The sequence below is a fragment of the Aegilops tauschii genome, chromosome 7, assembly GCF_002575655.3.
Source record: "Aegilops tauschii subsp. strangulata cultivar AL8/78 chromosome 7, Aet v6.0, whole genome shotgun sequence".
Lineage (NCBI taxonomy): Eukaryota > Viridiplantae > Streptophyta > Magnoliopsida > Poales > Poaceae > Aegilops > Aegilops tauschii.
In genome coordinates, this window is record NC_053041.3 from 461,548,859 (window position 1) to 461,620,549 (window position 71,691).

General features: G+C 51.1%; 1 protein-coding gene across 2 annotated transcripts; it reads left to right on the forward strand.

Annotated features, from left to right (window-relative positions):
* The first annotated feature begins 1,614 nt into the window (after nucleotides 1-1,614).
* On the forward strand, nucleotides 1,615-51,432 carry LOC141027627 (uncharacterized). 2 transcript variants are annotated; one of them, XM_073504713.1, is made up of 10 exons: nucleotides 1,616-1,913; nucleotides 1,996-2,170; nucleotides 2,249-2,550; nucleotides 3,339-3,429; nucleotides 48,041-48,237; nucleotides 48,555-48,704; nucleotides 49,132-49,632; nucleotides 49,731-49,943; nucleotides 50,312-50,341; nucleotides 50,792-51,432. In XM_073504713.1, exons 5-8 carry the CDS (start codon nucleotides 48,103-48,105, stop codon nucleotides 49,902-49,904), a joined length of 960 nt encoding a protein of 319 aa, XP_073360814.1. In that variant the 5' UTR covers nucleotides 1,616-1,913; nucleotides 1,996-2,170; nucleotides 2,249-2,550; nucleotides 3,339-3,429; nucleotides 48,041-48,102; the 3' UTR covers nucleotides 49,905-49,943; nucleotides 50,312-50,341; nucleotides 50,792-51,432. The 2 variants fall into 2 exon arrangements, with proteins under 2 accessions (XP_073360813.1, XP_073360814.1); XM_073504712.1 differs by having other exon boundaries at nucleotides 1,615-2,170.
* The last annotated feature ends 20,259 nt before the right edge of the window (nucleotides 51,433-71,691 follow it).

Below are 71,691 nucleotides of genomic sequence, written 5' to 3' on the forward strand. Positions count from 1 at the left end.
GACTTCCAGCGGGTGTGGCGCCGAAGCCGCCTTTGCAAACAGGCGGCGCGATGGTGTGCGGACCTCGGGAGTCAGGCCCGTCACCATCTCGCGTTCAGCTGGTGGCACTGGCGGGTCAGCTAGCTGCTTGTCCCGCGCTCCCCCAGACGGCGGTGCTGGAGGCACGACTACGTCCGGCATGACGATGTCGCCGCCTTCCCTCTCCATGATCGGGTGCTCGTCGCCGGCACCCCCAGTCGGCGCCACAAACTCTGGCAGTGGCAGCGCTGAGTTCAGAGGGACGACGAATAGTGGCTCCTGGCGGCGCACGGCTTCTTCAAGCCGTTTCTTCGCTGCGGCGTCAGCCTCAGCCTCCGCCAGCTTCTTTAGCGCGGCGGCCTCCGCCTTGTCTGCCTCAGCCTTCTCCAGACGGGCGGCTTCCTGCTCCTCGCGCACCTCCCGCGCGTTTCGCTCCTGCGCCTCCCGGAGGTCGGCGGCCGGATCGATTCGCCGGGTGGTGGTGGAGGTCTCCGCCGACCCAATGACGGAGGCGGCGGCCGACTTCTCAAGAGAGAGCGGGGCCCTAAGTTAAGAAAAGTAAGGCGAAGAAACTCACACAGAATCAGCAAGGAAGAAAAGCACGAGAAAAGATACTTACGCCGACACCATGGGAGGCGCCTTCGGGAGCTTCTGAAATTTGGCCGCCTTCGCAGCGGCCTCCTTCCGCCTAGTCGCGGCGGACGGGTTCTTGGCCTTCTTCGGCTCGCTGCCGAACAAGGCGGCGCCCTGTTTACGCTTTCGCATGCCGCCTCGAGCAGTCGGCTTGGCGGAGGGGCCCACATCCGCATTGTCGGTGCCTCACGAAGGGCACGGCTCGTCCTCCTCCTCCTCGAAGTCGTCCGGCCACGTCTCGACGCCGCCCCCTTCTTCGGAGCCACCTACTCCGTAGACGCCGCCTGTGGCATCATCTTCCAAGGCGGCTGCCCCCAAGTCGGGGTCGTCCACGTCGCTCACAGCTCGGTCCGGTTCGTAGGGGCCACCTGCCCCCACAATGGCGGCCGTCGCCTCAGACATATAGATCTGTTTCAAAAAGCAAGAGGTCGACTGTTCAATACAACAAGCCAAAATCAAGATGAAGTTCTGAAGGGAGAAAAGACTGAAGAACTTACGGCAGGCGGCGGGTCCGCGCGGGAGTACGGCTACTGTAACGCCCCGAGACCGACGCTCCAGAAGTCTTCCAGCTATTTTGTTGTCGCCGTGTGTTTTATTTTTGCTTGTTGCATTTCATCATGTCATCATGCATATCGCATCCGCATGTTTTCTTAAAACTTGCATCCGTTCATAGTGCCGCTTCTCCTTCATCTCGGTGTCCTTTCTTAGATCGACCGGGTTTTGCTTCCCTCTTATCTGGCCGCTTAACCTCTCCGCGCAACCCACACTCTTTGCTGCCTTGCCCAAAACTTCCCCGAACCGCACGGTCATGACCATTGGGTCCGGAACAATCCCGAGTTATCCTAAACATCATCCGTTCTTTGTTTAGACCACCCGAAGCCGCCCGATAAAAATCTAGGGGCTAAATCCCTGTCATATTAGCCACCTACTATATATAGTGGGCAACCCTAGAAACTAGGAATCCGGTCCCATCCATACGTCCAATCCCTCCGCCGCCGCCGTTCAACCAAATCCCCTCGGGATCCCCTTCTCCTCGTTTTCCTCCAACCACCAACAGGAGCCCGAACCCCTTCTCCCCTTCTTCCCGAGCTCCTCCGCTGTTCCCTGCCCGAGCTCGAAGCCCGCGCCTGCAGTTCGTCTGCCCGAGACTCCGAGCAGGAGCGCTCGGCTCTGTCTCCTCCGCCCGCTGGCCGCACCTCACCTCCTCCCGTGCGCCTCCACCTGCGCCCGCATCCGTCGTCCTCCGTGCCTAGGCAGTCACCGTCCGCGCCCTTCCTCCCTGCTCTTCCTTCCCTTCCTCTATCTCTTCTCTTTTCCCCGCTCATCTCTCTGTTGCCTCCACAGGACGCCATGGTCGGCCTCTTCTTTCGATCCGTCGCCGCGCCTTCGTCTCCTTCAAGCAGCAGCAGCCCCGTGCGCCCTCGACCACACCTGACCCCGAGTCGCTGCCTTCCCCTCGCCTCCCCGTGCAGACCACCCAAGGTCGTCTCAAGCCCTGCCGAGAGCAGCCAAGCCGCCGGTGAGCTGCTCCACCGCGCGCACCCCCAACTCCTCTCCTTCTCTCTGAATGTGCTCCCTCCCTGTCTTTCTTCCACAGAGAACCGACGCCGCCCCTGAGCTCCGCCCGCGCCGTCGGTGCCCAGATCTGGCGCCGGCCGGCCGGATCCGCCCCGTCTCCACTTCGCCAGGCCTTCCCTGCAGCCGCCGTCGCTCCCCTTCAAGGCCCACGCCGTCGTTGCTGTCCCCTGCTGCTGCCGCTGTTTCCCCTGTCGAACGAACGGGCACGACACCCCAGCGCTCGCGCCTGGGCCACCTCTGCTTCGGCCCAGCGGCTCCCCTCCGTCGCGTGAGGCCCAGCGCCCCAAGCTGGCCTCCTCTGCCTCGGCCTTTAGGCCCAATGTGAGCAGCCCCCTGGCCTTTCCTCTGCTGGGCTTCCTGTTCCAGTTTCGGCCCATAGTGTTTTTTTCCTACTGCTGCGATTTTCGCATTTATCCAGAGAACTACAGTTTTACAAAAAAAACCTCATGTTCATGCATATAATAATTCATCAACCGTGTATCGGATTAAAATACTTCATATATGAAAAATGTCTAGAATTTCATCTAGTTTCATAATATGCCACTCTCATCCATGTTTAAAATGTTTAAACATGCTGTTTGATTAAATTTGCTAAAATGCCATGCTAAAATGATTTATTTCATAACTAAATAACCGTAGCTCCAAGTTTAAGAAACCTTATATGTAAATGGGGTAGAAAAATGCCTAGTTTAACTTGGTGCACTTTATTTTTCTGTTTAACAACATTAAAATTGTGTTTATGGTAGAACAGTACCAAATCTAAAATATGCACATGAGGGTTTTCCGGAATTGTTGTTTGTTATTTCCGGCCTCATTTAACTTGCTTAAATAGTTAGTTTACTTATGCTTCACTTCTTGCCATGTTAATCAACATTTAATATTGTTGGGTACATAACCGAGAGAACTAAATAACTTGAATGTGGTGTTTCGTCAATATGCAACTCGTTGCATATTGAGCTCCACTTAATTTGTAGTATTGTTTGTGCATTTTGCCATGCCATGCCTCTTTAAACCGGACATGCATGATACTTGTTTTTGCATCATGCCATGCTTATGTGATGGTTGTTTACTATGTTGTTTGTTTCTTTCCGGGTTGCTTCTCTCGTTAGCTTCGGTTTCGTTCCGGAGTTGTGAGGATTCGTTCGACTTCATCCGTTTGTCTTCTTCATGGACTCGTTCTTCTTCCTTGCGGGATCTCAGGCAAGATGACCATACCCTCAAAATCACTTCTATCTTTTCTTGCTAGTTGTTCGTTCTATTGCCATGTCGTGCTACCTACCACTTGCTATATCATGCCCCCCATATTGCCATGTCAAGCCTCTAACCCACCTTTCCTAGCAAACCGTTGTTTGGCTATGTTACCGCTTTTGCTCAGCCCCCGTACAGCGTTGCTAGTTGCAGGTGAAGGTGAAGTCTGTTCCATGTTGGGACATGGATATTGTTGGGATATCACGATATATATTATTTTAATTAATGCATCTATATACTTGGTAAAGGGTGGAAGGCTCGGCCTTATGCCTGGTGTTTTGTTCCACTCTTGCCGCTCTAGTTTCCGTCATACCGGTGTTATGTTCCTTGATTTTGCGTTCCTAACGCGGTTGGGTGATTTATGGGACCCCCTTGACAGTTCGCTTTGAATAAAACTCCTCCAGCAAGGCCAACCTTGGTTTTAACATTTGCCACCTAAGCCTTTTTCCCTTGAGTTCTGCAGACTCAAGGGTCATCTTTATTTTAACCCCCCGGGCTAGTGCTCCTCTGAGTGTTGGTCCAAACTAGAGCACCGTGCGGGACCATCCCTTGGCAACTTGGGTTACGTCGGTAACTGTATGCTTAGCTTATCCGGTGTGCCCTGAGAACGAGATATGTGCAGCTCCTATCGGGATTTGTCGGCACGGCGGGTGGTCTTGCTGGTCTTGTTTTACCATTGTCGAAATGTCTTGTAAACCGGGATTCCGAGACAGATCAGGTCTTCCCAGGAGAAGGAATATCCTTCGTTGACCGTGAGAGCTTATAATGGGCTAAGTTGGGACACCCCTACAGGGTATTATCTTTCGAAAGCCGTGCCCGCGGTTATGTGGCAGATGGGAATTTGTTAATGTCCGGTTGTAGAGAACTTGACACTCGACTTAATTAAAACGCATCAACCGTGTGTGTAGCCGTTATGGTCTCTTTTCGGCGGAGTCCGGGAAGTGAACACGGTTTTGGGTTATGTTTGACGTAAGTAGGAGTTCAGGATCACTTCTTGATCATTACTAGTTGACGACCGTTCCGTTGCTCCTCTTCTCGCTCTTAATTGCGTATGTTAGCCACCATATATGTTTAGTGCTTGCTGCAGCTTCCACCTCACTACCCTTTCCTTCCTATAAGCTTAAATAGTCTTGATCTCGCGGGTGTGAGATTGCTGAGTCCTCGTGACTCACAGATACTTCCAAAACAGTTGCAGGTGCCGACGATACCAGTGCAGGTGATGCAACCGAGCTCAAGTGGGAGCTCGACGAGGACCTTGGTTGTTACTATGTTTCGTTTCCTGTTGATCAGTAGTGGAGCCCAGTTGGGACGATCAGGGATCTAGCATTTGGGGTTGTCTTCTTTTATTTGGTTCCGTAGTCGGACCTATGTGTGTACTCTGATTGATGTATGATTTATCTATGTATTGTGTGAAGTGGCGATTGTAAGCCAACTCTTTATCCCATTCTTGTTCATTACATGGGATTGTGCAAAGATGACCCTTCTTGCGACAAAAACCACAATGCGGTTATGCCTCTAAGTCGTGCCTCGACACGTGGGAGATATAGCCGCATCGTGGGCATTACAGCTGCTTGCTGAACTGCCAGGACCCCTCCAGCTTGAGGTCGGAGATCTCGTTCACCAAGTTCGCCACTTCAGCAGCCGACATCTCCTGGGTGCTCAGTCGGCACGGGTCGCGATGCCCTCTCATCCGGCTGATCAAGTGAGGCCGGCCTTGGAGCGGGAGAACCCGACGCGTGACAAAGGCAACCAGCAAGTCGGATGCCTTGAGGCCTTCGATTTCGGTCAGCACCCGGAGTCGGTTGATGGCGGCGGTGCCGTCTGCTGACACAGGCTTCGGCTTGTAGCCCCAGTTGGCCCGAGGCTCAGCCGGTGGGCCGGCTTCATAGGCCGGCAGGTTGATGAAGTCGACGGTCGGGTTGACATTCTCCACATAGAAGTAAGATTGCCGCCACATCTTGACCGACTGTGGCAGCTTGATGGAGGGGAAGGCGTTCCTTGGAGACGGACGGTGCACTGCGACGAAGGCGCCGCACTGGGCTGCCACCTCTCAGACGGAGGTGCCCAGCTTGGTATAGAAGAACGCTCCTCACAACTCGGTGGTGGGGAGGATGCCGAGGTAGCCTTCGCACATCGTGACGAAGGCGGACAGAAGCATCATAGTGTTGGGCGTGATGTGATGCGGTTGGAGATGGTAGAACTCGAGGAACAAGCGGAGAAAGCCGCTCGCCGGCAGGCCGAAGCCACGGATGAAGTGCGAGCGGAAGACGACCCGCTCGCTCTCCCCCGGCGCCGGCGAAATCTCCCCCACGGGAGGCACGCGTGCCTTCACGAAGCCCGCGCCGGGAAGGTGATGTGTGTCGCGAAGAAAGGCGATGTGGTCCTCGTTGATGTTCGACCCGTCCCAGTCTCCTCCCCGCTCGCGCACCATGGAGAGCTCGACCAGGAAAATGGCGCGGCGGGGGAACTGGGGATCGGTGTAGGGCCAGAGGGCTCGAAGTGGAAGGGCTCGACGGAGACGAGCAGCAGCAGCACGCCGGCGTGGCTCGTTGGCGCTGCAGCAAGAAGAGGAAGAAGGAGACGAGGACGGGGCGGGAGGGCGCGCGTGCTCCGCCGCTCCCCCTCCCCCCTACTTATAGCCGGTAGGCTATGAAGCCGAGGGGGCGAGGCGTGGGATCGTGGGATTAACTGTGCCCATGACCCCATGTCCCCGCGTTTACCGAGCGAGTTACTGCACGCAGTAACTCCACGAAGAAGCTCAACCGCCTGCCTCGGTCGCAGCGCATCCACTCATGTGCTGAGGCCCTGATGGTGACGGGCCCAGCCTCCTGTCGCGTCCCATCGTGCGCGTGGGCTAGCAGGTTGGCCCGGCTGGCTAACGCCACGTGGCGAGCCCACGACGGGTGGCGGGCCTGGAGGCTTAGCAAGCACACCATCTAGTTCCCGCCATTGCGTTCGAAGTTTCACACAAATCCGACTAGACGTGCCAGGAGTCGGATGAAGCTTCCGTCTAGAGCACCCGGAGAAAGAAACTGTTGAGGCTCCTCGGCTCCTCAGCCGCGGCGCCTCACTAGCTTCGGGGACTACTGTCGGAGTAATGGGCCACGGGTAGCCTAACCCGAGTCCCTGAACCTTTCAAGACATCGGGACCGGCTGCCCCCCTCAAGACATCAACATGAGGCGCCGCCTTCTGATGGCCGGCTGGCCCAAGCGGCCGGCTGCCAGCAGGCAGCTAAGCTCCAGAAGGCGGCACCAAGACGGGCCGACTCCTTGCAGGCGGCCTCCAGAGAGGCCGGCTTCTAGCAGGCGGCCCACGGAGCCCTCAGAGTCTGCGCCCCCGTTAAGGAGACAAGACAGGGTGAGGCTACAGAGTAGCCCATCACCCCCGTATCCAGGGCCGAGCGTGGCCACAGTGCTCCGTACAGGCAGAGATCTACGCCCGGCGTGGCACTGTCGCCACTCCACCCCTGACTTCACTGCTGGCAGGCAGAGCCCCGTTCTCACGACGGTCTGTCATTACGGCCTGCAGGCGGCGGGCCCTACCAGGCAGCGAGAGCCCGGAAGACGGCGGAAGCTTGAACAGTCAGATCTAAGGGAAGCCGGCTTCCAGCAGGTGGCCCGTTCCTTCCTCGGGGCCCGTGCACCAGTAACCAGATGAGACGCGGTGTGGCTACAGTGATCTCCCACCAGGCGGCGGGACTGTAGCCACGCTCCCTTGACCAAGCACGCGTCATTAGCATCGCGGCTACAGTAATCAGCAGCCGGCAAGACCGGCGAGCGGCGGGAGCGGCCTGTCGGCTCCGTACCAGACCAGGCGGTGGGCCCCAGCTGCCGGCGGAGAAGCCGGCGACCAGAGACACTAACAGCCGTGTCCTACACCCGGCCGGATTACCATTGTACCCCTGGGGGGTAGGCCTATATAAACCCCAAGGGCACCCATGCAAAGGGTTCCCAACCTGTTAGAACTAGACTCGTATCCAGAGGAAGGAGAGAGCGTGCCTGCCTTCTTCCACCTCTAGCAAACAGCTCTAGGAGCACCATTGTATCCACTAGTGACTTAGTGATCATGCGGAGACCCCGCAGAGCAGGACTAGGGGTGTTATCTCCTAGGAGAGCCCCGAACCTGGGTAAAGTGCGCCGGCGTTCATGTCTACGCCTCATCCCGCTTCCAGGCACCGGCGACGTTCTACTCGCTCCCACCATGATGAGCCATCCATTGGCATATGTCACACCCAACCCCCGACAAGAATTTCAGTGTCAAGTGGAGAATCATCATAACAAGAAAATAAAGTTTGTACGATCTGATCGCGAAGGCGAATATTTGAGTTACGAGTTTGGCCTTCATTTAAAACAATGTGGAATAGTTTCACAACTCACGCCACCTGGAACACCAAAGTGTAATGGTGTGTCTGAACGTTGTAATCGTACTTTATTAGATATGGTGCGATTTATGATGTCTCTTACTGATTTACCACTATCGTTTTGGGGTTATGCATTAGAGACAGCTGCATTCACGTTAAATAGGGCACCGTCTAAATCCGTTGAGAAGACACCGTATGAACCGTGGTTTCGCAATAAACCAAAGCTATCGTTTCTTAAAGTTTGGGGTTGCGATGCTTATGTGAAAAAGCTTCAGCCTGATAAGCTCGAACCCAAATCGGAGAAGTGCATCTTCATAGGATACCCAAAAGAAACTGTTGGGTAGACCTTCTATCACAGATCCGAAGGCAATATCTTTCTTGCTAAGAATGAATCCTTTCTAGAGAAGGAGTTTCTCTCGAAAGAAGTAAGTGGGAGGAAAGTAGAACTTGATGAGGTAATTGTACCTTCTCTCGAATTGGAAAGTAGCTCATCACAGAAAACCGTTCCCATGATGCCTACACCAACTAGAGAGGAAGCTCATGATAATGATCATGAAACTTTAGATCAAGTTACTACCGAACCTCGTAGGTCAAGCAGAGCACGTTCCGCACCAGAGTGGTACGACAATCCTGCTCTGGAAGTCATGTTACTAGACCATGATGAACCTACGAACTATGAAGAAGCGATGATGAGCCCAGATTCCAGTAAATGGCTTGAGGCCATGAAATCTGAGATAGGATCCATGTATGAGAACAAAGTATGGACTTTTGTTGACTTGCCCGATGATCGGCGAGCCATAGAAAATAAATGCATCTTCAAGAAGAAGACTGACGCTGATGGTAATGTTACTGTCTACAAAGCTCGACTTGTTGCGAAAGGTTTAGGACAAGTTCAAGGAGTTGACTATGATGAGACTTTTTCACCTGTAGCGATGCTTAAGTCTGTCTGAATCATGTTAGCAATTGTCGCATTATATGATTATGAAATCTGGCAGATGGACGTCAAAACTGCATTCCTTAATGGATTTCTTAAAGAAGAGTTGTATATGATACAACCAGAAGGTTTTGTCGATCCTAAAGGTGCTAACAAAGTGTGCAAGCTCCAGCGATCCATTTATGGACTGGTGCAAGCATCTCGGAGTTGGAATATACGGTTTGATGAGGTGATCAAAGCATATGATTTTATATAGACTTTCGGAGAAGCCTGTATTTACAAGAAAGTGAGTGGGAGCTCTGTAGCATTTCTAATATTATATGTGGATGACATATTGTTGATTGGAAATGATATAGAATTTATGGATAGCATAAAAGGATACTTGAAAGAGTTTTTCAATGAAAGACCTCGGTGAAGCTGCTTATATATTAGGCATCAAGATCTATAGAGATAGATCAAGACGCTTAATTGGACTTTCACAAAGCACATACCTTGATAAAGTTTTGAAGAAGTTCTAAATGGATCAGTCAAAGAAACGGTTCTTGCCTGCGTTACAAGGTGTGAAGTTGAGTCAGACTCAATGCCCGACCACTGCAGAAGATAGAGAGAAAATGGAAGTCATTCCCTACGCCTCAACCATAGGTTCTATCATGTATGCTTTGCTGTGTACCAGACTTGATGTGTGCCTTGCCATAAGTCTAGCAGGGAGGTACCAAAGTATTCCAGGAGTGGATCACTGGACAGCGGTCAAGAACATCCTGAAGTACCTGAAAAGGACTTAGGATATGTTTCCTGTTTATGGAGGTGAAAAAGAGCTCGTTGTAAATGGTTACATCAATGTTAGCTTTGACACTGATCCGGATGACTCTAAGTCACAAACCAGATACGTATTTATATTGAATGGTGGAGCTGTCAATTGGTGCAGTTCCAAGTAAAGCGTTGTGGCAGGATCTACGTGTGAAGCGGAGTACATAGCTGCTTCGGAAGCAGCGAATGAAGGAATCTGGATGAATGAGTTCATATCTGATCTAGGTGTAATACCTAGTGCATCGGGTCCAATGAAAATCTTATGTGACAATACTGGAACAATTGCCTTGGCGAAGGAATCCAGATTTCACAAAACAACCAAACACATCAACAGATGCTTCAACTCCATCCGTGATCAAGTCAAGGAAGGAGACATAGAGATTTGTAAAATACATACGGATCTGAATGTGGCAGACCCATTGACAAGCCTCTTCCACAAGCAAAACATGATCAGCACTAAGACTCCACGGGTGTTAGAATCATTACAATGTAATCTAGATTATTGACTCTAGTGCAAGTGGGAGGCTGAAGGAAATATTCCCTAGAGGCAATAATAAAGTTGTTATTTTATATTTCCTTATATCATGATAAATGTTTATTATTCATGCTAGAATTGTATTAACCGGAAACTTGATACATGTGTGGATACATCGACAAAACATAGTGTCCCTAGTAAGCCACTACTAGACTAGCTCGTTAATCAAAGATGGTTAAGTTTCCTATCCATAGATATGTGTTGTCATTTGATGAATGAGATCACATCATTAGGAGAATGATGTGATGGACTTGACCCATCTGTTAGTTTAGCATATTGATCGTTCAGTTTTATTGCTAGAGCTTTCTTCATGTCATATACATATTCCTTTGACTATGAGATTATGCAACTCCCGAATACCGGAGGAATACCTTGTGTGCAATCAAACTACACATCGTAACTGGGTGATTATAGAGATGCTCTACAGGTATCTCCGAAGGTGTTTGTTGGGTTAGCATAGAGTGAGATTAGGATTTGTCACTCCGAGTATCGGAGAGGTACCTCTGGGCCCTCTCGGTAATACACATCATAATAAGCCTAGCAAGCAATGTGACTAATGTGTTAGTTGTGGGATGATGTATTACGGAACGAGTAAAGAGACTTGCCGATAATGAGATTGAACTAGGTATGAAGATACCGACGATCGAATCTCGGGCAAGTAACGTACTGATGACAAAGGGAATAACGTATGTTGTCATTACGGTACGACCGATAAAGATCTTCGTAGAATATATGTAGGAACCAATATTAGCATCCAGGTTCCGCTATTGGTTATTGACCGTAGAGGTGTCTCGGTCAGGTCTACATAGTTCTCGAACCCGTAGGGTCCGCACGCTTAATCTTCGATGACGGTTTTATATTATATGAGTTATGTGATTTGGTGAGCAAATGTTGTTCGGAGTCTCGGATGAGATCACGGAGATGATGAGGAGTCTCTAAATGGGTGAGAGGTAAAGATTCATATATAGGACGATGTTATTCGGACACCGGAAGTGTTCCGGGGGTACCGGGTACATATCGGTCACCGGAAGGGGTTCCGGGCACCCCCCACCCCCCGAGAAACTGTATGGGCCTAATGGGCCAAGAGGGGAAACGCAGAAGCTGTCGGTGTACAAAAGTAGGGGCTCTCCTTTTGACCCCTTTACTTGTGCACGGGCGGTCAGAGCCGCGCCCACTTCCACACTGAGCGGGGCAGGGAAGGAGGCCGGAGCACAAGACGATCGAGGCAACGCCAAGACCTAGAAAAACTGAAGAGCAAAAGGGCGAGGTGGACTCCCCCGGCAAGGCCCTTGCCAGGGGCGGTCTCCGCGGCCCCGGCAAGAGCCTTGCCGGGGCAGCTTTCCCAACACCAGCAGAGCGAGCCACCCTTGAGCCTAAGAGTTCCAAGCGCTGCCAACAACTACATTGGGACCAAGCCTCCGGAGGCACCTCTGTGACGGCATGCAGATCTTCGTCAAGATCATAAACACACGAGATCAGATGAGGACCAGAAGACGACGACCCTCGGCGGGATCCCAGCCAAGGAAATCCAGGAGACCCCCGACAAGCGCCTTGCCGGGGACGACCGCAACGCCGCGGCAAGACCCTTGCCGGGTCCCCGGCAAGGCCCTTGCCGAGGGCATCAGCGGGACCATAGCCAAGCCCACGCCTGCCAAGATGCCACCGCCATCCCCATGCAGCTGCTAGCTCAACCAGCTGGGCAGGCACCCGCGTGGCGGCGAGTGGCCTCTACACCGACCCAGCAAACACCTGCGTGGTGACATGCAGATCTTCATGAAGGCTCCACCACCGCACTAGCCCAGCAGCCAGCCAACGTGGCGCCCCTCGTCAGCTCGGACGCGTGTCAAAGCCAGGCGAGGCGGCGACAGCTGGGACGTGCTTCCTTGCCGTCCCCGATAAAGCAAGAGGGGCACATCGGCAGTGCATTAAATGCGTTTGTCCGATGGTGCCAGAGGATAGATTCATCCACTGTACACCTTTCCACCTCATGTGTGCCATTGTGGCAACCCCTTTTTGTCTATAAAAGGAGGCCCGAGGCGACTAGGAGAAGGATTCGGATCCTTTGGGCAAGTCACACCCCGTAGCTAGCTCAAGAACACAAGAACACTCAAATACATCCACCAAAGCAGGACTAGGGTATTACGCGTCTCCGCGGCCCGAACCTGGGTAAACGACCTGTGTGCTTCCTGTCAGACCCGCTCTTTGCACAACCCCGCGCCCGCCAACCGTAGAAGGGATCCCAGTGATTCCATAGGTGTCGATTTCCTCCGACATCTTTGGCGCGCCAGGTAGGGGGCGCAGTTGTGAAAATCTGATCTAGCGGTTAGCCTAGCAGTTCTTCATCGCCATGCTTCCCAAGAAGAAGATAATCATGGTGATCGGTTCATCCGGAGCCGGACAACCCGTACGGGTGCAGGCGAGCAGCGGGCCGGACGCGGACAGAACCCGAGGCGCGGCCCGCGAGCACCAACATCGCTCTGGCAGTCGGAGCCTGGCGAGCGGCGTTGTTCGTGCGCAAGACGATGGGCCGCACATCGCCGGACCCGACGACAGAGCCGGGGCCCCCGCAGGCGGCGCGGGGCCCTCCAGAGGTGGCGCCGTGCCACCTACGGGCGGCGCATCAACATCCAGGACGCCTGCGCCGGGGCCCACGACATCCTCTTCCCAGGGTGCGCGCGACGAGCAGCGCCACCATGCTGAGGACCCCTCGCGCCGCTGTGGGAAGAGTCCCGTGCATCACTCGCGGGGCGGAGGGAGCCAACATGCCCGCCGAAGTGTTGGCGGAAATGGCATACAGCCGCAGGGCCGTGATGGAGCTCCTTCTAACGTGGTTAGGAGTCGGAGCACGCCACGGTCCACGTAGCTTTCGCCGCCGCCCACGCCGGTGGAAGCTTTGGCGCGGGCGCAGCTGCGAAAAAGCTCGATGAGTGGAGAGCCACCATCCGGAGCCTCATCGGTGTCGCCAACCAAGATGAACCGCGACCAGTGGGGCCCTCGGGCCGACACTCTGTCGAGCCACCGCATGCGAGCGGTGGAAGGACCGGGGGTGTTGCAGCCACGGTGCACTCTCCTCCTCCACGCCAGCCACCGCGGGTATCGATCCGTCGTGATGACGCTGGCGATAACATTTCCATAGCGTCGTCCGACCCACGGACCCACCGCGACCAGCGCCAAGTTCTTTGGGAGCGAGCCCATGAAGACGCTCGAACCACTATCGAGCGCCGGCACGATACACACCACCAATCAGATAGGCGGGCGGGACCCACTATGGACCACCCAGCACCGGGAGGCTCCGGCGGCCTACCTTACGAGGTGGGTTGCCCAACCTTTACCCGTGAGCTACGGCGGTTCCAGCGGCCGTCCCACCGCACGTTCAAGCCCGACATCGGCGAAAAGTACAACGGCAAGACCCATCTGTCAGAGTTCCTTAGCATCTACACCATCGCGATGCAAGCCGCTGGAGCTCGCGACGATAAGGTGCTTGCCAATTACTTCCTGTTGGCCCTGAAACCCAACGTCATGTCTTGGTTGATGCACTTGCCGGCGAATTCCATTTCTTCTTGGTCGGATCTGTGTCATGAGTTCGTTGGTGCCTTCACACGGGGCCACCAAGCTTATGGCCAGGCAAGCAATTTGCATATCATTACCTAGAAGGAAGGTGAAAACCTGCGCAAGTACATACAGAGGTTCAGCCGAGTGCAATACAACATCCCAGATGTCATCCCGCCGCCGTGATCAGCGCATTCCATCAGAATGTGCGCAACCACAAGATGCGCGAAGAGCTGGCGATGAAGAAGGTCAAGGATGTGGCCGAACTTTATGTTCTGGCCGATAGATGCGCCCGAGCTGAAGAGGGAAGGAAGTACCCCGGCGAGGACGCCGGCGCGGGAACCGACTCGACGGATGAAGGTACCGCCGCCCCGACAAAGAAGGGTCGGCGCTGCAACAGGAAACGCAAGGACAAGACCGTGCTTGCCGTCGAGGGATCTGAGGACACCGGCGCTGCCAAGAAGGCCAAGGCAGATGACCCCGGCAAGGAAATTGCCGGGTGCACCGCTTGCCGGGCCTTGGCGGCTGCCGACAAGCCAGGAGGCTCCAACAAGCAATACTGCAAGATCCACCGCAACAAGGGCCACAACCTCCAGAACTGCCGCCAAGTCGAGCTGCTTGCTGAGAATTAAAAAGCTGAGTATGAGAGGCGGGACAAGGAGAAAGGCCAGGACGGTGCCAAGGGATCTGGCAAGAAGCGTGGCGGCCAAGGAGGTCGCCGCGGCAAGGATAACCAGCAAGAGAGGCCCGCTCGGGGCCGCGACAAGAAGCAGGAAGACGATGATCATGACAAAGACGATGAGTCCGGCGAGCATGAGTTCCAGAAGGCTACAGAGGCCATGTGCGTCGATGGTGGAGCCTCACTGCATACCTCTCACCGCCAGCTCAAGCAGTGGGCGTGTGAGATCACAGCAGCAGAGCCATCATTCGACGCTCAGAAGCCACTGAAGTGGCCCAGCACGCCTATCATCTTCGACACCGAGGACCACCCTGATCTCACAACTGCGGTCGGGTGTTTGCCGTTGTTGGTTTGACCAATGATATGCAACCTCAAGGTGAACAAGATGCTAGTCGACGGCGGGGCCAGTCTGAACATCATCTCGCCTGTTGTGATCAAGAGGCTACAAATTCCTGATGGAGACCTCGAGGAGACGGGCACGTTTCAAGGGGTTAATCCGGGAAGGAGTCAGCTGAAGGGTAAGGTCACGCTACTTGTGACGTTTGGAGGCGAGTTGAACTACAGGACGGAGAGGATTGTCTTCGACGTAGCCGAGATCCCCTTGCCCTACAACGGGATCCTCGGCCGCCCGGCACTAGCCAAGTTCATGGCGGCATCACATTACGCCTACAACACGCTGAAGATGCTTGGGCCGATGACCATCATCACCGTCCCCTCCGACAAGAAGGACGCGCTGATCTGCGCCGACCAACTCTACCGGGAAGTGGTTGCAGCGGCTGCCGCCAAGGCCCTTGCTCCTGCCGCTGAAGCCCCGGGAGGGAAGAAGACCGGCAAGACCTCTCGCACCCACTCCGGCAAGTGCACCTCTTCAGAGTGCTATGCTATCGTCGAGGACATGCCAGAGAGCTCCTCCGGCAAGAGCAAGAAATCCAGTGCTGCACCGCCAAAGACCAAAAAGGTGTCCGTCAAGGAGGATGGCACGAGAGGGGCTTTCACCATAAGCTCCACCCTCGACAGCAAATATGAAAGCGCGCTCGTCATTTTCCTGCGGCCGAATGTCGATGTGTTTGCATGGCAAGCATCCGACATCCCCGGCATTCCCAGGGAAGTGAACGAGCTTGAGCAAGAGCAGTTGCAGCAAGATGACGCAACGCTCCTCGAGGAAGATCGTCTTCGGGCGGCTGTGAGAGCAGCACGCTACCAGCAAGCCTTGCGCCGCTACCATAGCCGCAAGGTTCATGCCCGGAGCTTTGAGGAAGGCGACCTTGTTCTTCAGCGTGTTCAATCGGCCAAGAATTCCAAGAAGTTGACGCCGAAGTGGGAAGGCCCTTATCGGGTAATACGAGTCACCAGGCCCGGCGCAGTCCGCCTGGAGACCGAAGATGCTATTCCAGTGAGCAACTCCTGGAACATTGAACATCTTCGCAAGTTTTACCCATAAGGCACGGTTGCCAGGCCCCCCGGCAAACCACCTTTTGTACAAGCCTTGCCGGCAAGGCATGTAACCCTCTGTAGAAAGCCAGGCGTAGACCCTGAGCATAAATAAATGTAGCGTTGGTGCTCTAAGTTTTAGCATGCATGCTAGGTTAAGTCTCTCCCTCAGTTAGGGTTGATAGTGCTTAGCGGCGACTAACCCCTAGCATAGAGGTCGAGTGCGCGTCTCTCTGTTCCTTTCCGTCCTCTTTGGTTCGCAGGGTACATGGACGTTTCTGCTGAGCTATTTGGAAGAAAGAAGACAAGCCGGCGCTCCAACCCCGGCAAGCCGAGATTGCCGGGGGCTGCAACCACAAGGATCCAACCCCGGCAAGCCAAGGTTGCCGGGGGCTGCAGATCCAGATAAGTCTTTTATCCCTTATTATGCACTTCCATATGAAGTTGGGACGTATGAAACCTCGTTTTTCTCCTAAACCACCGTGCTCCCCCTTCCCCTGTACCCAGGTCCCTAGGTCAGAGCCGGGTCGTAGTCGCGGTGGCAAGGAAATAAACGAAGAGCCTAACTCTACTTCGCCCTACCTCCGCCAAGAGCGTGAGAATGGTCGGCTGAAGTAAAGGGACAGCAAGGCCTGTTGCCGCGACAGTTTTTACCTTAAAAATAACAAGGATTCATTCCTTGGCATGGGCCTCGCTCACACACAAAGAACCCGACAAGCACCCTTTTTCATTAAAAACATCCCATACATGTACAGTTCATACGGAATAAAAAATATGAGCAAGGGGATTACAAGTCTTCAAATTAACAAGTACCCGCAGGCTTACAAACTAAAAAAAAGATAAGATGCCTGTAATGCCTTTCTTGTCCCTCTCCTCAGAAGGTGGAACAAGACAGCGGGAGGGAAAAAAGAGCGCCTAGGCGAGTGCGAGGAGCAGAAGGCACCAAGAGGACATCCCGGTGCCGGGAGGGAAGCTGGAAGATGAGGCAGCGGGCCGGCAATACCCGACGAAGGCATCGGTGCCCGCGTACACCGACTTGACAGCCGCCACCCGGCTTCTTCGCCTTCCCTGACCCTCCTACGCCAGCCGCCCAAGGAGTCGACGGGGAACCCGCCGATGGAGAGCTTGACGAGGAAGGCCCTCGGCAGGGCGCGTGGCGAGGGAGGGGCGGCGCGGTCAGTCGAGGTCGGCATCCCGCCGCTCGACGCCCTCGTCGTCGCTGCCGCTGTCCTCCTCGTCACTCCCGCTTGAGGAGGAATCTTCATCGTCGGAGGAGCTCTCCACGCAGCACTTCAGGCGAGTTCCAAGATCTCCAAAGACCTTGACGGAGAGCAAGCTGTTTTCCATTAACTTGAAGTAGAGAACAAGCCCCGCCGTCAGGCTGTGGATACGAGGAAACGTCTTCCATCCGCGACAGAGGTACATGACGTGGGGGGTGGGGAAGTCAACGTCGACCCGCGTGTCGTCGTTCTCGCAGCCCCTCATGTGCAGCCTGAGTGTCTGGGGCGGATCGAGCTCCATCTCCCGAGCAAACGGGGTAGGGAGACGAAGACGCCGGCGCGGTGGCTGGCGCAGCCTGATGAAGAACTCGAAGAGGCATCGCCGGCGGAGACACGACCGGCGCGCCGCCCCGTCCCCCTCTTCCCCGAGCACCACGACGACCTCGGCCTCGCCCCCTCCCCCTTCCTATCGTGGCCGGCTCCACCACCGCGAGCTCTTGGGGAGGGGGACGCGCTATCGAGCAGCGACCCTCGCCGCCACCGTTGAAGGGCCGGCGCCTCCTCTCGCCATGGCGGATGGAGGAGAGGAGCCAAAGTGAATGGAGACGGATGATGAAAGGATGTGGGATGCCATCCCCCCCCATCTTATAAAGGGGCGGGGTCGGGGCTCGGCCGCCCCGCTCGACCAATCCCGCCATCGGGGGCGCAAGGAATCGGGACCGACCCGCTGCCCCAATCAGCGACGGCCCGGTTTCCCGCCTCCACCGTCTGCCAACTACATGGGGGACACGTGGCGAGCAAGCAGAATCGAGGGGACGGGTGAGGCGACCGTTGCCAGCCCCGTGATCATGGGGCGCGGACGCCTTGAAGACAACGACCCGAGTCCGCTCAGTAAATGAGCCGCGCCTCTGTGCCTCCCTCTTTTTACGGGGAAGGTGCGAGCCGCCTCTTTACCATGATGTGATGCATGCACACGGGAACCGCCCCACGCATGACCCCCACGTCACGCACGACCCTCCACGTCGCGCGTTCAACGCGGGTCGTGGAGAAGCGCAGCGGATGAAAGTTACTGCGGTAAAATCCGCCCCACCTGCCCGCGCACCGTTCTGGGCCTGGCCCAATAACTCGCCGCGCTTGTGTGTGGCCCAGGCCCGGGGGCTCCTGTCGGTGTACAAAAGTAGGGGCTCTCCTTTTGACCCCTTTACTTGTGCACGGGCGGTCAGAGCCGTGCCCACGACCACACTGAGCGGGGAAGGGAAGGAGGCCGGAGCACAAGACGATCGAGGCAACGCCAAGACCCAGAAACACTGAGGAGCAAAAGGGCGAGGTGGACTCCCCCGGCAAGGCCCTTGCCGGGGCAGTCTCTGCGGCCCCGGCAAGAGCCTTGCTAGGGCAGCTTGCCCAACACCAGCAGAGCGAGCCACCCTTCAGCCTAAGAGTTCCAAGCGCTGCCAACAACTACATTGGGACCAAGGCTCGGGAGGCACCTCTGTGACGGCATGCAGATCTTCGTCAAGATCATAATCACACGAGATCGGATGAGGACCAGAAGACGACGACCCTCAGCGGGATCCCAACCAAGGGAATCCACGAGACCCCCGGCAAGCGCCTTGCCGGGGACGATCGCAACACCGCGGCAAGTCCCTTGCCGGGTCCCCGGCAAGGCCCTTGCCGAGGGCATCAGCGGGACCATAGCCAGGCCCACGCCTGCCAAGATGCCACCGCCGTCCCCATGCAGCTACTAGCTCAACCAGCTGGGCAGGCACCTGCGTGGTGGCGAGCGGCCTCTACACCAACCCAGCAAGCACCTGCGTGGTGACATGCAGATCTTCATGAAGGCTCCACCACCGCGCCAGCACAGCAGCCAGCCAACATGGCGCCACGATGCCTCGTCAGCTCGGACGCGTATCGAAGCCAGGCGAGGCGGCGACAGCTGGGACGTGCTTCCTTGCCGTCCCCGATAAAGCAAGAGGGGCGCGTTGGCAGCGCATTAAATGCGTTTGTCCGATGGTGCCAGAGGATAGACTCATCCACTGTACACCTTTCCACCTCCTGTGTGCCACTGTGGCAACCCCTTTTTGTCTATAAAAGGAGGCCCGAGGTGACCAGGAGAAGGATTCAGATCCTTTTGGCAAGTCACACCCCGTAGCTAGCTCAAGAACACAAGAACACTCAAATACATCCACCAAAGCAGGACTAGGGTATTACGCGTCTCCGCGGCCCGAACCTGGGTAAATGACCTGTGTGCTTCCTATCAGACCCGCTCTTTGCACAACCCCGCGCCCGCCAACCGTAGAAGGGATCCCAGTGATTCCATCGGTGTCGATTTCCCCCGACAGCAGCCAGCAGGGGCTGCTGCGCCCCCATATAGGCCGCACCTGAGGGAAAGGGAAAGAGGGGAAGAGAGAAGGAAGGGGAGGGATTCGGCCTCCCCCTTCGTTCCCTCCTCCATCCTCTTTCCTTCCCCCTCCGGTGGATATGGTAAGGGGAGCGAATTGGACAAGGCCCCCAAGTAGGATTCCTCCTACTTGGGGTGCCCTTTGGCTGTCCCCTCCCCCTCCCACCTATATATATGTGGGAAGGGGGCGCCTAGAACACACACCAACAATTGTTAGCCGCGTGCGGCGCCCCCCTCCATAGTTTACGCCTTTGGTAATATCTTCGTAGTGCTTAGGCGAAGCCCTGCACGGATCACTTCACCATCACCGTCACCACGCAGTCGTGCTGATGGAACTCTCCCTCGACACTTTGCTGGATCAAGAGTTCGAGGGACGTCATCGAGATGAACATGTGCAGAACTCGGAGAGTCTAGCTTTGACACTGATCCAAATGACTCTAAGTGACAAACCGGATACATATTTATGTTGAATGGTGGAGCTGTCAGTTGGTGCAGTTCCAAACAAAGCGTCGTGGCGGGATCTACGTGTGAAGCGGAGTACATAGCTGCTTCGGAAGCAGCGAATGAATAAGTCTGGATAAGGAGTTCATATTGGATCTAGGTGTAATACCTAGTGCATTGTGTCCAATGAAAATCTTTTGTAACAATGCTGGAACAATTGCCTTGGCGAAGGAATCCAGATTTCACAAAAGAAGCAAACACATCAAGAGATGCTTCAACTGCATCTATGATCAAGTCAAGGAAGGAGACATAGAGAGTTGGAAAATACATACGGATCTGAATGTGCGAGACCCGTTGACTAAGCATCTTCCACGAGCAAAACATGATCATTGTTGGGGATATAACTACTGGGTATGACCCACCCAGGAGGGGCCGGGTCATACCACTGGCGACTTAAATATGAAGATGGAGGGTCATGAAGCAAGCCTATTGACGGCCCAAGACCCAAAGGCGACTTGAGGCCCAAGAGGATGAACCGCCATATGTGTAACTTCTATTGTAAGGCAAGCTTAGTTAGTCACTTAGCCGGACACGTTGTGTATGAGCCGACCGGGACTCTGTAAGCTGCCGGGCATCAACCTGTGTATATAAAGGGGTGACCCGGCGGCGGGTTAGGGCAAGAAACAAGAGATCGAGAGCTAGGCCAAGCGTATTCGCTCCCTGGTAATCGAAACCCAAGCAATACAACCCCAAACTTGAGTAAGCCTTTACCTCGTTGCGAGGGGCCGAACCAGTAAAAGCTCTATGTGTCCTTTGTCCCGATTAACCCCTTTAAGCTAACCTAGTTGCGATGGCTCCACACCCAAGTCCTTTCGCTAGGGCATCTGTCGTGTTAAATCCACAACAGTTGGCGCCCACCGTGGGGCCAGCGCACGATGGTTTCGAGTTCTTGACGGGCAACTTCATAGGGATGAAGGGATATGTTGTGGGCTGGATGACCAAGAGTCGTCGTGGCAAGCTCTACATCGACGATGCTGGCTGGGTTCCCGAGGCCGACTCAATTGAGTATGAGTATCGGGTCCCCTTCGAAAGAATCCACGTCTTCATCGGCAGGATCGGCGAGTCGGGCCTTGAGCCGGACACCTGCACCAACATCATCGAGACGGCTCAGCGTGCACGACCCACCAAGGTTCAAGCCATTGTGAAGCACGCCTTTGTTGGTTTCATCCATGGGGCGGAATTTGAGGAAGGATCTGTGTCTGGTGGTGAGACAGCCATCTACTCTGATGGTGAGTCGTCAACTGGTGAGACCAATTCAATGTATCAACTGCAGGATGGCCGGCTTGGGGGCTGTTCCGACGGTGACAGTATTCCAGACCCCTATGAGCCGCCGAACAGGGTTGCAATCTTGATGGCCGATACATAAATGGTTTGACGACCATCGCGGCCATGAGCTCCAGCTCAACAGCTACGGCGACGGCTGGGGCTAGCGGCTCTGCGCACCCACCGGCTCAGGTTCTGACCGAGCTGTTGGATGCTTTGGCGACTTTGATGGGGGCGGAGGTGACCCCGGAGACTCAAGAGTAGCATAAAGTGGATGTCGCCAAGCTATGAGATGAGATAGCTCAAGCCAAGGAAGAACTGGCGGCTGAGAACGCTAGGATGGCCACGGAACGAGCTGCTTTGAACGCTCAGGCTCAATGGATTCATGCAGAGTCTTTCCAGCTTACCTTGGATCAGAACGCTTCAAACACGATCGTGAGGAGGAGGCATCATACCCGTCTGCCCACAGAATTTGACGCTAGAAATCTTTTTAACACGCCTGGGGCAGGGACTAGCAACCCGCCCATGGTGAACCGGGCTGTTGAGATGCCCGTGACCGGAGCACCGATTCAGCCATGTGCTATGGATCCGCCTCGTTTGAATATGACTCCGCCTCAGCATGTTCCAACACCGCCGGGTCATTTTTCTAACCCTCTAGATAATATGATTGCTGCGGCGACACGATTGGCGGCTCTTCCCATTGAAGGTGAGTCTCTAGCAGCGATGGAGATACGGAGGGCCGGAGAGCTTCTTCAGACAGTGGTGACTCAGTAGGCGACTTATTCGTATAGCCGAGAACGGATTCATTCAACCCCTCGTCCAAGTCGGAGTTATAGCAGGTATATTGACTCGCCAGCAGTTTCAAGCAGTGAGCGGCGCCATAATCAGCCTTGTAGGCATCACCCGCCGCGTGGTGGTAACGATGCTCAGGCTTTGGTGGATCAGGGCAGGGCACGTCGAGAGTCAGAGCTGGCGGTTCAGTTGGCGGCTCAACAGCAATCCCCGGCTTACCCATCATATGTGGAGGCCCGAGTGACCTCTAGAACCCTTGGTGTGCCATGTTTAGTGCCGGCTCTACGTAACGAGCGCCTGCCTAAGGATTTCAAGGGCCCCCACAAAGTACCTAATTACACGGCGTATCAACCCCTAGAGGCCTGGATTGAAAGCAATGAGATGGCCATGGAGATGTTGGATGTTAGTGATGCTGCGTGTGCTAAGTACTTCACCATGATGTTGGACGGGCCGGCTCGTACTTGATTGAAAGGACTGCCCGCTAACTCTGTTAGGTCATGGGCGGAGTTGAAAACGCGGTTTATCCAAAAATTTAAAGATATGTGCAAGCAGCCTATGTCGATTCTGGATTTAGACTCTTGCGTCCAAGGTGAGGGCGAGTCAACAACCAATTGAGTGCGCCGGATTTCAGCCATTATACACTCGTCGGAAAGTATCAATGCCGGGTCAGGAGTCCCGATGTTGGAGAAGAATTGTCGGTTCCTTTCCCTTAAGCAGAAGCTGGGGCGGCTTAAGCGCCATTGCAATGATATGGGGGAGCTCATGGCGGCTCTTGTCAAATATGCCGACTCTGATAGTACGAAGGACCCTGAGTCTGATGAGGAGAAGTCTAGAAGGGGAAGAAGAACGGCAGTGCCAAGGGGCAGCACCATACGGCGGGTCAAGGTGGCAACGGTAAGCGCAAGGCCAATAATAATTCAAACTTTGTGGCTAATACCAATGCGCAGAATAACAATCAGCGTCATAAGGGGAAAGCATCAACGCCCCGGTTTGGTGGGCCAAAGTTTAACATTGAGGCGATGATGAATCAGCCTTGCCCAAAGCATGGTACGCAAGAGAAGCCGGCTAGTCATCTGTGGAAGGATTGCTTCATCATGAGGGAGTATAGAAATTCCAATTTTTTCTAGAATAATCATGGCCCGAATGGCGGCTTAAGATCCAGCTCTCACGGACCTGGCTTTGGTGGTAGCGGCTCAAATTCCGGTTTTTAGGGCCAAGGCAATCAAGGTGGTTTTAATCAGCAATCTGGTCAAGGGAATCAGTAGCAGCAGTCTGGTTATCAGAGTAATCCAAAGCAGCTCAATAGTGGTTAGTATCATGTGTTCACCACGGGTTTATGCAAACGGGACCAGAAGGTTCATAAAAGGGCGGTGAACGCGGTTGAGCCGGCGGTCCCTCGCTACTTGCGGTGGTCTGAACATCCAATTGTATGGAGCCACAAGGATCACCGGCCCTGGGTTGATAATCCGGGTCAGATGGCTTTGGTGGTTGCCCTCAGGTTGGAGGGTACAAGTTCACTAAAGTACTCATGGATAGAGGCAGCAGCATCAATATCCTTTACTATGACACTTTCCGTCGTATGAATTTGACTGATAAGGATCTTAAGCCGTCTAATACTGTCTTTCATGGCATGGTGCCTGGTAAGTCGGCGTATCCGGTGGGCAAGATAGCTTTGGAAGTGGCTTTCGATGATGATCATGATTTCAGAGCTGAGACATTGACTTTTGAGGTGGTTAAGATCAAGAGCCCTTACCATGGCATGTTTGGGAGGCCGGCTTATGCTAACTTTATGGCAAGGCCTTGTTATCTTTATCTGCAGCTTAAGATGCTGGGTCATAAGGGTATCATCACAGTGGATGGGAACAGGAAGATAGCATTGGAGTGTGAAGAGGGCGATGCCGCTTATGCTGAGTCTGTTTGCGCAGCAGAGGAGTTGAAGTTTTACAAAGATAATGTTGACCCGGCAGATACGACACCTTTAAAGAAGCCAACCACAGAGCATGACCCTTTGTTGAAATTTAAGTCGGCAGATGACACTAAGCTAGTTGATTTTGTTCCTGGCGACTCATCCAAGATATTCAGTATCAGTGCCAATATGGATCCGTAATAGGAAAGCGCGCTCATCGAGTTCATCCGTGAGAACCGGGACATCTTTGCATGGAAACCTTCTGATATGCCAGGTGTACCGAGGGAACTCGCTGAGCACACTCTTAATGTTGATCCAAAGTTTAAACCAGTCAAGCAATTCCTTTGTTGTTTTAATGAAGAGAGGCGCAAGGCCATTGGCCGGTGAAGTAGTGGCCCGGCTCTTGGCGGCTGGGTTTATCATTGAAGTTTTTCATCATGAGTGGTTGGCTAACCCGGTGTTGGTGCTTAAGAAGAATGGCACTTGGCGGATGTGTGTGGATTATACAGACCTTAAAAAGGCATGTCCGGCTGATCCTTTTGCTCTCCCTCGTATAGATCAGATCATTGATGCTACGGCGGGTTGTGAGCGTTTGAGTTTTTTGGTTGCTTCCTCTGGTTATCATCATATCAAGGTGGATGTTAAGGACTAGGAGAAGAAAGCTTTCATCACTCCCTTTGGAGCCTTCTGTTATGTGTCTATGCCTTTTGGGCTCAAGAGTGCCAAGGCGACTTATCAGCGGTGTGTTCAAAATTGCCTACATGAGCAAATTGTACGTAATGTTCATGCTTATGTGGATGATATTGTTGTGAAATCCAGGAAGAGGAGACCTTGCTAGATGATTTGAAAGAGACCTTTGACAATCTCCGGGTCTACATGATGATGCTTAACCCGGCCAAATGTGTCTTTGGTGTGCCAGCAGGCAAGCTCTTGGGTTTTTTGGTTTCTGAAAGGGGCATTGAAGCTAACCCGGAGAAAATCAAGGCTATCACTTCCTTGGCCAAGCCGGCGTGTATTAATGATGTCCAGCGTCTGGCGGGACGTATTGCAGCCCTAAGCTGGTTCATAAGCCGGTTGGGCGAAAAAGCTATCCCTCTGTACCAGATGCTGAAGAAAACATATCACTTTGTCTGGAGTGATGCTGCTGATTAGGCGTTTGAGGCCCTGAAAAAACATTTAGCTGAGCCGCCAATCCTTGCTGCTCCTATTGATAAGGAGCCCTTGTTGTTATATGTGGCTGCTAATAGCCGAGCCGTCAGTGTGGCAATTGTTGTGGAAAGGAAGGAATCAGGCAAGGAGTATCTGGTTCAGCGGCCGGTTTATTATGTCCGTGAGGTACTCATTGAATCCAAGCAGAGATACCCACATTGGCAAAAGCTGGTTTATGGGGTGTTCATGGCAAGTCGTAAATTGAAGCAGTATTTCTTTGGTCATCCCATCACTGTGGTCAGTTCTGCTCCCTTGGGGGGTATTATTCAAAACAGATAAGCCACAAGTCGGGTAGCCAAGTGGGCCATTGAGCTTGTGCCCCATGGTTTTAAGTATATGCCTCGCACAGCTATCAAGTCTCAAGCATTAGTGGATTTTATTAATGACTGGACCGAGCTGCAAATGCCTGAGGAGAAGCCGGGTTGCACATATTGGACTATTTACTTTTGATGGATCCAGGCAGTTGGAAGGCTCGGGGGCTGGAGTTATTTTAACTTCCCCATGAGGTGATAAATTTTGTTATGTTTGAAGGTTGATTTTCCCTTGTACTAACAATGCAGCTGAGTATGAGGCCTTGCTCCATGGTCTTCGGATGGCTAAAGAGATGAATCTATGCCGGGTGAGGTGTTTTGGCAACTCAGATTTGGTGGCTCAGCAAGTTTCAGGCACTTGGGATTCTAAAGATCCACTCATGGCAGCTTAACGCCGAGAGGTTGATGCTATTGCTGGTCATTTCAAAGGTTATCAAGTGGAACATGTTGATCGCAGGAAAAATGAGGCGGCTAACACTTTAAGCCGGCTGGGGTCCTAGGGTAAGCCGGTACCACCTAATGTTTTCCTTGATATTCTGCATAACCCTTCAGTCAAATTGCCTACGGAGGAAGATCTTGTTGTTCCTGACCCGGAGGCGCAGTTGGTGGCGGCTCTTCATGTTATTCCTGATTGGACAGTTCCATATTTGGCTTATATGACCCGGGCGAGTTACCTGAAGATGAAACTTTGGCCAGGTAGATAACCCGGCGGTCTAAGTCAATGACTATAGTCAATGGAGAGTTGCACCACTGCAGTGTCACAGGGGTGTTTCAATGTTGTGTTTATCCTGAGGAAGGCCGTGAGATTCTACGAGAGATTCATGAACGAGATTGTGGTCATCATGCCAGTTCTAAGTCTCTCGTAGCCAAGGCTTTTCGTCATGGGTTTTATTGGCTGGCGGCTCATGCTGATGCAAAGGATTTGGTCGGTAAATGTGATGGTTGTCAGAAATTTTCAAGATGAGCTCATGTGTCGGCTCAAGAATTGAGGATGATTCCAATTACTTGGCCATTTGCAGTCTGGGGGCTGGATATGGTTGGACCTTTTAAAAGGTCCAAGGATAAAAATACCCACCTTTTGGTGACGGTTGACAAATTTACAAAGTGGGTTGATGCAGAGCCGGTCAGTAAGTGTGACGCGGCGACGGCGGTTCAATTCATCAAAAAGGTGATTTTCTGTTTTGGCTACCCTCACAGCATTATAACTGATAACGGCCCTATTCTGTGTAAAGGTGCTATGAAAGAATTCTGTCAACGAGAGCATATTCGTCTTGATGTATCATTAGTGGCTCACCCCCAGTCCAATGGCCAAGCTAAAAGAGACAATCAAGAAATTTTGAGAGGCATAAAGCCCCGGCTTATGGTCCCTTTGCAGAGGACGCCGGGTTGTTGGGTTGAGGAGTTACCTTCAGTGCTTTGGAGTATCAATACCACTCCCAACAGATCTACGGGTTACACGCCTTTCTTCATGGTTTATGGAGCAGAGGCGGTTCTCCCAAGTGACATCCGTCACGACTCGCCCCGTGTGGCGGCTTATGTTGAAGCTGATAATGAAAAAGCACGTCAGGATGCTCTTGACCTTCTGGATGAGGAGCATGACCTTGTGGCGGCTCGTTCAGCGATTTACCAGCAAGATCTACATCGTTATCATAGCTGCCAGGTTAAAACTCAAACCTTTCAAGAAGGTGACTTGGTGCTCCTGCTCATCCAGGATCAAACTGACATGCATAAGTTATGCCCACCTTGGGAAGTGCCTTTTGTGTTCAGCAAAAATCTGAACAACGGGTCATACTACCTCATTGATGTTCGAGAGCACAAGGACTAACATAAATCTGAGGAGCAGACCCGCCGGCCGTGGAACATTCCTCATCTTCGGCCTTATTACACCTGAGCCACCGGCTCTTGTGTTGTACATATTTTTATCCCTGTATATATTATGATCAAGTATAATAAAGCCGGCATCCCTGATAATTCAGGGCCTCTGTCATTTCATTTCTAAGTATCTGAGTCTTTATTGTCAGTTCATAAGATCACTTGGGGGCTTCCTGCTTATTGAGCATAGCTATGACTACCCTCTTGATCTGGCTTGCATGCCTTGTTACAAAACAAGAATTGGGGGCTTCCTGCTCATTGAGCATAGCTATGACTACCCTTTGATCCGACTCATACGCCTGGTTGTGAATAATTTGGGATTTTTTCCTATAGTTAAAAGGTTAGCAAAGAGAACTTGTTATAACGAACGGTTCAAACATAGGTAACGTGCCTTGATGGCTTGTTGAAATAATCACTTGGGGGCTTCCTGTTTAATGAACATAGCTTTCTTTACCCTTTTGTTTGGCTTGGACGCCAGGTGTATTCACCAAAAATCCGGGTTATCCTGCCTTTGTATGTCTGCCACTACAACCAGGTAATCTTGGAATGACTCGCCGAACTCTTGATAGTCAATCTTATAAAGACACTGAACTTGTCAAAGTTAAAACGGTGATTGGTCATGTGAGGCCCGGCTTACAGGTTTGAATAAAGGTTTAACTCAGTGGCTGTGAGGTGCGTGAATAGCACTTGATATTGAGGCTTGGCAGCCTACGAAGGCCTTTGTCGGATTTTCGGTTCCGGCAAAACCCTTAAGGTTCGAACTCTGGGGTGCGCACGAAGATCTCTCCTCCCCCTAGCTCTCGCCCTCACCGTGATCTCAAGGCTCAGCACGTCGAACCCAAAGAATAAGAGACACACGGTTTATACTAGTTCGGGCCACCGATGTGGTGTAATACCCTAGTCCAGTGTGGTGTGGTGGATTGCCTCTTGGGCTGAGGATGAACAGTTACAAGGGGAGAACAGCCTCCTGAGGAGAGGTGTTCTTGTGCTTGGTGAGTTTGTGTGGATGAGGATGATCTGAATAGCCCAAGATCAGTTGCCTTCTACTGTGGTGGCTAGGCCTATTTATAGAGGCCCTGGTCCTCTTCCCAAATATTGAGCGGGAAGGGATCCAACAACGGCCAAATTTGAAGGGAGACAACAAGTAGAAGTTATCCTGACTAAACACTACAAAAAAAGACACATCCGTGACATTTTGGGCCGAACGAAAAAAAATTATGTCATACATATAACACTTCTATGACGATAATTGTGACAAAACCCGGTATCATCATAGATGTGGTGGGCTCCTACTTCTATGACAAAAAATCATGACAGAAAATGGGCTTTTCGTCCTGGGCGGGCCGGAGACGCAGCTGCATGACATTCTTTGGGCCGTCCATGACAGAAAACACCGTGGTAGAAGCGAGGGGGAGGAAAATTTCGGGGAGTTCCCGGTTACGGTGGGAGGTCGGGAGCCGAGCGATGCGCGTTTCTCTCGTACACGTACGCGCGTGTGTGCGAGGCATTGGCTCTAACTGAACCCGAGCGAGGCGTTGGGCTCTAACTGAACCCGAGCGATTGCACTGCAGGCTACTCGTTACTGAACCCGAGCGATCGATCGATGGCTGTTAACTGAACCCGATCGAGCGATTCCTTCGCTACTGCTGCTAACTGAAGCCGATCGATTGGATGAACAGTGAGCGTTGCGGGGGGGTGGGGTTTGGATGAACAGTGAGCGGTGGCGTTGCCTCTGGATGAACAAGACCCTGTGGTGTGGAGGGCTGGATGAACAGTAGACGGTGGAGGGGTGCCCGTGGAGGGGTGGTTGAACAGTAGCCGGTGGAGTAGCGCGCGGTGGAGGCTGGATGAACAGGAGCCCGTGGAGGCTGGAGGAGGTCGACGGTAGCCCGTGGAGGCTGGAGGAGGTCGACGGTGGAGATGAACAGTATCCCGTGGAGTCCCGTTTTGCGGTACGCCACACCCCTCCCGATGAACAGGACCCCCGTTTCGACCGTAGGAGGTCCGTTTCGTCCTTTTTGCGGTACGCCACACCCGTCCCGATCAACAGGAACCCCGTTTCGACCGTAGGAGGTCCGTTTCATCCGTTTTGCGGTACGCCACACCCCTCCCGATCAACAGGACCCCTGTTTCGACCATAGGAGGTCTGTTTCCTCCGTTTTGCGGTACGCCACACCCCTCCCGATCAACAGGACCCCCGTTTCAACCGTAGGAGGTTCGTTTCCTCCGTTTTGCGGTACGCCACACCCCTCCCGATGAACAGGACCCCCGTTTCGACCGTAGGAGGTCCGTTTCGTCTGTTTTGTGGTACACCACACCCCTCCCGATCAACAGGACCCCCATTTCGACCGTAGGAGGTCCGTTTCATCCGTTTTGCGGTACGCCACACCCCTCCCGATCAACAGGACCCCCGTTTCGACCGTAGGAGGTCCGTTTCCTCCGTTTTGCGGTACGCCACACCCCTCCCCATGAACACGACGCATTCCGTTGCCTCCCCATGAACACGACGCATTCCATTGCCTCCCCATGAACACGACGACGACGTTGTTTCTCCGTTCCGACCCAGCCATGTACACGAGCCCTCGCGGTACGTATGCGCGAGTAGGCATTCGAGACCCTGCCCGTATGTACGTACGTGGCCGTATTTTCTTTCTTGCACCCTGGCCGTTGTACGTACGTGTACATGCTACGTGCGCGCCTCTACTACGACACGTGCGCGCCTCTACATCCACCAGTATATATGTACATACACGTTCGCGACCAGAATGACAACGTTACGTACGCTTCGACCAGGTGGGTCCCGACTGTCAGGCATTTCCTTGCCTGCGAAGATGTAGCTGGTGGGTCCCAGCAGTCAGGGGGCGAATTGTTTTGGGTTTTTTTTGCCCGGACGCACTTCCTTGCGTGCGAAGATGTAGCTGGTGGGTCCCAGCACTCAGGGGGGCAAATCATTTTTTTGCCCGGACGCACTTCCTTGCGTGCGAAGGTGTAGCTGGTGGGTCCCAGCAATCAGGGGGGAAACATTTTTTTCGTGAAATACGGTGGCCCGTCCGGTGGGTCCCTGCTGTCAGGTAGAGGAATCATTATTTTCCGCGTAATAAGGAGGCACTTCCTTGCTGCCGCCGTGGACACAGCTATCAGCCTCTCCACGTACAGTCCACATCCGATGGAAGTCGTTCCTTGACCACGTTGACCACGCCGCGCCGAGAGCACCATGGCGGTGGACGACGGCGAGTCCTAGGAAGGGGACGATGCGGAGCCGGTGAAGACGCGACAGTGGATGCCCACACGGAGAGTATGAGGGTTCACTCGTTCGGCTGCGGTGTGAGGCTACCGTCACCGCAGGGCCTGGCCAGCGGTGGGAATAGTAGGGGGCGGTGAGGCCTCCGCGGCAGCACAGCCGGCCACGGGAGGCAGGAGCAGGCGGCACGACCGGCGCTGCTTTGGGCGGCTGGACCAAGAAGACCAGAGGTTGAAGAAGCACTACGGCCGTTAGATGGACATCGTACGGTCACTGGAGCTAGAATCCTTCATATTGACTAAGTTGACAAAGCCCTCCGTCCCCGTCAACTTAGTAGGCCCACAAGTCGGCCTCCCACCAAGGTGGGTCCCAGCTAGCAGGGGGAGTATTCATTTTATTGTGCGTAATAAGGAGGCACTTCCGGTGGATCCGAGCTGACAGCGGGGGGAACGTTTTTTCGCGAAATATGGTGGCCCGTCTGGTGGGTCACAGCAGTCAGGGGGGAAACATTTTTTCGCAAAATAAGGTGGCCCATCCGGTGGGTCCCTGCTGTCAGGTGGAGGAATAATTATTTTGCGCGTAATAAGGAGGCACTTCCTTGCGGCCGCCGTGGACCCAGTTGTCAGCCTCTCCACGTACATTACTCTTCCAATGGAAGTCGGTCGTTGACCATGTTGACCACGCCACGCCGAGAGCACCAGGGCAGTGGACGACGGCGAGGCCTAGGAAGGGGACGACGCGGAGCCGGGGAAGACGCAGCAGTGGAAGCCCGCGCAGAGAGGAGTACGAGGGTTCACTGGTTCGGCTGCGGTGTGAGGCTGCCGTCGCCGCAGAATAACAGGGGGTGTGGGTGAGTGGAGGGACGGCCCGGCCAGCGGTGGGAGTAGTATGGGGGCGGTGAGGCCTCCGCGGTAGCACAGCCGGCCACGGGAGGCACGAGCAGGCGGCACGACCGGCGTTGCTTTGGGCGGCTGGACCAAGAAGACCAGAGGTTGAAGAAGCACTACAGCCGTTGGATGGACATCGTACGGTCACTGAAGCTAGAATCGTTTATATTGACTAAGTTGACAAAGCCCTTGGTACGCTCCAACTTAGTAGGCCCACATGTCAGCCTCCGAAACGGTGCGCCCCAGATGTCAGGGGGAGGAATCATTTTTTGGGCGGCCAAAGCTAAGAATATCTGAGATTGAAGAAGAAGCATGACATCCGTTGGATAGACATCCAACGGCCACTGCTGCTAGAACCATGTGTTGACTATAATAAGTTGACAAAGCCTTGCATACGCGTCAACTTATTTTTTTAGGGGACGCGTCACTTAGTAGGCCCACAAGTGTGTGGCAGAGAACTTATAGCCCATTTGCGTTTTGTAAGAATGTACAGCCCATTTTTGAATTCTAATGGAATTTACAACAGCCCATTTACAGTTTGTTAAAAGTACAACCCATTTTCTAGCTAGGACAATGATTAATAATTTCAAGAGTAAAATGCATTGGTGATCACTACACTTGTCATGTACGCTCACTTTGGTCACTGTACTTAAGAATACGGTCACTATATACGTGTTGTGATGATTATACGGTCACTGTCACACCGTATAGCTATGTATTTTGTTTAGTTGACCAGTCAAACCATCTGAATGGCGCCTTGTCAGCTCACTTTCTCTCTACCTACATGGGCCCACGTGTCAATGGATAGATGAAAGAAATGGAGGGAAAATAAAGCAATGCGCAAGTGAGAGAATCGGACGACTAACCTCTGTGAGGCCAGCACGCCAGCCAGTCGAGCTGATCCTCGTAAGTGTTCTATCTTGACAAAGGCTGCCTATTATATCGTGGTTGCATTCACGTGACAAATATGGTTGGGCCGCTGTTGATTGTACGTCCATATTTGTGTTTGCGCATGTCTTCGCACTTCAGAAGAAGATAATCTCATCTTCGTCCCTGGCAAAAGAATGTACCATCTTTCGTTGTAGTTGGTGGTGGTGTAATATAATGCAGCCCCCGTTTCACAAATATCTGATAATATAATGCAGCTCATGTACAACTCCATGTGTTCTTCCATTAAGTGTTCGGTTGTGCATCTGATCATCCATATATTTTTTTCGGCTGATCATCAGCACTTTTAGTTTTAGTCGTTCAAATTCCCGCAGTGGACTCTAGACCGGCTGTTGGATCTTGGATGTAACGATAATATAGTGCTAACAATTAATGGGCTCCAAACCGGCCGTGTGAACCTAAGCAAGCTTACTTATAAGTATATGGTTACTTCATGCATGAACGAACCAGGCTCAACGGCGGGAGCCAGGCTTCGTGCATGAACCAGCCAGGAGCGACGCCACGGTAGCCGTGCTGCAGGACAGGATGCAGGGCGCCGTCGTGGGAAAGCTATGCGGTAGAACATCTCGCAGGAGACGTACTCAGCGTCGCCGCAGGCCACGCGCGTCTCCATGCACCCTCGTGTAGCACCTGCACGTTCTCGGTGCTGCGGGGGTGCCTTCCGGCGGCCCGTCGACGGTGAGTTGCCGAGCAACATCACGGCGCTGCAACCCTGACAGCATCGGCACAAACTTATGGGCGTCCGCAAGCCGAGTGCTGACTTCGGCAACTACAGGCGCTCCTGGCCACGTGTTAGTGCGTGCGTGCAGGTGTGTGATCCTATTAATCGTACAAGAAAAACATCGCTTGGAATGCAACAAAACCTGTCTTATTCTCTACTGGATAGCTCACGGCCTCTGCCAGCCTGCGGTCCCGTTCGATAACCCTGGCGTTGCTTTTATTTTATTTTCCTTCTACAACTGGCAAGTGGGACCGAGAGAGAAACTAATCTGACAAGACATCATTTGACCGGTCAACTAAACAAAATCCCAAGCTACACCGTGTGACAGTGACCGTATAATCACCACAACACGTATATAGTGATCGTATTGGCCGTATTCTTGAGTATAGTGACCAAAGTGAACGTACACAACAAGTCCAATGACCACCAATGCATTTTACTCTAATTTCAACCAACCGTTGAAGACAGAATTCAATAAAATTTCCCACATTTTGATGGGATCCGAAATATTTTTATCCCGAAATTTCTAGTCAGATTAAATATAAATTTGTATTACGTAAAAATCCAACGAAACATTGCGCGCGCAACAATGAAAATTTAAGATTTCAAAATCCATAAATAATATTTTCTAAACTAATTTCGTGTTTGGTGCATTTTTTTATAGTTACTGCCCAGTTTTTATAATTACATCACATTTATTATTTTTTAAAGCCCATTTTCCTGTTAAGCCTAATGCATCCCTCCTAGGAAAGATTTGCAGCCTAGCGGGGTGGAGAATAACAAGTTGACCTTGCCTGGGTATTCCTCAAAAAGACGTATAGCTGGGTTAGCCATTTTCATCTTGCAAAAATTAGTATGTGTGCTGGATATCTGGCCTGGGCTAGACGGGCCACAGCCCGCCCAGTTAATACCCTGCTCTCCTCTGAACAACAACGAAATCATCGCCAAGAAAACTCTGCAGTGCTCACGCCTCAGAAACACAAATACTGCTCGAGCTGCTTGGTCCCAGCTGTCGGCCGCACCTTGTGTAATTCTCTCGTTTATATTGACTACATAGGTTGACAATGGTGTGGGACCGTGATGTCAGGAAACCAGGAGAAAGCAAAAAAAATATAGTTGTACATAATAAGGAGGCACTTGCGTACGTACGGCTATGGCCCTAGTGGGTCCCTAGTGTCATCCAGTCAAAATAAAGTCATCTCCTGAATCCTCATGTTCGTTGACGATGTTAACAATGCTCGGCGCCACGGCGAGCGCAACAACTCGAAGGACAATGGAGAGGGCCTCGCGGGCCCTACGGATGGTCTGATACAGCGCCCGCTGCTCATTCAGGAAGCCAGAATCATCGGACACCTATGAGCACCTTCGAGAAACTGAGATGGCATGAAACGGTAAGGCCGCGCTTGGGAGCTCTGGTTTATTTCAAACCTGTATTAACATACAAGTGTAATTTACTCGTCATCGAAAACAACGCATAATATACATGCGTAATGAAACCGAGGGCCCGAGGTCTGTAAGGAAAACCGGCGGGTTACGCGTGTAATTTGAGAGACCAATGTATATTTTACGAGCACTGCTATATGGACGACATTACCAGACGATACATGCACGACGTGCGTATCATGCCATCCATGGGCAAGGCTGAAACAGCATCTAACGGCTGGATTAGCAATCGTCCGAGTGTCGTTCAGCGTTTTTATCGTGTGTGAAGTACTTCCGATATTTTACTAGTCGAAATCGACCAACCAAGCGCCTTCGCCCGAGACCATCTGCTTTAATTTACAAGCGTCAGTTTTACAAGCAGTTTTGGTTGGAAAACGATGATCCAATCACGGCCTAATATCATGAGTTGGTCGGAAGATCATATGGTTTCATGTCTAACTTACCCGACTTGTCGTATAGGCTATGAATGAAACATCAGACGATGAACTTCTTAAGCACGGAAACAACAGAAGAGGATGATCTTCTTAACAAGCAAATCACTGGCATTAGATCAACATGCAAAACAATACGAAGCATTATTCTCAGGAGGCACGGTGAACAGCTCGTGATGCCGCATGCCACAACATTCCAAGCTCAACTTTGCAATCAAACACAAGGCCTGGCATTACATAGACAATATTCAGAACAAACTCTTAACACAGGAATATCTCAGCAGAGTAACTATTTACTTCTAAACTGAACACAGGAATAAGAAAAAACACTCGACGCTGCTCACAGCAAGGGCGTCCCACTAAAAAATGTCAAATGCATGTCTTCTGGCTAACATCAATGAGCAAATTTCGACAAGGTTTTCCAATTCCAATATATTAAACTAACGTCTTCTTGCTAACATCAATGATTAAACTTTGACAAGCTTTTCCCATTCAAAATATGTAATGCCTATGATCGTGGAGTCCTGTCGTAGCTTCTTGTACTTGTTTGGGCACTTTTTGCCCAGGGCACTCCACGTGTTGTTAAATTGCCAATGGTCTCTACAGACTAGTCATGTCACCGGTGTCTAATAATACTCTGTAAAGCTTCTCGGTCATTCCTTCTGTAATATAGCGCAAACAGTGACTACTTTCTGCAAAGTGGAACGACCAACTGGACCCAGTAATGCAGCAGTTTGCCTTGGACACATTGGCTCCTTTTGTGCAGTTCAACTAAAATCGAAGTCGGAATAAAACCGAGCTTTAATTTTGATATCCCTGTAAGCAACAATAGGTATAAGGGAAATAATTACTGAGAAATAGCGGTTGATGACTTGTACTCCCAGAAGAAAAGCTTCTACTGATCTACTTTATCTTAATGGGAAACAAAGCAGGAGAGTAGCAATTCTCCATCAGTGTGATTCATTCATATTGACTGAGACATTATCTTAACAATGCCTTGTTTCAACATGTATAAAGAACGACAAAGCAGAAAAGTACCATTCCTAAAACAATGCAACTGATTCATTATAACAGAGACATTATCTTAACAATACCTTGGTTAAACATGTAGAAAGAACTACAAAGCAGGATAGTACCATTCCTAACAAGTGTTGCAGTTTTGAACTAAGATTCAGTAGTTAATTAATTCTGAGAGTGGCATTGCTTAATTTTACCAGCGGCATTAGATTAATGAAAAGCATAAACAGTTCCAGGGGAGAGTGGGCGCAACAACAGTATGTGCTTCCATCTACTTATAAAGGGGGTGATGCAGAGTTTGTTGTAACAAAGCAACAAGCATCATCTCTGGGTTGATCCCATTTTTGTTCACTACTTAATGGGAAAAGACAGCAATACAATAGCTTCAATTCAACATTTATTTAAAACAGTACCAATACAAGTAGCACAACATCTCAAAGCACACTGCACAATCATGTGGATGAAGGCCTGTACTGACCTTTCATGAGACGGACAAGATAAAATACAAATCTGCCAACACGAATAGGAAATCCAATCTCGTTTTGTGAAGTTGCACTGAAATCAAGCAAAGTGTTTCGCGTAGCGAAGCAAAATGTCGCAACAACAACAAGTTGAATAGATATCCCTGTTTAAACAGAGGCAAAAAAGGAATCAATTACTGGCTAATAAAGGAGGATGAAACATGCGGCCACAAAAATGGTAATCCCGCCAATCCCTAACAAGTGTTGCAGTTTTGAAATAAGATTCAGTAGTTAATTCTGAGAGTGGCATCAATTACTGGCTTATAAAGGGGTCATGCTGAATTTGTTGTAACAAAGCAACAAGCATCATGTCTGGGTTGGTCCCATTTTTGTTCACTACTTAATGGGAAAAGACAGCAATACAATAGCTTCAATTCAACATTTATTTAAAACAGTACCAAAACAAGTAGCACAACATCTCAAAGCACACTGCACATCATGTGGTTGAGACCAAGATTTGAAACAACTCCCCACGAAGACTGGAAACAAATCTCGATCTCCTTTTGTGCAGTTCCACCAAAATTAAGCAAAGTCACCGGTGTGACATTCAAGTTGAACTGCACAAAACACTCTTAAAACATAAGTGTTTCGAGTAGCGAAGCAAAATGTCGCAATAGCAACAAGTTGAATCGATAGCCCTGTTTTAACAGAGGCAAAAAAGGAAACAATTACTTGCTGATAAAGGAGGATGAAACAAATGGTGACAGAAAGAAGCATCTAACTTATCTTGGATGGAAAACAAAGTAGGAAAGTAGCATTTCTAAAACGGTTGCATTGATTCATATTAACAGAGACATTCTCTTGAAACAACATTCGTTAAAAAATGTAATTTACTTTTAACAGTGGCATTGCTTCAATTTTCCGGCGGCATTCTTAGATTAACAACAGCAAAATAGTTGTATGGGACATGCCAGCACCATGTGTGTCCACACGTATAAATGGGTGATGCAGAGTATGTAGCCAAGCAGCATATATGCGCTGGTCCCATATTTGTTCTCTTTGAACCTTCTTCCTATGTGAGGGCAGAAAATCTAGTCCTGCACAAACTACCCAACCCCCCAGTTTCTTTCCCTTTTCAACAAAGAGATCGGTTCCTTACAGATGTGTGTACTGGGTTACCCCCTTTTTCCCTTTTCGACCTACAAAGCGGCTGGATAGCCAGTCTATACTACTTTCCACCCCTCCTTTCCTCATTGAACCACGTCCTAGATTCTTGCTCCAGCCCACCGCACCCTTCTTTCCTCTTTGAACCAAGACCTAGATTCGACTATAGATCGAAAAAGATCCACATGCAGCTAGAGCAACGACAGTTTCAAAGAAACTTATACCTTAGGGTCGTCGGGATGTGGCAAGGCGTGCGGCGGGAGTCCGGATCTGCCCACACTACGTACGGCAGCGAGAATGAAGGGGTCGGTGGCCCTCCCGCACAGGCGCTGGGTGAAAGAGAACAGCGCAGCCGGCAGTGGATTGCCTCCCTCGCCGAAGGCGATAGAGTGAACGCTGCACCTCCTCCCCTTCCCGGTGCGACGGGATACAGACGCCTCCTTCACCAGCTGTGAGGGGGGAGAGAGAGAGAAGAGGCTGGTGAAGAGAGGGTGAGAGACTGTGAATATAGCAAACCCTAGCAAATGAATGTTGAGCCTCCAGCGTGTAACATATATGGAGAGGGTGAGAGAGCGAGACGCGAGAAACTCTATCAAACAAGAGGCTATAATGGAGTAAAAAAATCTCTCCATAGCAGTGGTTTTAAATAGAATACGCGCGTTCCCGGAAAGTAGAAACGAAAACTGGCGGACAATTTTTTAAGGGTCTGTCTAGGATACATCGAGATGTGACATAGTTATATCACATCTAAGTTGATGTCCACTCTGTTTGTGGTCTATTTTTTCCTAGTTTTTTTGTTTCTTGTTGCTACATTATATACTTGTGGGAGCTTAGATGTGATATCCTTAAATAACATCTAGATGTGAATTAGACAAACTGATTTTCTAACGTACCAAGAAAGAAAACTTGATCAAAAACACGCCCCCGCTTCCAGGTCGCGAGAGTCGTCGCGCACACACACAGACATAGACATGCATATCCGTGTTTACGTAAAATTCCATTTCCATCTCCATCACCAATCATATTTGTCCAACTGGCACATTATTTACGTTGTTAATTATATACGCAGCAATATTAACGTACAACATCTCTTGTTTGCGCACGTCCGGACCGCTGCCACGGCCGGTCCTGACCAACCCGAACCCTCTTCATCACCCGCGCGTGCTTCCCGCCCGAAACGGTCAGTGTCGCATTCATGCCCGGCCAGAGCGGACGCGACCTCTCACTGGTGCCGGCATTGAAGCGGCGCGCCGGCCGAGAGAGCGTCGCCAGCGCCGCTTCCGGGTGCACGCGGCTGCTCCGCGTTCAAAGGTCGCAATAGCCGGCTACAACATGCATGTAAAAAGTTCTTGGGAGTCCGTGCTACAGCTAGCTGTCCTCCCCCAACTCGTCAATCTCTTCCAATAGTGCTAGTACTCCATGGCGCGATCCATCGACAAGCAGGCGGGAAAGTTATCGTATACTCGGTTTGCGGTGAGTGGCATGCCGAGCGACCGTGTGGGGTCGAGCCGTGGAGGAGGGTGAGACACGAACACGACAGACGTGATTTAAACGTTGGTTTTTCTCGATGGCGCGATCCAACGAAACGAAACGTTGGTTTCTCTCTGTTTCCATTTTTTCTCCGAAAAAACGGAAACTTTCCACTCCATTTTCATTCCTATTCCAAGGTTGCCCCGTTACAACATTCCATCAAATACAAAGGAAAACTAACACGCATGCTGATGCATCTCAATGATTCACAGATCATAGCCAATATATACTTCACAACTAAAGAAAAAAGTTGTGAGAGCGTGTACGAAAGAAAAACTACTGATGGGGTCACTACGACTTAAACCCTAAACCCTAAACATGATTTAATTTCCTGGCTAGCTAGAACCTGTCGAAGGAAAGACGGCTGGCACCCTCGGATCATACGATGCTTTTGTGCAGTTCCACTAAAATTGACCTGAGCATCCCTGATGGCAAATATTTTGAAGTGTGGTTAGAATAATAGTACTGGCACTAGTTCATGAGACATAAACTCATCACAAGTAGAAGCCGGTAAAAGTAGAGAAAGATCGACATGGAGATGGAGCTACGGCAGTGGAGCAAACCGGCTCCAAAAGGAAGATGGACTACCTTAGACGTCGGGCTGTAGCTAGAAGGGCGGTTGGGACGCGGCATCGGCCCATACCGCGGTGACCCCCGATTGGGACGCACCGACTGTGGGTTTTCTCCCTCGCCCATGTCGACCGCGTCTACGCAGAACATTGTTCCCTTCCCCTAGCTGCGGGATCAGGCCCGTCGTTCTATGCTTGTGAAGAGAGCAACCTAAGCAAGCAGGCTTGTAGCTTAGGCTCCTGGTAGTGTATATATAGTGGTTTTCTTTTTCTCTCCATATCAACCATTTTATATTGCGTACGTGTCATTCAAGAGTGAAATGATGGTTGCTTCTTCTGACTAACTTACTGTGTGATTTGACTGCTCCTTAGTGGCCCCTACACGTACTCCCCCTACGTGTATGCAACAGTCACACGTACACATGGACGCAAAAACGCGCGCGACGCCCTAATGCATGCATGTCCGAGCACACGACGGAACACACACGGTCACGCTCAAGTGCTCAACCTCCACGTGCATGCACACACATACTCAGTCAGGGTGAGCTAGTGACCGTATAAACACCGGAAAATATATATATTGAGCGCAATGAGCGTATTATGAAGTCCACTGACCATATTTTTACAAATATACAGTGATAGACAGTGTATTTATCTCGTTTGAAATTAAGCCATATTAACCGGAGAGGAGGCAGTATGGACTAGCATTACTTTGTTGTGTCCCGTCAACTTGCCGAACGAGGAGAAGGTTGCAGGACGGGAGAAGCTTGCGCGCGGTGGCTCGCAGGACAAGGAGAAACTTTTGACTAATGCAAGCTCTCCCTCGCTCAGGCGATGGACGTGCAACAGTTAATTCGGTGTCAGATTGCCAGAAGCATACACTATACTACTAGTGCTATTATTGTTCGACTTCCCGAATAAGCAAACAGCCAAGCGCAAAGTTTACTAGTACTACTACTATAGTCGATAAAGGTACGTATTATACTAGTACTAGGAACCGGATGGAGGAGCGTCTGCACTCTTATTATAATTTTAAAGTGTGATAAAGCAATCTTCAACACATTTGGTTCTCTTCGAGGGTTCTCGCATGTGATAATGGAAGTTGATTGCATGGAACACTCGCCACAATTCTTGCTTAATTCTGGCTCATATCCTGTTATAAATAGTAGCGCTCGGTAATATTTCCTCTTTTTTTTTATTCAGCATGTAAACAGGTCAGCAAACCTTGCGGCACATCTTCATGCGAACCGTGCTTGCTGCACTTTGAATCAGGCGGAGAGCTGGCTTGATGAAACACCTCGCTTCCTACTTCTTTTTTTGTGGGGTACCTCGCTTCCTAGTGACCAGTGTCTTGGCTGATCGTCCTAAGAATGCTTATATATGAATAAAGCTCTCTCATTTACCCGCAAAAAAGATTAAGCCATATTAACCGGAAAGGAGGGAGTATGGACTAGCACTACTTTTTGGTGTGTCCCGTCAACTCGCAGAACGAGGAGAAGCTTGCAGGACAAGGTGAAGCTCGCTTACGCCTTTTGACTAATGCAACCTACCCTCGGTGGACATGCATCAGTCCATTCGGTGTCACGTTGTCAGAGGCATACACTGTAGTACCCAACATGCGGAGTACCATCATTATTGTTCGACTTCACGAAGAGGCGAAGAGCCAAGCGCAGTAGTACGAGTAGTACTACTACTAGAACCGCATGGTGGAGCGTCTATACTCTTATTTTTTATCTCTGATAAAGTACACGTTTATTCCGGAGAAGGGCGGAAAACGGCAGCCCAACATGTAATGAATGATATCGATCAACCAACCATGCTCGAATATATCTTGGCCTCCGTGCGAGCCCGTCTGTGTGTTCTCGCTCCTCGTCTCTCTCAAGGAATGGCGGGTTGGCTCTTTGCCGTCAATTGAGATCGGTTTGCTCACACTCCTGTCCCACATGTCAGTGATATGCCAAGAGGAGGTGCGTTGACCGACTGGCCATACGTGTACTTGGTTTTGCACCTTCATACTACTCCTCCCTCCGTCACAGTTTACATGGCGCGCTTCATTATGATGCATTTCTCTCAATGCATTTCCACCACCAGAGAGACTTTAGACGCGTTTGGTTTAATGATCAATTAATTAGGGCGTGTTAACCGCAATCAAGTCCAAAATTTTCTCTCCATGTAATGTACTACTACGGAGTGGAGTAAGTGCATGCATGTGTGTACCCGGGGTGGAAGCACTGCATGCATGTGTGTACGCATTATTCCCTCTTGTAATAGACGCCGTGCTATAACTACCAATGCTATTTTTCAGGCCGATCGCTAGTCGCCTTGGTCCCACAGATTTTATTTTCTTTTTTCTGAAGCGCGCTGTATAAACAGTGACGGATGGAGTAGTATGAGCGGATTCAAAGAAGAGCGTATTGATGGTTGCTTCTTCAGAGCAACTTACAGTGGGAAAGGTGGGGCTTATGATTTGACTGCTCATTACTCACTATTAATGCGGCGCAACGACCGGGCTGAGTCTCCCATGCGGTTGTGCACTACCCCCTCGGTTCTTAAATATACTCTGGAGTATTTGTCTTTCTAGAGATTTCAACGAGTGACTACTCAAATATTTGTCTTTTTAGAGATTTCAAATGGATTGGCACATACGGATGTATATAGACATATTTTAGAGTGTAGATTCACTCATTTTGCTCCATATGTAGTCACTTGTTGAAATCTCTAGAAAGACGAATAGAATATTTAGGAACGGAGGGAGTACACATACGAAGCAAAATGAGTGAATCTACACTCTAAAATATGCCCGTTTGAAATTTGTAAAAAGACAAATATTTAGGAACGAAGGAGTATAATTTTGTGCATGGCACATGGACCCGGATGATGAAGAGGCTTCTGGCAATGCTATCAAGCTTCCATCATTTGTTTACATAATTGACGTACTATACAAATAATTTTCCAGCGACATGAAATTGTACAATGGTGTGAGCTTTCAGCTTTTGTTTCGCGTGTCTTGCCATCGATGCTCTTTCGGAAACAATAAAAAACTAACTTCCTTGCTAATGCATGTCAATTATTAGCAGATCAGAGCTAATAATTACATCACAACTGAAGACAGAGTTGTGAGAAGGTGTTAAATTAAAATTGATCCATGCTTTCATTGGCAGCAACGTCCTCCCAGCTCTGTCTAAATCAACAAGGCATGTTGGGAAAAAAGTAGCTGTCTGGAGCATGCAACATTCCGATCATTTTGTGCAGTTCCACTAAAATAGAGCTGAGCGTCCCTGTTCCAAAGATATTAAGTGTGATTACGATAATAGAGGACAGCTGATGAAACAATATACACACAAATAGAAGCCGGTCACCTTTGCAGTCTCTCTTAAGACTAACTAGTTGGAGAAGATTAGGCTCGGAGTTGGATGAGGAGGATAGAGCAAAACCAATCTCCCTTTGTGCAGTCGCACTGAAATGTAGAGACGTTGCCTGTGTGACATTTTAGTACAACTGCACGAAACACTCTTAAGAAAAAAGTGATTTGTGCAGTTCACCAAAAGGTCGCAATAGCAACGAGTAGAAAGGAAACAATTACTGGCCAATAACAGTTGATGACACATGCGACGACAAAAAAGAAGCATATTCCTTGTCCTAAGGGAAGATAACAACACGATTGTGTTTGTCTAAAATGGTGTGAGGATGAGAATGCAATATGGAAAGTACGCCGGACGAGCTACGTTTTGGGCAAAGAACTATGGAAGATCCACATGCAGCGACGTGGGAAGACGGGCAGTGGAGCAAGGCCGGAGGGGATACCTGGAGGTCGTCGGGATGTAACTAGGTGAGCGGCGGCGGGCGGAATCTGCGAGCAGGTGGCGTAGGCCCTGCCGCGCCGGAGCTTGGTCAGAGAGAACGGCGTGTACCGCAGATCGGGACGTGCTACCTCAGCGCCGTCAAAAGGAGAGACGATGCACTTCCTCCCTTTCCCCCGGCGGACGGGATGCGGCCGGATTAATGACCAACGGTGAGAGAGAGAGAGGCCACCGCACTCCCTTTCCTCCGGCGGACGGGATGCGGCCGGATCAGTGACCAACGGTGAGAGAGAGAGAGGCCACCGCAGCCTTGTGTGAGATACTCTGAAGAGCGACAAACCAGGCAGGCAGGCTCCATTGTATATAGTGAGCGGACTAACTTTTTCTCCATAAAAATCGTTTTATATTCTGTGTGCGTGCCATTGAGCGCTATAACTTTATTTAAAAATAACACGGCAACGCGTCAAGTCGAACTTTGTTTCGTGCACACATGGTACACGACCTCCCTAGGTAAACAACCGCTATAGGCGTTCAAATTAGCACGTGGGCTGCCATTTCGTTAAGAAATGAGCTCCACCGTGTACCCGCGCGGGTGTGGCTGGGCACGAAGCGTGAGTACGTGCACGGTGCACCTATTCTCTTCTTGTATACGTACACCACCTACGTGGGCTTGTGTGAGAGAGATGCAAACCTAGAGAGATAGTGTGTGGGTTCTTGAGAGTTTTTTTGGGGGGGGGGGTCAATCAAAAAATGTAACATATGCAATGTGTGTGAAATAGAGTCCTGGATATAACATATATATAGAGGGGGCGATCCACGGGAAGAGAGTGGAGGTATCATCGGCTTGAGGTGTCCATAGAATCGAAGAGAGGGATGATGTGTGTGTGTGCGCGCACGCGATCGGTAAAGAGTGCCATCGAATTTGTGTGTGCCCACGTCAAAGACATACAGTGGCTGGCCTACTGGAACGTGAGATGGGACATGTGCAGTTTGTCTCTGTGGCATGGATACCTACCTGCAGCGCTCGACTATCGGTGTGTGGTGGGGGAAGAGGGAGGCCCAATTAACTATAGAGGTACAATGGCTGGTATATGTGCGGAGGAGGAGAGAGGCCTACCTCATGTATTAAGGAGATCGATCTGCCTCATGTATTAAGGGAGATCGATCGGCATCCATGCATATGTGCAGGAGAGGAATAACTTTGGGAGAGAGACAGAGCTAGAGTGTTGGAGGGGGTGGTAGTGGAGTTGCTTCCAACAAATGGTGGGATAGGCTTGCTAGACAAACAGAGGGCACGCCCGCAATATCAATAAGAGAGGAGATGGCTGCTTGTTGTCTGTGCACGTGCGTGTGAGAGACGGGTCAGGAGGCATGCACGAATGATGAGGGGGGACGATGTGGCTGTGGTAAGCAGACGTAACTACATAGGAGGATCAATCACCCATTGTTAGAGAAAGGAGAGACATAACTTGTGAGGTACGTCGATCGATGGGGGGGTAGTTAAAGTCGATCTAGGTATATGTTGGGAGATCGATCGGTATACATGCATGTGTGTGTTAGAAGCAAATGAGGCACGAAGAGAAGGATAGAGAGAGAGGGATGCATGTAGGAGGTGGTACAAGAGGCATACTATATCGAGGGGGGAGGAGTGTGCGAGTACGAGAACGATGAAAAGAGTGGTGGGAGTGAGGCATGGACGGTGACAAGAGAAGAGGGGAAGCTTGTGTTTGTGCTAGGCACACCTGGCTAGAGAGGCATATCGATCGATGTGTGCCATAAAGAAGGAGCTGGGGGGCCTACACACACCGTGGGTGAACGACCTAAAGTGAAAAGACGAATTTGCGCGATGGAGCTAGAGAATGCTGAGGGAGGGTGAGAGGGATGCGGGCGTGTGCATGCACAAGAGAAAGTTAGCGCTAGCTACAAAGATAAGAGGGTTGTGTGGGTGTAAAATACGAATAGAGGTCATATATACTTCATTATAAAAAGCGAATTCGGATATTTGAAGAATTTATCATAGTGTTTCAAACCGACGCATGTGTGAATATATATAACGGTGATACACATGGTGTGGTTATGAACATGTTATAATACATTTAATATATTTTATCTCTACTCTTATAAAAAACGGAGTTGTTGATGATGGTGTGCCTGCCATCCTGCATTATAGGCCGTCCGATTTATATCTGGCGGATAGCAAGGAAACTATGATGGTTGAAGTTGGCAACAATCATGATTGTAGATTCTTATTGAAATAGAGAAACGAATTCAAATTTAGTTCGAATTGCAGCGGTAGTATAGACATTTGGAATGCACTAAAATGTTGGTATGAGTAGGTTACATGCATTATACAGCAAGCGAAAAAAATTAATCGGACATAACATGGATTCATACTCCCTCCTTCCATCTATATAGGGTGTAATGAGATTTTTAAGACCGCCTTTGACTATTGACAAGATTAATAGCACATGACATGCACAATGTGAAAATTATATCATTGAAAGAACCTTTCACGGACGAATTTAATGGTGTGCTTTGTGTAAGTTGCATGCCATATATCATTGCTCTAATATTTGGTCAAAGTTAGCATCGAAAAACGCATTAGGCCCTATATAGATGGAAGGAGGGAGTAGCTTTGAATAGCATTTGTAAAGTAAAACGAGGCAAGACTCTCTCTTTGTGTGGTGTGAATAGTTTAATTTTTTCATTTTCTTTTTGGTTGAGGGAAGTGTGAATTGATTTGGTACGTACAAGTACAATATTACTACACGTTAGGCTTGTCCCTAAAATTCAACCCACGTCCTGTTATATCATGAAAATTCAGATATCGTGCTCTCAAAACTGGCGCCTTCACAACCCGCGCCTTGCTATCCCGAAATTACAACGCGCGCGAAAACTCCCTCCAGCTGCCAAATCCCGAGACGCGAAATCCCCCTTCTAACCCTGAGCCAAAAGGGCCGCTAGTTCAAATCGGTGGGGGGTACTTTTGTAACACACCCTACATTTTGGACAAGCGCGTCCCTAAGTCATGCTTCACCCCCTCCCATCGCCCCCTTTTCGCCATTCGAAATCCCAGGCCGCCATAACCTCTCCGCTCCAGCCGCGAAACCCCACCCTCCTCCGTCCGCCACGTCACCGCTGCCCAGCTGGAGCCTCTTCCCCGACGACGTCGTCCACCGCAACAGCTCGACGTCCCTCGTCCACCTCCCCGGATGAGGATCCGTCGTCCATCTCGTTGTCCCGCCGGTTCAGCCGCCCCGTCCTCGACCTCCAAGGAGCTACTCCGACGATTGCCTCGTCTATCACGGCTGCTCCATCCCCACAGCACCACCTTAACCTGCTCCACCGGAACCGCAGCATCCTCACCGACTCCTCGGACGAAGCCGAGGCCTACTCGGCGCCACCAAAGAGGCTGTACACTCATCGCATCGCACCTTCTCCTTAACTCGACCTCCCGGCACCGACGTTGCTCCATCCCGCACCCCCATGGAGTGGCTACCTTGAAGCCGGCGTCGCGGGCGACATCTCCACGGCGGCTCTTCCCCTGTGTGAGGCCCCTTCGGCGGCGGCGTCCATACCAGCCGGATCTGCTGCTGCTTCGGCTCTCGCTCGCGTTGTTGCTGCTGCTCCGGCTCTCGCTCGATCGCTCGCTCGCCCAGCTGCTGCTGCTGCTCTCCCCCTCGCTCGTGCTGCTGCTCTGCTCCGATTAAGCCACACTTCAGTCGACTGAATCGACTTTTGGGTCAGTCGATTTTCAGGGGTTGGGGGGCTCGCCGGAGTTAAGGAAGAACCACCCGCAGCGGGGACGGGGGCTCGCCGGAGAGGTACCCCACTATCTATCTTAGGGTTCAGGGTGGGGGCGGGGGACCCAGAGGGCTGTCGGGGCGGCGGTGGCGAGTTGTTTCGGGGCAGCGAGGCGGCGCTGGAGCCGCCGGTTCGGCCGGTGGTGGCTGGCGGCTCAGGGGGGTGCAGGTTGAGGATGAACTGCAGGCCCTCCCTAAACTACATGTCAAGTGCCTCTCTGCTACCATTGCGTTCAGTTTCGACAGTAGCATTCAGATTCCACAGTAAATTTCAGTTTCGACAGTTAAGTTCAGAGTCAATAGTTTTTACCTCATCTGTTGTAGTCAGGTGGTTTTTGGTGATGTTAATTTTACATCCATTTTACATCATCTATTGGAGATGCTATTAGAATCCCACTTGAGATTGACGATGTCTGTCTTGTGCTGCTTCAACCTTGACGTCTTACGGCTCACCGGAGCTGCTCCAACGACAGAACGATCCATCACAACAGCAGTGCCCTGGACGCCGTCTACAGATTCCTCAGATCTTCCTCCACACCTCCGACAGCCACCTCTGCCTCAACTGCTTCAGCGACCAACCCAATGATGCTGAGGTCGACACGGCTACGGCAAAGAGGTTGTACACTTGTTGCATCACTTATTACTATATATTCACGTCGATCCATTAGGGCTATTTTGGTTCAACGGAAAAACGTCGATCCACTGGTTGTTACCATCACTCTAAATTTCTGCATGCTCTCCTTACATAATCTCACCATATTTTTTTCGTATGCATGTCAGATATTGTACACAGTCATGCTGAACATGTAGAGAAAAAGAGAAGAGTTTTGCGTGGCAATACAATGTCATGCAGACATCGCTCCATGGTGGGTTCAATGGCAAACCCTCCCCACCCCTCTCCAGATTGTAATCCAGAGGAAGATATCTGTTCTGAGGTGGATTCAGATGCCGATGACCACTCCTATTTACCCCCCAAGGTGTTTGCTCGACCTTGGCATGATGATGTTAGTCATATCATGCATATGTTGCCTTGCAGTGCCTACTTTTGACATCATATATGTCATCTGCTTAGTTTAGACATGTTCTGTAATGCAACCTGTTTAGTTTCTATATCATATATGGGAATTATGCAGTCTCATGTCTTTTAGCCAGCCATAATATATGTGAAATGTGCAATGCCATCCTGTTTAACCAGGCATCATATATTTGAATGATATCTTGCCCATCCTTTTCTTCATTACATTTCCATTTGTCGACAATGTTTGTACATTAAACTACTCTTCTTGTGAATCAGCCATTTGGGTGGGAGATGGAAAAATCTGGAGTGAAAACAAGGCCTTCAGAGCAGACAGTGCTACCTGTCGAAGCAGATCTCTTGTTGGGTCCTGATAGCTCCTCAGAGATGGATTCAGAGACAGATGACCAGTCCTATTCCCCCACTGAGGTGTATGCTCTAACTTGGCACGGTTATACTGCTCATATCATGCATACGGTGTCTTGCATTGCATAGTTTAGACATCATATACACAATATTCAACACCATGTTCTTAGTTCAGACATCATATCGAATGCCCTCTGTTTAGCATATAAATCACATATGTGAATTAAATGATGCGATCCTGATTACTTAGATAACATGTAGGTGAATTATGTCATGCGATCCTGTTTAGTTATTCATCATATCTTTGAATTATGTTATGCTATGCTATCCAGTTTAGATAGACATCATATATGTGAAATTATTTCATGCTATCCGTTTTAGTTAAACAATATACATGTCAACTATTTCATGCCCTCTTTTTTCCACACTATCTATTGCATCTGTCTCTCATACAATGTCTGTACATTCAACTATGTTTCCTGTTTATCAGCCATTTGAATTGGAGCGGGTGATGCCAGTATCTAGCGGACTAAAAACACAGTCTTCAAATAAAACAGTGCTACCTCTTGGTGGATATAGCACCCCGGTTGTACATGCACAAGAACCAGCCCTACCACACATAACCCAAACTCTCGCAGATTGTACCCCTACTGCGATGGACAGAGAACCAGCTTCACCCAATCTAACCCCAACCCCAGCCGATAGTAACCCAGTTCCTGTTGACACAGCACCATCTCCACCACAGAGCTCCCAAACAAGAGCAGTTAGTAAGGCAGCTCCAGTGCCCAAAGGGCCAGTACTATCACGGCGAACCCCAACTCCACCAGTTAGTACGCCTATTCCTGTGGAGGAAGCACAACTAGCTAGTCGTAGTTTAGCATCTATCGCATTTGATGTTGTTAAATCGTATGTGCGTATCTTCCCATCTTGGAAATATTATACTGAAGATGAAGGAAAATGCCAGTTGCAGGTGTTTGTCCAGGAGTTATGTGTAAGTAATGTTATTCATGGCAATTACTTTGCTTTGTCCCATACATCCTACCTCCATGATGGTTATAATACAGCAAATTTTCCCATTTTTCTCTATAGAGAAGGACCGATTTGGAAACTCAGGATGAGGTAACCTATGCTAATACCTCTGCTATCTTCAAGAATGCTTGGTGGCAGTATTGGAATTACCTAAAGAAAACGTACTTCACCGGCAAAGAAACTCATCAAATTCCCTTACATTCTCCTGAGACACATTTACTGGTCGATGACTAGGAACGCCTTGTTCTGTACTGGTCCCGAACCAAGAATGTGGTAAGGTCTATGAGCTCATTTTCTATTTTTAAGTATTATATTCTTGCATCTTACTGTACTCTGTTCATGTAGAACAAGTGCCTAAACCTGAAGAACAACTGTTCTAATTTAAGATTCCATTGCTATCATAGTTCAAAAAAGCGCTAGGCGTTAATTGTGCGTTTTGCCACCGCCTTGCGCTTTACTGACCAAAGCGCATGCTTATGCGCAGTTATGCACAGATTATGCGTAGTTATGCGCAATGCGTTTTGCCAACGCCTAGAGCCTAGGCGCGCTTAAGCGCTCGCTTAGGCGCGCCTTTTTTAACTACGATTGCTTTGCTCTTGTATCACTGTATTTACTCATACAAACTTATTTTTAAATTGAAGGCTCCAATCGAAACTCCAATGGCACAGCAGGTATGTTCACGCATGTTTCTTTAACAGGTTTGCTCTTAAATAGCTCTGTTGATTTCAATTTCAATTGTGTATACAGTTGACTTTCATATCATGCACATTACTAGCATCACAATAGAGCCAATAGTGTTGTTGTACATGCAGACCCGTGGTACCCATCTGAAATCTTGTTGTGCCGTGTAGTTTCCCACGCTTTTGTATTCTTTCACTGCTGCTTTGTCTTGAACAGATATGATTTGAACCGTGTCTCTATTTTGATTTGGCAAGACAATGCAGTGACCATAGGACATAGATATATGTTTGTTTGATGCTTTTATTATGTACTAGTACTTGGCAATAGAAGACTTGGTGGTTTAATCATGTCCACCTTACTAATGAACTGGTTCACCAAAATGAGTTTCATATACTAGTACATGCTAAACTTGTTATGTGTCTGCTTGTTTCTTCTTTTAGAATGCTGACAGAATATTGGGGAAGAGTGCCTTATTAAGCAATGGTAAAGGAAGTAATGCAGATAAGGTTCAGGATAGTGACACATCCTTGTTGGTCTCCAACAAAGCTGATAAAACAGCTAAGGAAGACTACCTTGAAGACAGCGAGACAACCCCAAAGTCCTGTCTTGGTTTAGTGTTCGAGTTACTGGCCACTACCGCTTGCACAAGCTATTCAAACTCACTGTCTAAATCAGTTCGGTTTCTTGAGTCTCAACTACAAGATGAAAGACATCGATCAGCTGTGCTGCGACAAGAAGCGGAAGGACTGCGGAAGTCCCTGGAGCATTCAGATGCATACTTTTGGTGCAACAGCAAGCGTTGGAGGATTTTAGCGCAAACAGGACAAAGCTAATCAGCTTGCTAAGCTTATTGCCAGCATGGTGGATACCCAGGATAACGTTTCTTGAGCTCTTCTGAAGTTGTTTCAGTTATGTTCTTGTTTTGCTGTCGCGTTTATTTGCACTGGTGGCCAATTTTGACGGCCAGTGTATGTAATGTGCTACTTTGTTCCCTATATTTGCACTGGTGGCGAACTTTGATGCCCACTGGATGTAATATGTGTAATAGCAGTAAGAGGCTAGCGTTAATTGCCTGCTTATTTATTTCCTTATTGTCTTGTTTAGTTGTTTGCTTGTAGTCACTGCAGTTCTTTTTCTGTTTTTTTCTAGTGGACACAATAGCCTATTTTTGGTAACTAGGCCAAAATAATCATGGCAACACACGGACTGTTGTAACCATGGGCCTCCTGCAGGCCGTATGATCCATGGGCCTTCGTCCGGCCGTAGGATCCATCGGCCTTCTATACGGGCCTTAGGGTCCATGGGCCTTCTACGGGCCGTAGGGTCCATGGGCCTTCTACGGGCCGTACGATCCATGGGCCTCACACGGGTCGTAGGATCCATGGGCCTTCTATGGGGCATATCATCATTTCGCCAATCATGGGTCGTACTATTCGTGGACCATAACGGGCCGTTAATAGGCCGTATTTGATAACTCTATGAAAAACAGCCCAACGGGTTTTTTACATGAAAACGGCTCAACGTATTAACGGTCCGCAAACGGGCCGATTGTAACGACGGGCTGAATTTGGCCCACAAGCAGAAAATGACAGTAACGGGCCGTATGTAACCGAATGCTGCAAATGAGCCCAAGAATCAATGGGCCCTGAGAAGGGCGAAAGATAACTTGGGCTGGAAACGGCCCAATGGAATAATGGGCCGTTAATGGGTATAAAGTGATACACTATTCATTACGGGCCGGTTTCACCACGGGCCGTTAATGGGCCAAGAGTTACAAAGGTCCTCATATGGGCCGAAAGAAGTCATGGGCCACACATGGGCCGGAAGTTAAAACGGGCTGAATCATATTGGACGGCCCAGATGACGCTACTGGGCCTAATTCGGATAGGGCGTAACGGGCCCTGGGTTAGCGGGCTGTAAATGGGCTATATATATGCGAATAGGCCGTTAACAGGCTTTCTGTGGGCCGGGCCGCCACCTTTTGACCAAGTCAAATGGGCCGGCCTTTTCACATGAATGGGCCTCTGTTGGGCCCTGCCACGTGTCGTCGTATCATAGGCACCTTCGGTCCAATGAGCAGATGGCATCTATTCCAACGATGAGCCGACACGTGTTTCCTCCAGCCAATGATGATTTTACACGTGGAAAATCCCCATTGGTCGGGGCTGTTAACGGGTTATCGGATCCAAAACCCGACCCGATAGCTTAACGGCGTTCCGTTATGGTGGATGCCACGTGTCGGTCACCCTTGACGAAAGCACTTCCGTGACGCGCGATTTATTGTCATGGAAGTGGACACTTTCGTGATGATAATTTTGGTAATGTCATGGAACACTTCTACGACAGCACAGGTATGACTATCTTGATTCTGTCATAAAATCGTCATGGATGTACATGCATGACAAAAAACGCGACCTACTGTGACAAACACGTATCATCACGGAAGTGTATTTTTTGTAGTGAAAGGTGGTCTTCGCCTGCCAAAGGCTCTGGTGGTGACGCTGTCTTGGGCAACATGGTGACCTCCGTCCTGCCATCCTGCTGGTCTTGGTCTTGTTGCACCGATATGGAAACCTTTGCTTGATGCCTTGGGACTCCGCGCCTGTGCTTGCCTCTTTAGCACCAAAGAGGAAATGAGGACACTGCGCGCTGGCGCCCGCCTGGCCTTGGTCGTCATGGCTTGCGTCACAGAAACCTCGCGAGGTGCCCCTCGCCTTGATCTCTTCGCCCCTCGCAAGCTAGCCTGGGGAGGCCGCTCCCAAGGAGGCCTTGAGTCGCCCGCCTCGTGAGGCTTGGACCCTCGCGAGGGTCTTGAGTGTTGGTTGAAGATGGGCCGTACGGGGCCACTGGTGGAGCCGCGCGGTGGGCCGCAGGCAGGCAAGTCTGGGGACAAGTAGCCCCCGAGCCCAAGGCGCGCTCGGACTATGCTTCGAGGCGAAGCCAAGGGGCAAGTGTGGAGCGCCGTGGGCCCCAACAACCTGCGGCCTCGGTTGATGCGTGGCGGTTGATGGGACATGGGCGTCTTCGCTTCCCCACGCTGCCTCGGCAACTGCCCGACTTGACGAGTCCCTGCTGCATGCAAAGAAAAATCATCATTACCTGTGATCGCGGGATCGCCCATTGGTCTTCTCCCGCCATAAATGAGGACGGGGCGGAGCCCCCGTCGCTCATCCCTTCCTGCTCCGCTCGCTTCTTCCCCTTGCTTCATCGCTAGCAGCAACACTTATGGCGCCGATACGGAAGTTCTCGGCCGCAGAGAAGGGGAAAACCTCCCGTGACGAGCCGGGGCCGCCCCCGCCGAAGAAGAGGCTGGCCCATCGCCGCGAAGTAGCCGTGAGGCCAGAGGTGTCGAGGCCTTGGTGCGAACGGCCTCCTCCCGGGTATCCGCTGCCTCTGTACGCCCAAGCCTAGGGCTCCAGAGGGAGAGGTAGCGACCAACGCCGCCCACGTCATGGTCGTGGTCGCCGCGCCGTGGTGACGCACGCCATCACCCAGGAGCCCACGCCGCGGACTCTTCACGCGAACCCGTGATGTGGGTGGCGATGCCTCCGCGCACTTGGATTCGCTTTCCATAATTCTTCTCCCTCGAGATGCCGCTGAGGGGCCCCCTCGAGCTTTGGCTGCAACACGCCTACTGCGATGCCCCGACGACTGAAGCGGAGGTTGCAGTCGTCTCCCTAGGCAAGATCTTCATGACCCGTGGCTGGGGCGAGGTTGCTCGAGCCTTTCGCACCGAAGGCGCCCTTGCCATCCATTTTGAAAATGATGGCGCTTCCACCATGTTCTTCAAGGTCTTCGACGAGGAAGGCCGCCGCCTGTAGTGCTGCCCCGGAGGGGGTCATCGGGACGGCGCGGCGGCCAATGCCGGGCCGGCCGCTGGCCTTGCCAGTAGCTTTTCCAGCAGTAGCAGCGGCCCTTGGGAGTCCAGTGAATCTCCTGAGCCCTACGAGACTCCGGAGATGAGCGACGACAGCTATGTGCCCCCGAGCTCTCGCCGTGCCCGGGGCAAGGCTGTAGCGTCCAGCCACCGCCGTCGCTGATCTGGATGGGGTTGGCGCCGGCCTTCCGTGGCCCACCGTTGACGATGGCGTCGGCGGCACCGGCAAGTGTAGGTTGGGCTCCTAGAAACTCCCTTCTTTTGTTTCCTGCGAGGAATCGAGACGAACCCTGTGGAGGGGTGTGTAAAGGGTCTGTAATGCCTTTTGTTGATATTAACCTTATTATAAAAATTTGCGAACGCATGTCCTACTTTGGCTCGGTCTCCCCTTTCCAGCTTCGCAGTGACTTGGTGCTCTACGCCGACAGGTCCCGATCCCCAGGCAGGCTGCAGCCGTCACTGGTATGCCAGGTCACGATGCCGTGGTCAAGGCCAGGAGGTGAGCGGCCCGGGGTCCAGTAAGAGCTCCTGAGGCGCGATATTCAAGAGGTCCCCTTTAGCTCGCAAGCAGTCACCTTGAGGTATGAAAGGGGGCGACGTTGTCGTAACAGGGCTGCAGCAAGCGGGGTCCCTATGCTGTAGCGCGTGGTCGACCCGGGCGCGAGACTTATCTAGGCAGTCCGGAGTTGATTCCTTGTGGTGCGCCAGACTAGTGCATCGCCGGTTGTAGTGCAGCTAGGTTAGGCCCATGCGAACTTTCCTCTCTTTTCCTCGCTCTTCTATGTGCTCTACGTCCTCAGGTCCCGGCTCTCGAGCGAGCTCAGCCGCCCCCTGGTATGCCAGGTCGCGATGCCGTGGTCAAGGCCAGGGGGTGAGGGCTGGATAGCCAGTAAGAGCTCCCGAGTCGCGATGCTCAGGAGCCCCCCTTTTAACATGCAAGCGAATTGCATGGTAAAAGAGGGAGCCCGCGGTACCGCATGCTGTTGTCCTCAGGAGGTTCCTGCAGGTTAGCACGAGTAGGGACACAAATTGCCAGCCCATTTGCCGATCTATCATTGGTCGCTCCGCAAGAAGATGAAGGCACTAAAGGCCTGGTGAGGTGACGTGCGCGGGGCGTGCCGCGAGCCAGAGCTTGACCGCTCAGATTTGCCAGCATTGCAGGGACGGACCCGAGCACAAGCGTCGTGCCAGCGTGAGTAGCTCCCGTTGCAGGATGAGCATGAGGCAGACCGGTGACGCAGGCGGTCACGATGGGTGACAATCAAGCAGGCGATAACTATAGATACATTATGCATGGGAAGCGAACTAGCTTAGATAGATGTGAGGACGATACACGCCACCGGGACGGACCCGGGCGGCTTGGCGATGATGCAGCCCGAGGTGCGCCCCCAACAGAGTAAGCTAAAGATGTAAAAGGACACATGCCGCAGGGATAGGCCCGTGCGACCTGGGAATAGTGCAGCCCGAGGGGCGCTCCCAGTTAAATAAACTTGGAAAAGATGGCACCTGGTTCCGTTGTCGAAGGGATGTTGAGGTAGCTGAAGATGCGTGGTGAAGGGGTCGCTCCTCATGAGCCGCCAGGGCCCTGAGCCTCGGGAGGCTCTGGGGGCTCAAGCGGTTTCTTGAGGGCCGTCTCTATCTCCGCCAGGACCGCGTGGTGCCTGGCCTCCTGGGCTGCCAGGACGCTCCGTAGGTCGTGCTAGACGGCGGCTGCCATGCTCGGCAGGCCAAACGGCATGCAGACATAGCTGTGGGGTGGACCCTCACACCGCCCAACGTGCGAAGGCCAGAAGCGCTCCTGAGATGCGGCCCTGTTGAGCCCTGGGATGTCGATGCAGACGCACAGCCTGCCATCCTCGCCTAGATGGGGTGTTGCACCAGGTGGGCGGCGGTCGCCGCGCATGGCTCTTGCATCCTGCAGCTACTGAGTGGTCTTGGCGATGAACTCCTGAGCGCCGGGTGCTCCTCGCCCGTTGTCCTCCTCAGGGAAATGCGCCACAAAGCACGCTTCCACATGGTGCCCGAGCGCCTCCCTCGTGATGTTGGCTAGGTCTGAGGCCCTCTAGAAGAGAGCCCCCGAGCCCTGCCCGAGGAGGGTGCCGGGCGCGCCTTCCTATGCGAGGGAGGGAGGCGCCCCAGATGCGGGCGCCGATCCTGAGGTGGCACCGCTGGATGCATTGCTCCCCTAAGGCCCCGTGCGGAGTAGTTGCTTCTTCTTCTTGGGGACGGCCTCAGGAGGGTAGTGCGTGCCATCGTTGTCGGGGTCTTCGATTGCTGCGGCTTGGAAGGCGCGCTCGAGGGAGCACACCGCATCTTTTTCTTTGCACGGGACTGTGATGATCCCACCGCTTCCTGGCATCTTGAGGATGTTGTCGCCGTGGTGGGTCACTGCCATGAACTTGGCCAATGCAGGATATCCGAGGATGGCGTTGTACGGCAGACGGGTGTGGGCGACGTCGAAGTCGATGAGCTCGGTGCGGTAGTTGTCGCGCTGGCCGAAGGTGACAGGGAGGCGGACTTGCCCTATCAGCGTGGTGGAGCCGTCGGTCACTCCTGAGAAGGGCTTGGTGGGCTGTAGCTGATCGTATGGCAGTTGGAGGCTGTCGAATGTCTCGACGGACAGGACGTTGAGCCCTGCGCCGCTGTCGATGAGGGTCTTGGTGACTTGTACGTTGCTGATGACGAGTGAGCAGAGCATCGGGAGGGCGCCAACAGTGGCCGCACATTTGAGCTGGTCCGTCGAGCTGAAGGTGATGGCGCACTTGGACCATCTGAGCGGGCGCATGGCCTCGAGCCTGGGAAGGGATGCGTTCACCTCACGAGCAAACTGCTTAAAGATACGCTGAGATGCTGGGGCCTCAGCTCCGCCCAAGATGCAGGCGATAGCACGTGGTTCCTGGAAGCCCCCAACCTCCTCGTCCTGATGGTGGTCGTCGTTCCTTCTTGGTGGCGGCGGCAGTGGAGGGAGACCAGCATTGCCCTAAGGGCGGTTCTCGCGAGGCTGATCCCTCCATGGGCCCTCGCGAGGTTGGTCCTGCCAGCGGTCCTCTCGAGGCCGGTTTCACCACTCCTGGCGGGGGCCGCGATCGTCCCGGCGTCCTCCGCCTCGTCCTCCTCCTCGGCCGTAGCCCCGGTCGTTGTGCTCGGGGAATAGACCGAAGCGTCCATCTCGAATGGCCCTGAGCTCTTGACAGTCGTTGGTGTTGTGACTGTGTACGTTGTGGAAGGCGCAGAACGGACGACTGCTTTTGGACGACTCGGGATGGTCCCAGCCGTGCTTCGTATCCGGCTCCACCGCGAGCACGGCCACCCCCTTGCGCTTCACGTCTTTGGCCTTAGCTTTCTTCTCCTCCAGATCGATGGCAGGGAGCTCGAGGAGGGAAAGGCGCCCTTCCTTAGCTCTTGCGCATTTAGTCGCCATGTTGAACAGCTCCAGAGCCGTGCAGAGATCCTCATGGATGGCGAGTTCCTCCTTCATCTTGACGTCGCGGACGCCATCAGAAAATGCGGAAATGATGGCCTCATCCGTGACCTTGGGGATCTTGAGACGAACGTTGTTGAAACACTGGATGTACTTCTGCAAGGTCTCTCATGGCTGCTGCTTGATACAGCGCAGGTCACCCGTGGCCGGAGGGCGGTCGCGAGTGCCCTGGAAGTTGGCGACGAAGTTGTCACGCATCTCGCCCCAGGAGGAGATCGACCCCGGAGGCAGGTTCAGGAGCCACGAGCGAGCACCATCCTTGAGAGCCATAGGGAACCAGTTCGCCATGACTTTCTCATCGCCGTTGGCCTCCTCGATGCTCAGCTCGTAGAGTTGCAAGAACTCCGCAGGGTCGGGGGTGCCGTCGTAGCGAGGAGGCAGGTCTGGCTTGAACTTGCCGGGCCATACAACGCTGCGCAGCTCTGGAGTGAAAGCACGGCAGCCAGCTGTGGCCACCGGGGCCCCTTGCAGAGGTGGAGCCTGCCCTTGGTGTCCGCGCACCGCTGCCGCAGGCGGCACGCAGTCTTGTCGTGGCAGCACCGGGAGCACAGGAGCGTTTTCTTGCGGCCGGGAAACTTCTTGGCAGCTTCCTTCTTCTCGCGCGAGCGCACGATGCGGCGGTTCGCGCCTCGGCGCCAGGGCGCCGTCCAGGTGCGGAGGTGGTGGAGGTGCTCCGTGAGCTACGTTGCCCGCAGCTGGCGGAGGGCGAGGCAGCGAGAGGGATGGTGCGGGGGAGCCCCCTGCGGCGCTGACGAGCTCGGCGATGCGGTCCAGCCAGTCCTTGTAGAGGTCGTCGACCGGACGATGGTGCCGGAGCTCGCGTGCCATGAGCAGCGCGGCCTGCGTGTTCGTGGGAGCACAACGAGCGTGAGACGATGAACCAGCTGGGGTTAGCGACGGAGGGGCGGTGCGGCCGTCCCGTCGCACAAAGGGGTGCAGCGAGGACGCTTGCTGCTCGTTTCCCGCCGGGCCGGTGGCGGCATTGGCGGCGGGTGATGGGGAACGACAGGGAGGCCCGCCGACAGGAGCTGTCTGAGCGACACGAGCGGCGTGGGCGGCCCGCCGCTCAGCGCGGGCTCGACGTGCGTCCGCCATGGATGTGGTGGAGAGATGGGACGCGGATTAGCGGAAGGAAAGCTTCAGCGCACCCCTACCTGGCACGCCAAATGTCGGATTTCGGGTTCCGGCCAAACCCTCAAGGTTCGAACTCTGGGGTGCGCACGAAGATCTCTCCTCCTCCTAGCTCTCGCCCTCACCACAATCTCAAGGCTCAGCACGTCGAACCCAAAGAACAAGAGACACAAGGTTTATACTGGTTCGGGCCACCAATGTGGTGTAATACCCTACTCTAGTGTGGTGTGGTGGATTGCCTCTTGGGCTGAGGATGAACAGTTACAAGGGAAGAACAGCCTCCTGAGGAGAGGTATTCTTGTGCTTGGTGAGTTTGTGTGGATGAGGATGATCTGAATAGCCCAAGATCAGTTGCCTTCTACTGTGGTGGCTACCCCTATTTATAGAGGCCCTGGTCCTCTTCCGAAATATTGAGTAGGAAGGGATCCAACAACGGCCAAATTTGAAGGGAGACAACTAGTGCGAGTTATCCTGACTAAAGGTGGTCTTCGCCTGCCAAAGGCTCTGGTGGTGACGCCGTCTTGGGCTCCACGGTGACCTCCATCATGTCGTCCTGCTGGTCTTGTTCTTGTTGCACCGATATGGAAACCTTTTCTTGATGCCTCGAGACTCAGCGCCTGCGCTTGCCTCTTTAGCACCAAAGAGGAAATGAGGAAACTGCGCGCACTGGCGCCCACCTGGCCTTGGTCGTCATGGCTTGCATCACAGAAACCTCGCGAGGTGCCCCTCGCCTTGATCTCTCCGCCCCTCGCGAGCCAGCCTGGGGAGGCTGCCCCCGAGGAGGTCTTGCATCATCCGCCTCGTGAGGCTTGGCCCCTAGCGAGGGTCTTGAGTGTTGGTTGATCAACATGGGCCGTACGGGGCCATTGGTGGAGCCGCACGGTGGGCCGCAGGCAGGCAAGTCTGGGGACCCCCGTTCCCAGGACGCCGACAGCCTTGTTTTTCTGATTTGTATTTGCTTTGAACATTTTTGAGTTCATCTTCTGTACCGTATTGATATATGGTTTAAAATTGGTTCAGGCCATGTTGCCTTGATCCTTATGATTCATATTTTAAATTATCTAGAGTTTTGATAACCCGGCCTGGCTTGGTCGGTAAGTCGCCAGTATGTCTTGATTATATGCTTGGAGTTTTGCGCTCTAGGTCTTTGGGATGTTACCCTTGCTGCATATGGCGTTGTAAGCCGACAGTGTGAATGAATTATACAGGGCGTTGTGCTCTAAGTCTTTGAGTTGTTACCCTTACTGCATGTCGCGTGGTAAGCCGGCAGTATGAACAAATATCATAGGTATGATATTTATTTTGTTATGATTATATGAGGTTTTGATAAACCCGCCCTGGTTATGGACTATTCAGTCACCAGTGGATTTTATATGGAGCATTGTGACCCGCCCTAGGGTAAACCGCCAGGGGACCTGTTATCTGCTTATGTGCAGGAAAAATGATAAACATGGTCTGCATAATTGATGACATTATAAGCATAAGTGGCAGGACTTCAAATAACGGATCAGCGGTTCAAAAGTGTTATGCAAGTAAAGCGTGCATGATGGCATGGCAGATCATTGTTTATCTAACCTATTACAAGGCACTTGATGGCCCAAAAGAAGTGTCTTTGAGCATACACCATCTCATGATGCAAATATTGAGCCGACCCTTGGATTACTGGTCTTGATCTTGGCGGGTGGAGGATTCCGGGTCATCTTGCACCGGTTCATCTTCTTCTTCTTCACCCGTTGGCTGGAAGTCAGGTGTGGCCCAATCGATCCCAGTCAAAGCTTTGAACACAACCTCGTCTTCAATAAGTGTTGATGGGTCAATATCAGGGGCAAAGGTGTGCTTACGAATTGGCGGAATAAGGTCCTGGGCTTCATGAACCGGCGCTTTTATCTTCTTGTTTTCAGCATCATAAACCGCCTGGTACTGGGGCAGGTCTGTCTCTTCAGCCAGCTTGGTTTCTAATGGACGCATTCCCCTTGCTATTTGGGCAAAGTCATCAGCACTGAAGGGAGACCCGTCTTCTTTGACGCTTGGTCAGCCATTGGCCAATTCTTCTAGATGAAAATCTGCTTGCCACGCCTTTCCCGGCTTAATGCGGTGATGGCACCGGCCCTGGCGGCTGATCGCTTCAACTCTTCAATTCTTTGCGGCAGCACAAATAATCTTTCCAACACCTCTTTGATGAGAGAAGGTGGTGATTTTTTGTGCAAGGCAGCACAGATGGCCCGTTAAGCGCCAGTGTACAATTGCTCCACAAGAGTATATGTGGCTTTGAGTTTGACGTGCATGTCTTGCCCAAGGTTGGAGCTTCTGGGGCCTGCGTCAACAATTGTGATTGGTAAACTGATAAGGATTAATATATGTTGAGAAGGTATAATTGAAAAACAGTACTGCTTACCAAAGATGTCAGCTGTCATGATATTGATCTGGCCTTTTAAGCCGGACAATTCTTCAGTCACCGGTTTAAGGGCGGCTTTAGCTTCTTCCGCTCTTTTTAATAGAGCCGCCTTCTCAGTATCCCAGCTGTTCCTGTCGGCTTTGAAGTCCTTCAATTTATCCATCTCTTCCAAGGAGGTTTTCAGTTCTGTCTGAGCCTGGGAAGTTGCAGTTGAGTGGAGATGTTCTGGCGAAGATTAGCAATTTGGGATTCTTTCATGTTTAGCTCAGCCTGCAAAAATAATAGATAGGTTATATTATAATCATCTCGTTTGAAGTCCCAAGCACAATACAAGTATTTCACTTGGCACTTGGGGGCTAATGCATATTGCTCTTTTTTTACGACAATTTTGTGATGACTCGGCTATGCTGCTATGACTACTCATGGGGGATACATAACTGGATTTTATTCACAGTAACGGTGATAAGTCCTGGCTTATTCATGCTGATTAAGATGGCCCTTGGGGACTGCATGTGTAAACTTGATCATTATTATTTGAAGTTCCGGCTTAAACTTGTCAGTTTAAGCCGGCCCTGGCAAGCTATATATGTGAAATTACAAGCTGAATTTTGAAGACCCGGCTTTAGTTATACAGCTTAAGCCGGCCCTTGGGGGCTACTTGTTGATTCTGCAGTTCTAACAGGCTATGACATGGATATCAAGTTCAACAAGAATGTTTAAAGTCTACAACATATTCAAGTTTACCATATCTAGTAGACTTGCCGGCTGACAGATATATATATATGGAGAAGATGATAATGTTTACCTCAAAGCGCTCCTTCATTAGGTTGACCAGGCCGGCTTCAAAGTAACGGCTGGTGTGAAGGCGATTTAAATAACCGGAGTGAATCTCTTGGGCGCTGAACTGGGCATAGCTTTCCAAGTCCACCTTCCACTTGCCTTTATCAACAACAACAAATTCTTCTTTGGCGCTATGCTTGGATAAGGCAGTGGGGTTGCTCGGTGCCATATAACCAAGCCAAGTAATGACGACATTGTCAGCCTTCTCTTCAGTAGGCTTGATGGGACTTGGCGGCTTAGTGGTGGCAGGCTCAACGTCCATATGGTCTATGGTGACGTCGTGCTCTACTAGTGGCGGGTCATCAATGGTGGCCTCAGTAGCTTGGAGAGAAGTTTCCGTTGTTTGATTCTCCGGTTCATTGAGATTTGAATCTTGAGCTATTTTGGTCACCTTCAGTTTCTTGCTGGGCTTTGCCATGGCGCTGAAAAGGAAGCACAAGACAGAGTTAATATGACAATTAAGTGCATGATTGAAAGCGGATAGACTTAACATTCTCACCCGGGCATGGTCATGAAGACTGGGATTTGGGTCCCAGGTGAGTCGCCGGAGGAGGAATGAGATGTTCCCTGGTAATTTGAGTCGGAAGGGTTAAGAGGCTGTCGAAAAAGGCCTGCCTTGGGATAAGTTAAATCGGAAGTCTGTGAAACCTCTAGACGGCACTTGCGAGGTGCTGGTGTATTTGGTAAGCCGGAGGAGAGAATCCCGCTGCCACTGTTCCGGGTCGTGCGGCGAGCTTCATGTTGTTGCTTCTTCAAAATAAAGTTGGGATCCAAATAAGCTAAAGGATGAGAAAACCTTACTTTCCAGCTCGCTTGACAAACTTTCTGTCTTGGCAGAGGTTCTGAGTCAGACGAAAGGATAGTTACCTCTTCGCCATCTGCGTGGCTGCCTTCCGCGTCATCCTGATAGTGATCATTGTCAATAAGATGTACAAAAGATGAGCAAGGGACTCAAGTTCTACTTCCAACTCAATGTCTTCCAAGTCAAACAGCTTGGAGGTGTTGGTTTTCTTCTTCGCAGGCTTCTTCTGAGCTTTATTCTTCGTCTGGGTTGTCTTGCCCGGCTTATCCTGCAGCTTCCTATTCCAAAAAGAAGAATCGACCTGTGAAAGTCAAATAGTTACAGGAGGACAGTTTTAATGAAAATATGATTCAACTGAAAATTGTTTACAAAACTTACAGCTGGCGGCTTGTTGGGAGTGCAGAAAGGGTTCAATCCGGCTTTGCAGCAACCTGCCAAGCTCTCGTTCAACAAATACTTGGTCATGTTATTGATATCTTCATCAGTCAATTGAATCTGACAGTGGCGTTGTGGATCTTTTAAGTCGCCGGTGTACTCGCACATTAAGCCGGGGCGGCGGCTTAAGGACAAGACTCTCCAGGCGACCCAGCATCGAACCAGATCGATTCCAGTCAAGCCGTTGGCCACTAAGGCTCGGATCTTTGAAAATACCAGCATATATTTTTTCGTTCCGCTGTACTGATGCGGTCTGGAAGAGGATGCCTGTTGCTAAGACGGCTGGCGCGATAACCCGGCAGAGGGTTTTCCCCTTCTGGAGAAGTGTCTTGGCAATAAAACCAAGTTTGGTTCCAGTCCTTGGGATGACTGGGCAGTTTGGCGGCTGGGAAAGTGGATTCTTTCCGTCGCTGAATAGAAATGCCACCTAACTCTAGGCTGGGCCCATCAGTGAACTCAGTCTGCCAGTTTAAGTAATAAAATTCCTCCATAGTGGGCTCCTGTTGAAGCTATACTTCGCAGAACACTTGAAAGTTCCAAATGTTTGAGACGGAATTGGGACCAATATCTTGAGGATGGAGCTTGAACAAGTGCAACACATCCCGGAAGAATTTTGAGCCTCGGAGCAGGTGATCAGTAAAGACAATCACTTCACCATCCTTGGGCTGAGGAGGGGTTTCTGTGCCTAGGACCCTCCAATGGATGACCTCTTTCTTGGCTAAGACGCCCGTTTGGACATACTAATTCAGTAATTCCTCGGTTACCCGGGAGACGGCCCAGTTGCACAACGTGGTGGTCTTGGCTTTAGACATTCTTGACTACAAAGGAAAATATTTCCGGTTTAAAATTATGTTGTTAAGCCGGTCGTGGATTCAAAGTAAGTGCTATGAAGAGCCAATATGTTAAGCCGGAAAATAACATTGAGTTATGCAGGGATATCTATTGGCGGCTTAAAAGGGGACTAATGATATATGGTGGGTTACGGTTTGTCAGTTAAGCCGCCCGAGCAAGTTGCTACGTTTCAGATCTATAAGTAGGGATTAGCTAAGTTATGAAAAACAGATTTCACAGACTGGAGCTATAATTTTGGATCTACAGCTGTGCAGAAAATAGAATAAATTCTAAACCTAAGGCGGTGGCAGTGGAAGAACTCTTGTGTTCTTATGAGATTGTTTCTACGGAAGAAGAATCTTTTTGATTGAAAAGGGATGCTAACGGTTGCCGCACTAGTTTGGTAACGGATTCAGATTCAACTTCACGATTTAGGAAAGAACAAAGAATAACGGAGATGACCTCCGATGAACTTGAGCAAACCCTAATGGAGATTTACTACGAGGAAGATGAAGCACTTACTGATGCTGTTGGGCAGCGGAGATGCACCGCAGTGCTCTAGTTCGTTCAGGTTGACGCAGCGGCTGGAGTTGAGGATGTTGACGAGGTCGACGGTGGCAGAGCTCGGGCGCGTAGGGGCATCACGAGGAGGACGAAGAAGAGGAGGCAATGGGGGAAAATGAAAAGGACCCATGTCCCTATTTATATGGAGATGGATAATAGGCATGCATGGAAATCGAGGAGGCCAAAAAGTGATTATGTGGCTGCACGGGCGCCTCGAATTTCAGAAAGTCCATTAAAGATAAAGATCTATTGAGATGTTCTGGGCTCCGTGTGAAGTTAATGCAAGATGACGTCATGTCGGGTTAACGAGATTCTGTAAGCTGACGTCAACGTGGGTTATAGCAAGTTCATGAAAATTGACGATGCAAGATTCTGCTAAGTCAAGCACTGAAGATTGATGTGAACCAGTTCAAATCAACCTGGGGCCTAATGTTGGGGATATAACTACTGGGTATGACCCTCCCAAGAGGGGCCGGGTCATACCACTGGCGACTTAAAGATGAAGATGGCGGGTCATGAAGCAAGCCTATTGACGGCCCAAGACCCAGAGGCGAGTTGAGGCCCAAGAGGATGAACCGCCATATGTGTAACTTGTATTGTAAGGCAAGCTTAGTTAGTCACCGAACCGGACACATTGTGTATGAGCTGGCCGGGACTCTGTAAGCCGCCGGGCATCAACCTGTGTATATAAAGGGGTGACCTGGCGGCGGGTTAGGGCAAGAAACAAGAGACCGAGAGCTAGGTCAAGCGTATTCGCTCCCTGGTAATTGAAACCCAAGCAATACAACCCCAAACTAGAGTAAGCGTTTACCTCGTTGCGAGGGGCCGAGACAGTATAAGCTCTCTGTGTCCTTTGTCCCGATTAACCCCTTTAAGCTAACCTAGTTGTGATGGCTCCACACCGAAGTCCTTTCGCTAGGGCATCTACCGTGTTAAATCCATGACAATCAGCACCAAGACTCCATGGGTGTTAGAATCATTACAATGCAATCTAGATTATTGCCTCTAGTGCAAGTGGGAGACTGAAGGAAATATGCCCTAGAGGCAATAATAAAGTTGTTATTTTATATTTCCTTATATCATGATAAATGTTTATTATTCATGCTAGAATTGTATTAACCGGAAACTTATACATGTGTGGATACATAGACAAAACACGGTGTCCCTAGTAAGCCTATACTAGACTAGCTCGTTAATCAAAGATGGTTAAGTTTCCTAACCATAGACATGTGTTGTCATTTGATGAATGGGATCACATCATTAGGATAATGATGTGATGGACATGACCCATCCATTATCTTAGCATATTGATCATTCAGTTTTATTGCTATAGCTTTGTTCATGTCATATACACATTCCTTTGACTATGAGATTATGCAACTCCCGGATACCGGAGGAATACCTTCTGTGCTATCAAACTTCACAATGTAACTGGGTGATTATAGAGATGCTCTACAGGTATCTTCAAAGGTGTTTGTTGGGTTGGCATAGATCGAGATTAGGATTTGTCACTCCGAGTATCGGAGAGGTATCTCTGGGCCCTCTCGATAATACATCTCATAATAAGCCTTGCAAGCATGTGACTAATGAATTAGTTGCGGGATGATGTATTACAGAACGAGTAAAGAGACTTGCCGGTAGCGGGATTGAACTAGGTATGAAGATACCGACGATCGAATCTCGGGCAAGTAACATACTGATGACAAAGGGAATAACGTATGTTGTCATTACAGTACGACCGATAAATATCTTCGTAGAATATATGTAAGAACCAATATGAGCATCTAGGTTCCGCTATTGGTTATTGACCGAAGAGGTGTCTCGGTCATGTCTACATAGTTCTCGAACCCGTAGGGTCCGCACGCTTAGCATTCGATGACGATTTTATATTATATGAGTTATGTGATTTGGTGACCGAATGTTGTTCGGAGTCCCGGATGAGATCACGGACATGACAAGGAGTCTCAAAATGGCCGAGAGGTAAAGATTCATATATAAGACGATGATATTCGGATACCGGAAGTGTTCCGGGGGTACCGGGTACATATCGGGTCCCCGGAAGGGGTTCCGGGCACCCCCGGCAAACTATATGGGCCTAATGGGCCAAGAGGAGAAAAGCAGCTCCCAGCAGGGGCTGCTGCACCCCCATATAGGCCGCACCTGGGGGAAATGGAAAGAGGGGAAGAGAGAAGGAAGGGGAGGGATTCGGTCTCCCCTTTCCTTCCCTCCTCCCTCCTCTTTCCTTCCCCCTCCGGTGGATATGGTAAGGGGGCCGAATTGGACAAGGCCCCCAAGTAGGATTCCTCCTACTTGGGGCGCCCCTTAGCTGTCCCCCTCCCCCTCCCACCTATATATATGTTGGGAGGGGAGCCTAGAACACACACCGACAATTGTTAGCCTTGTGCGCGCCCCCCTCCACAGTTTACGCCTCCGGTAATATCTTCGTAGTGCTTAGGCGAAGCCCTGCGTGGATAACTTCACCATCACCGTCACAACACCGCCGTGCTGAAGGAACTCTCCCTCGACACTTTGCTGGATCAAGAGTTCGAGGGACGTCATCGAGTTGAACATGTGCAGAACTCAGAGGGTGTCGTACGTTCGGTGCTTGATCGGTCGGAACGAGAATAAGTTCGACTACATCAACCGCGTTGTCAAACGCTTCTGCTTTCGGTCTACGAGGGTACATGGACACACTCTTCCCCTCTCGTTGCTATGCATCTCCTAGATAGATCTTGCGTGGGCGTAGGAATTTTTTTTAATTGCATGCTATGTTTCCCAACAACTAGTACATAATCGAGCTTGCAATTCCACCTCAAAGCCTGCATTGCTAATACTCAGCACAGTGGCGGTGATTGTGGAAACCGCCTTCAATATCATGGACAGCACATGCGATTTTGTACTTAGAACAACTTCCAATACTCTACTTGTCGCAGGTGGTTTCATACGCATAACCGCCTCCATTTTGTATGACAGAGATGTAAATGTTTCCTTTTAGGTTCCCGCCCCTGTTAATGATAGTCAGATGAAACATTCTCAATTTTCATATTTCTTAACCTGTCACACGAAGGAAATTGAAAGCAAACATTGAAATAAAAATAAGCATACATCATTCATCTGTACAAAGCATTTCATGTCCTCATAGACATGCATATAAAAAGAATGTAGAGCCAACATACATTTACTCACTTCAAATCCAACATTTGGAACGTATCTGAAAACCTAAAAATGATCTGAGAGAAGAAAGTATTCCAACAAGCAACATCCCCAAAAGTTTGATCTCTTGGGTTGAGTTGGGTAACGGCTTCATCTTCGCTTCAAACAATTTGTGCAATGCCGCTAAAACATAGAGCACCTGCAGAAGAAAACATTTCATTTGGATATACTCGGGTTTGATTATACATCGGATGTAGATAAATCAATAACATTTACTGAGATATCCAACCTATGAACTAGCTAGAAGTCGTTCTATGTGATGGAGATGAAGAGAATGCCGGGAGGGCTTTGTTTTTATATGTTTTGTGAGTTTTTTTCGGGTTTGTTCCATGCTCACAATGGAGTTGACTTCTTGAAGATGTAATAAGGCTCTCCCCGCCTAGCCCCGTTCACTACAAAAAAAGACACATCCGTGACATTTTGGGCCGAACGAAAAAAAAATTTGTCATACATATGACACTTCTATGACGATAATTGTGACAAAACCAGGTATCATCATAGATGTGGTGGGTTCCTACTTCTATGACAAAAAATCATGACAGAAAATGGGCTTTTCGTCCTGGGCGGGCCGGAGACGCAGCTGCATGACATTCTTTGGGCCGTCCATGACGGAAAAAACCATGGTAGAAGCAAGGGCGAGGAAAATTTCGGGGAGTTCCCGGTTACGGTGGAAGGTTGGGGGCCGAGCGATGCGCGTTTCTCTCGTACATGTACGCCTGTGTGTGCGAGGTGTTGGCTCTAACTGAACCCGAGCGAGGCGTTGGGCTCTAACTGAACCCGAGCGATTGCACTGCAGGCTACGCGTTACTGAACCCGAGCGATCGATCGATGGCTGTTAACTGAACCCGATCGAGCGATTCCTTCGCTACTGCTGCTAACTGAAGCCGATCGATGCTGCCTCTGGATGAATAGTGAGCGTTGCTGGGGGGGTTTGGATGAACAGTTCCCGGTGGGGTGGATGAACAGGACCCCGTGGTGTTGCCTCTGGATGAACAGGACCCCGATCGATCGAGCTAGCTGGGGCTGGATGAACAGGACCCCGTGGAGGGCAGGATGAACAGGACCACCCCGTGGAGGGCAGAATGAACAGTAGATGGTGGAGGGCTGGATGAACAGTAGCCCGTGGAGGGGTGGTTGAACAGGAGCCCGTGGAGAGGGCTAGTTGAACAGTAGCCGGTGGAGTAGCGCGTGGTGGAGGCTGGATGAACAGGAGCCCGTGGATGAACAGTCGCAGGTGGAGGCTGGAGGAGGTCGACGGTGGATGAACAGTAGCCCGTGGAGGCTGGAGGGGGTCGACGGTGGAGATGAACAATGTCCCGTGGAGTCCTGTTTTGCAGTACGCCACACCCCTCCCGATGAACAGGACCCCCATTTCGACCGTAGCGCTCCAACACAAGTCTGTTTCCTCCGTTTTGCGGTACGCCACACCCCTCCCGATCAACAGGACCCCCGTTTCGACCGTAGGAGGTCCGTTTCCTCCGTTTTGCGGTACGCCAGACCCCTCCCGATGAACAGGATCCCGTTTCAAACGTGGCCGGTCGAACACAAGGCCGTTTCATCCGTTCTGCGGTACGCCAGGCCTCGTTTCCATCGGTTGTTCCGTCCAAGCCCTCCCGATGAACACGACGACGCATTCCGTTCCGACCCAGCCGGTTGGCTCCCGCACGTTCCGTTGCCTCCCGATGAACATGACGCATTCCATTGCCTCCCCATGAACACGACGCATTCCGTTGCCTCCCCATGAACACGACGACGACGCTGTTTCTCCGTTCCGACCCAGCCATTTACACGAGCCCTGGCCGTACGTATGCGCGAGTAGGCGTTCGAGACCCCGCCCGTATGTACACATACGTTGCCGTATTTTCTTTCTTGCACCCTGGCCGCTGTACGTGCGTGTACATGCTACGTGCGCGCCTCTACTACGACACGTACGCGCCTCTACCACGACACGTGCGCGCCTCTACATCCACCAGTATATATGTACGTACACGTTCGCGACCAGAATGACAAAGCTACGTACCCTTCGACCAGGTGGGTCCCGACCGTCAGGCACTTCCTTGCCTGCGAAGATGTAGCTGGTGGGTCCCAGCAGTCAGGGGGGCGAATCGTTTTTTTTTTGCCCAGACGCACTTCCTTGCGTGCAAAGATGTAGCTGGTGGGTCCCAGTAGTCAGGGGCAAACATTTTTTTCGCGAAATACGGTGGCCCGTCCGGTGGGTCCCAACTGTCAGGTGGAGGAATAACTATTTTACACGTAATAAGGAGGCACTTCCTTGCTGCGGCCGTGGACCCAGCTGTCAGCCTCTCCAAGTACAGTCCACGTCCGATGGAAGCCGTTCCTTGACCACGTTGACCACGCCGCTCCGAGAGCACCAGGGCGGTGGACGACGGCGAGGCCTAGGAAGGGGACGACGCGGAGCCGGGGAAGACGCGGCAGTGGATGCCCACGCGTAGAGGAGTACGAGGGTTCACTGGTTCGCTGCGGTGTGAGGCTGTCGTCACCGCAGAATAACAGGGGGTGTGGGTGAGTAGAGGGATGGCCTGGCCAGCGGTGGGAGTAGTAGGGGGCGGTGAGGCCTCCGCCGCATCGCAGCCGGCCACGGGAGGCAGGAGCACGAGGCACGACCGGCGCTGGTTTGGGCGGCTGGAGCAAGAAGACCATAGGTCGAAGAAGCACTACGGGCGTTGGATGGACATCGTATGGTCACTGGAGCTAGAATCGTGCATATTGACTAAGTTGACAAAGCCCTCCGTCCCCGACAACTTAGTAGGCAACCCTGTTGGTCTCCAAGAAAGGTGATAAAAATGATCTTGTAGACAGTGAAAAAACCCCACGGTCCTGCGTTGATGTAGTGTTCGAGTTACTGGCCAGTACTGCTGGCACAAGCTCTTCGAACTCGCTGCCTGAATCATTTCGGCTTCTTCAGTCTCAGCTATAAGCTGAAAGGCATAAGTCAGCTGTGCTGCGGCAAGAAGCCAAAGGACTGAGGAAGTCCCTGCAGAATTCAGATGCGTACTTTCTTGTGCAACAGCAAGCGCTGGAGGATTTAAGCACCAAACAAGAGAAAGTTAATAAGCTTGCTAAGCATCTTGCCATTATTATGGGTACCCAGGATATTGTTTCTTGAACTCTTCTGAAGTGGTTTCAGTTCTGGACTTGTTTTGCTGCGGCGTTTATATGCTGCTTTGTTCCCTATATTTGCACTGGTGGCGAACTTTGATGCCCAGTGGATGTAATATGTGTAATAGCCGTGATAGCCTAGCATAAGTTGCTTGCTTATTTATTTCCTTGTTGTCTTGTTTATTTGTTTGCTTGTAGTCAGTGCAGTTCTTTTTCCGCGGTTTGCTAGTGGCTGCAATAACCTATTTTTTAAAACTAGGCCACAATAACCATGGGCTAATATTTACTGTAGTGACACTGGGCCTCCTACGGGCCGTAGAAACAGTGGGCCTTCTACGGGCCGTAGAAACAGTAGGCCTTCTATGGGCCGTAGAAACAATGGGCCTTCTACGGGCCGTAGAAACAATGGGCCTTCTACGGGCCGTATCATCAATGGGCCTTATACGGGCCGTATGATCGATTGGCCAAACATGGGCCAATAACAGGCCGCATTATGGCCGTAAACGGGCTAGACTTGGAATCATCCGTTCATGGGCCGACCATAACGGGCCATCATTAATAGGCCGTATTTGATGACGCTATGAAAACGGCCCAACGTATTAACGGACCACAAACGGGCCGACTGTAACCACGGGCTGAATTTGGCCCACA

Excerpts from the sequence above, each read along its gene's own strand:
- LOC141027627 (XM_073504712.1), top strand. The coding sequence starts at position 48,103 with ATGTCATGCAGACATCGCTCCATGGTGGGTTCAATGGCAAACCCTCCC. Across the intron at positions 48,238-48,554 it reads ACTCCTATTTACCCCCCAAG|CCATTTGGGTGGGAGATGGA; the intron begins GTGTTTGCTCGA and ends CTTGTGAATCAG. Across the intron at positions 48,705-49,131 it reads AGTCCTATTCCCCCACTGAG|CCATTTGAATTGGAGCGGGT; the intron begins GTGTATGCTCTA and ends CCTGTTTATCAG.